General features: G+C 37.0%; 1 protein-coding gene, 1 non-coding gene and 1 pseudogene across 11 annotated transcripts; all 3 read right to left on the bottom strand.

Annotated features, from left to right (window-relative positions):
- Positions 1–43139: 43139 nt before the first annotated feature.
- CD55 (CD55 molecule (Cromer blood group)) lies at positions 43140–69262 on the bottom strand. 10 transcript variants are annotated; one of them, XM_036238197.1, is made up of 11 exons: positions 69006–69252; positions 68083–68268; positions 66284–66475; positions 65809–65908; positions 64669–64754; positions 53656–53709; positions 52414–52497; positions 49301–49321; positions 47162–47234; positions 45064–45166; positions 44117–44193 (listed from the first exon to the last, which is right to left on the bottom strand). In XM_036238197.1, the coding sequence occupies exons 1-10, from the start codon at positions 69100–69102 to the stop codon at positions 45067–45069; spliced, it is 993 nt and encodes a 330-aa protein (XP_036094090.1). In that variant the 5' UTR covers positions 69103–69252; the 3' UTR covers positions 44117–44193; positions 45064–45066. The 10 variants fall into 10 exon arrangements, 4 of the variants coding, with proteins under 4 accessions (XP_036094091.1, XP_036094090.1, XP_036094089.1 ...); XM_036238196.1 differs by having other exon boundaries at positions 53605–53709; positions 69006–69243; XM_036238194.1 differs by having other exon boundaries at positions 53554–53709; positions 69006–69242.
- On the bottom strand, positions 50309–50427 carry LOC118614941 (annotated as a pseudogene).
- LOC118614942 lies at positions 64097–64203 on the bottom strand. The gene has a single exon (XR_004956173.1). It is a non-coding gene; the product is annotated as a U6 spliceosomal RNA (small nuclear RNA).
- Positions 69263–72089: the final 2827 nt, after the last annotated feature.

Genomic DNA, 72089 nt, shown 5'->3' with positions numbered 1-72089 from the left:
AGAGATTCTGATTTAATTGAGCGAAGAAGGCATATTAGTAATTTTAAAAGCTCTGAATGATTCTAATGTACAGTCAGGGTTGAGAGCCATGGGCTTGGGTGAAATTGCATGAAATATCCCTCAATATACTTTCCTTGTCTCTTTTCTCTGATTCCAACTTAAGAAGTGACTTTCTGAGGTCTAGACTGGCATTCAGAGAAAGGAAGATCTCTGTGCAACAGACGCGAATACAATTATTAGTCACTGGGTAATTCATATGATTAATAGAAACAGTTCCATGGAAGTTTTGTTAGAGTGAGTCTACCCACCAGAGAACAATCCAAGGTCCTTATGCTCATAAGAAAGTCAATTTCTGAAACCATGAAGTCAAGGATCAGGTTGAATGTAGGGACACGAAATTAACCATGTGAAACCTATCTGGGCAGCCAGCCAGGTTGATTTTGTCACCATCTCACCCCCTTTCCTTCTACCTGATCATGTTGCTCCATTTAAAATCCTTTGATTTATCATTACCATCAAGTAAAGCCCAAATATTTTAAAATGACCTGTAACACTTATAATCACATGTCCCAGCTTCTTGCTCTTGGTTTCACACATACACAACTGAATTTCTTACCTTACCAAGTCTAAACTTGCCAAGTCTCTGAGCGTTCGTCCTTGAACAAACTGTTTCCTTGCCTAGGATACTCTTCCAACTCCTTTCCCACAACTATTACAATGACCATCCCTCTTTTGGACAACTCCTACTCATCTTTCAGTTTTCAAACTTAAGCTCACATCTCCTGGGTATTTCTCTCTTTCACTAAATAACAGTTCTAAATGTTATTGGTGCTGAAAGGAAATGTACTTTTAAAAGTTTGCAGTCACATTTCTATCTATTGGAATAAACAGTTCTCTTTTATCACCAGTATTATTCATCTTAGAGAGAGATTTATCCTCTTCTTACTCATATGATGTTACTACCATTTGCCCAAATACAAAGTGATTTCTCTCAAAACATTGAGTCTCCTATATACATTTTATTTCTGTCTGAAATATGTTTTCCTCATTAATATATTTGGCTAACATTAGTTGGGAATTTATTCTGCTCTGGGCCCTGTACTTGGTCCTGGAAACACAGCCTTGACGAAGATCTTTAACTTCTACTCATCCTTTGGTTCTCAACTTAGGCCTTACTTCTCCCAAGAAGCATTCCCGACTCCTCGTGTCTAGGCTTTTCCCTGTTCCATATACCTCCACAACGCTCAAGGCAACCCCTATCCTATGGCTTTTCACACTCTAAAATCACCTGTTTATTTGCCTTTATCCTTCTGTTCAACTTCAGACTTTAAAACCTGTGAAGGCAAATCTAGGTTTTTTGTTTTTTTTTTTTTTTTATTGACATATTCCCACTACCTAGGTAATGGCACCATAGTTAGGGCTCAACAAATATTTATGTGGAGAAGAATAATAAAAATGAAAAAGGATTTGGAATTTTGAAAGTAATAATGAGATACCCAATTGGATTTATGCTATTGGCAGCCAGAATGTGGAACCAGGGTTTAGGGGAAAAGACAGAATGTAAAATATAGACTGAAAATTTGCAGCACAGAGGTGTAAAGTGATGAGTAATAACGATGTCTCTGAGTAAATGCACATAAAGTGAAGTACAGAAGCACAGAGACTGGTCTTGGGAACTATCCTTTGTCCTATATGAAAACGCCTGTAGGAGAAGATGCTATAGCTGTAGGTGCCCCGTGACATTTCACCTCTACAAATCTAAGGCTGCAAACAATGGGATCCTCTGCCCAACGGCTTTTTTCTCTCTATGAAAGAATGTTGGATCCATAGAGGTCAAGTCAGAACTGTTGGAGAGTCATGTTCTTGTAGGTAGTTCTCAACTAAAGACAAATGGGAAATTGGTGGAAAATCATCCCATCTTCTCTGCCCTTTTGTTGAGATAAATTTGAAATGAATTCTTCACTGTCTCTCAGAGTTCTCCAGTGGAATTGAGTGTGATAACACACACTTTATTGATTTTCTTTCCTTTCTTGTCTCACTTTCCCATGACCTTACTAGTATTTCCTAGAATTGCCACCCCTAGAGACTACTTCCTCTCAAATTTGCTTCTAAGGCAACCCAAATCAAGGTAGGGGACAGTGAAAAAAGGCAGGTAAAGTGTAATTTAAAAACTTGAAACATCAAGTTTCTTAGAGAAGAATCTTTTAAAAAGAGAACATGCTTAGTTATGTCCAAGTTGCATAGTGATGGAATCAAGACAACCCAAAACTTATGCTTAAGTGCTAACTGTGGTAGGATTCTGGAAAGAGGAAGAGGGAAGACCTCTTGGTGAAACTGAGAATGTGCACAAACTTTTCTTCTTGTGATTCTGACACTGTTTGTTTTTTGGAAGTTGCCATTTACCTAGCACAAAACCCATAGTCTAGGTCTTGTCCTTTTTTTGCAGCTTTCCCAAATCAATTTGGAGTTTGAGGTCAGCTTTGTTATCCCAGTTAAGTATTATCCAGCTCATTTTCTAATTCTATACTATAAAAATGTTTCACCAAAAAATTCCAGTCTTTACTTTTGATAAGATCATTATAATTACAGAATATGTTTTCCTTAGGTGTTTTCTTTTCATGAATCTTCATTCTTCTTAAAGATTTCATTGTATGATAAAAACTATATTTTATTCTTTCTAACAGGCCCCTGAAGTTTACAATTTTATATGGGTTCTTACTTTGGGTCAAAGTTTCAACTTAACTATTTAAAACAAATGTTTATTATTTGAACAACTTCATTAAAAAATTAGACCCAAAGCCATTCTTAAGACAGCAGCTACATATGTTCTATGGTCATTTAAAATCTTTATCCAAAAGCAAAGGTAATTTTCCTATAGTTATATTGTTGTACCATCAGCCCATGATAGACACACGGACCACCAGAAATCAGTGAGTTATAGGAAACACACTCTTTATTCAGCCAGCTGGATCTGCCAGGGGTACACAGACCCCAAATTAAGCAGCCCTGAAATGTAGAGGTACAGGGTTGTTAAGCCCTAAGCCCCATTCTTTATTCTATTTGAACACACAAGTCTGTTTTTCTTCTTTTTATTAACTGTCAACCCACAGGTCGGTTGTGCAAGTGGGGGTACAGAAGCAGAAAGCTTATTGTTAGAATGTTATGTTCCCATGGGTGATGGCCTATGTTCCCATGGGCGATAGCCAAGCAGTAATTTTCCAGCTAGCACATTCCCCACTGGCCTTAGCAGAAAATCAAATCTTTGATTCTTCATGCAGAATTTGCACATAGCCTCTATTTTATAATACTAAAAGTTTAATAGAATTAATTCTCTTCCTTATATATGCAAACAAGAAATTAAGGAAACATGGACCAAAAGTTAACAAGAGAAGAAGGAGGATTAAAGGTCCAGCTACGTCAGATAGAAGGGTGGTTAGCCATAGTGCCCAATTGAACATCCTATGAAACTAGTTATTTGATTCTAGTCTCTGTCATTCTCTGGCATCTAAATTTCTCTGTACTAGTAGTAAGCTTTCTCTAATTATTCCAGAGTTATTGGCATAGAAGCAACAGGTTTCACCTAGAGCCATACATAATCCATCTTGTTCTACGAATAATAAACCTCTTCTATTTTGGAGGACTACTTCTGCTAGTGAATCAATTTGAAGTTCTAGCCTGCCGATGGTGTCTTTTAAGGTCTTGATATCCTTATCTATCTGTATTCCAATTTCACGTAATTCATTTTCTCCCTTGATGAGAGCAGTAGGACTTACAGCTGCAGAGCCTGCTATTCCATGTCCTACGAGGAGGGGTATTAAGACTGGCATGACCCATTTCTGTAGCCTGTCCTGGTGGAAGAATTGTAGTCTGCCTTCCGGCACATTGTAGAGAGACACTTGGGGGAGTACAAAGACCAGGATACAAATATTAGTCTAATCTGAGTTGAAAAGATCGGATGCAGCACAGTGAGTAAGCCCACTATCACATGCTAACCAGGTGTTATTTAGAGCCTTATAGTATTTACCCCCTGAGGAAGGTACTTCAATGGTACGATTACAGTTATCAAAGTAAGGTGACTGTGCCAAAAGCTTGGAATAGTTCTTTGAAATTAGGCAGGTTCCTTTTACTTGTATGTCTCCTAAGGTGAGTCGATGAGTTTCTCATTCACAGACTTGTGCACTGCTGAGCTCAGTTAAGTTTAGAGGAGTTCCTACCCCAACATAATAAGGGGGTTTTGGATTTAGGCACAACCAGCAACCTTGCCCTATGCCTAGGGTGGTCTTATTTAAGACCTTGTGTATAGTCATTAACATAGTTATTAATGCTCCTCCTGGTTCTGGTTGTGGCTAGTTGAATGCCTGGGGTTTAATAGCTGTTAGGCTACTACCTGGAGGGGCTGGAGTTGGAGTTGGAGTTGCTTCAGAAACAGAAGTTTTCTTAGCTGTAAGACTTTGGGGTAGTCCTGGAACTAGAAGTGGTTTGTTGGGTCCTATAGGGTTAGCTTTCCTGGGAGGGTCTTTAACCTGTATAGTAAAATATAATCCTGAATCATACCCGGTTTTATATAATCTGATGTCCCATGTCTGTCCTGTGAGCCAATAGTGTTGTCCCCCGAAGGGCTACCAGGTTTGATGGTGATTATGATAAGATTGCAAAACTCAAGAGAGCATGTGGAGGGGCTTGGTCCTCTTATTAATCTAATATGATCATCATTCTGATTTTATTATTATCTATAGTGGAGATAGTCTCACAACCCCAGTTAGCACAAGAAAATTGGCTTTGGGCCTCACATCCAAGTACCGTATTACCCATGCAGCCAGATATCCCTGGGTAATGTCCTTGAGGACAAATATAGAGTCCTATCCTTAACAGGCTTTTCTCAGCCAATAATATACCACAGCCGGGTCCCCCCTTGTAGCCTAAGTATGCTCCTCCACCTAGGAAAGATCCCAATCCAAGGTGGTGCCCAGCCATTGCAATGGCGAGGGGATCTCTGGCAAGCTGGCACAAGTCTACTTGGATCTCTGGAGTACTGTGGCTGGTGATGTTCTGGGCAATAATTTCACTGGTCTCAGTTACTATAAGCGCCCATACTCTAGGCTGGTGTATGTTTCTGTATGCCTGGGATAAAGAGGAAAAAAGGAAGAAATAGAGGGTTAGACATATACACTTGAGTCAGAGTCTTAAGGGCCCGTCTTCCTGAGCTGTCCACTCTTGTACTGCTTTCACGTGGGAGTGATGAATCCATTATGGGATGCCGTCTACTTTAACTGTAGTGGGTGTCATCAGATAGACAGTGAAGGGTCTTTTCCATTTGGGTTCTAGTCCTTTGGAAGTGAACTTCCGGATTCACACAGAGTCCCCAGACTGAAATTGATGGGGAAGCCCGTACCCCGGAACTGAGTGGGCAGCACGAACCTGGAACCAAGTCTCCTTCTGTACACTTTGAAGGGCCTGTAAAGACTTAAGTAAGACAAGGGTACCGTAGTTCTGCCTTTTTCTCATTTCCTATTCTAGGTACTAAAGATGGGGGTTTTCCAAAGAAAATTTCAAATGGGTGAATCCATTAATATATGGAGTACACCTGGCTCGGAGAAGAGAAAAGAGTAGAAGTTCTACCCAGGTCCCACCAGTGTCTAATCCTAACTTCACTAATGTCTCTTTTAGGGTCCGATTCATTCACTCTATTTGGCCCTAACTTTGGGGCTGGTAGGCTCGGTGGAATTTCCATTGCAAATTTAGGTAGCTAGCCAATTGTGATATCTTCGCTATGAACGCTAGCCTGTTATCTGACCCTAAAGTTCTGGGGAAACCAAATTGAAGGAGCATTTCTTGTAGTAGTTTCTTAGTAACTACTAAAGCAGTCTCTTTACTGGTGGGGAAGGCCTCTGCCCATCCTAAAAAGGTGTCTATAAAAACAAGTAAATATTTGTAGCCCTCCACAGTTGGGGTTACCTCAGTGAAATTGACTTCCCAGTGGTCCCCCGGATAAGTTCCTCTTTTCCTATGCCTAGGTTCTTCTATCTTCTCCTTCTTTGGATTAACTTGGGCAGAAGCCAGGCATCATTAGATAATCTCTGCGGTTCTTCTCCCTTCTAACAAGTGAAAGTAGGAGTCTAAAGTTTGGAGCATCTTAGTTCACCCTAGGTGTGTGGTCTGGTATAGTTGGTGGAGGAGAGCACTTCCAAGGGCCTGTGAGAGCCCAATTTTTCCATCTAGGGTTGTCCACAACCCCTGTTGGTTCCTAGTGGCTCCCTTGTCTTGAAAATATATGTTCTCTTCCACCATATTGGTCAGAGACGGAAGCAGTTCTGGGTAAGGGACAACAGTCGGTGGATGTGGTGGGGGCCCCACTGGCCTTGTGGCTGCTGTTCTTGCCTTTGCATCAGCTTGTAGGTTTCCCTCAGCCTCAGGACTATTCCCTTTTTGGTGCTCTTTACAATGAACAATAGCCAGAGCTGTAGGCATCCATATGGCTTCAAGTAAGGCTAAGATCTCCTCCTCGTTCTTGATGTCCTTCCCAGCTAAAGTCAGAAGCCCTCTTTCTTTATGGGTGGCTCCATGTACATATGTAGTGGCAAAGGCGTATCAGCTGTCAGTGTATATTGTGACTGCCTTATCCTTTCCCCATCTTAGTGCCTCAGTGAGGGCAATGAGTTCAGTCTTTTGATCAGAAGTCCCATGGGGAAGAGCCTGTGACCAGATGGTGCCCGTTAGAGTTACAACTGCTGCCCTAGCATACCTTCTTCCTTCCTGCATGAAGCTGCTCCCGTCTGTGAACAGAACTCCATTGGCTTCAGGCAGAGGGGAGTCTTTGAGGTCTGGCTGCGAAGAACACACAGCATCGGTGAAATCTATGCAGTCTGGGTCTGGCAACAGATTGGCTGGGTTGATGACAGTATTGGAGAAGTTGATCCTTGGCTGGTCAAGGAGGAGATCCTGATATTGAGTGATTCCAGAGTAAGTCATCCATCATGCTGGGTTACTGCAGAGAAGGGCCTCTACTGTGTGAGGGGCAGTAATGTATAGATTCTGCCCAAGAATGACTTTGTCAGCTTCTTTGACTAGGAGAGTTGTTGCTGCTATGGCTCGTAGGCAGGGTGGCCATCCAGAGGCCACCGAGTCTAGTCTCCTTGATAGATAGGCTACTGGTCAGTGCCATGGGCCTAGCATTTGGGTTAGTACCCCACCTTTGGTGATTCCCTTGGTCTCACTCACAAAAAGATGAAATCCCTGGGTGATGTCTGGAAGAGCAAGGGTTGGGGCTGATATGAGTGCCTGCTTGAGAAGGTCAAAGGCCTTCTGTTCTGTCTCTGTCCAATTGAGGGGCTGATTTCCTCCTGTAGCTGAGTACAGGGGCTTTGCAATCTCTGTAAACCCAGGAATCCAAATTCTACAATAGCCCATTGCCCCGAGAAATTCTCTTACCTGTCTCTTGGTGGTGGGTACTGGAATCTGAAAAGTAACTTCAATCCTCTGCCAGGAGGGAGTCAATTTTCCTCCTTCGAGGGTGTACCTGAGGTAAGCCACCAACTGAGTGCACAGCTGGGCTTTTTTAGCTGAGACCCAGTACTCGTATGCCTCTAGGGTGCCAAGTAAGTCCCTGGTTGCCGCAAGACAGACCGCCTCGATTTCAACTGCTAATAGTAAATCATCAACATACTGGAGTAATTGTACAGTCCAGATTACATTGACAGAAGGGATGGAGATCTGCACTTAGGGCCTCATTGAATAGGGTAGGAGAGTTTTTGAATCCTTGCAGTAAAAGCATCCAGGCTAGTTGGCCTGAGAATCCCTCCTCCAGGTCTGTCCACTCAAAGGCAAAGATAGGCTGACTGCTGGGGGCTAGGGGAATGCTGAGGAAAGCATCTTTTAAATCTAATACACTATGAACAGTTCTCTCGGGAGGTAGCAAGCTTAAGAGAGTGTACGGGTTGGGTACAGTCAGGTGGATGGTTTCAACCTTCTTGATCACTTCTCTTGTCTTGTACTGGCCAGTGATCCTGAGTACTAGCCTTCTGGACTGGGAGCAAGGGAATGTTCCATGGTGATTGGCATGGCATGAGAATCTCCACTTCCTGCAGCCACTGGATATGCTTCCTTATACCTATTTTGGCATCTTGGGCAATCGGGTGTTGCTTAACCCAGACAGAGGTCACGGTAGCAGTTAAGTTCACCACTACTGGGGCTTGGTGCCTAGCCAACCCTGAGACATTGCTTTCAGCCCATACTCCTGGATATTCTATCGGGAGTCTGTCTAGTAAGAGCCCCGTGGATGGGACTAATTTTCTTCCTTCTCGTAGAGGAGGTACTCTTCAGAAAGAGGACAGGTAACTAGATAGTTGACCGGGCAGACCTGGACATCTGAGGTGTACTATCTCCAAATGTGATAGTAGCCCTTAGCTTTTGGAGTAGGTCTCTACCAAGAAGAGGGGCCAAAAATTCTGGAATTATGAGGAAAGAATGGGTCACTATCCCTCGTCCTAGATCTACGGTCCTTTCAGTGGTCCAGAGGTATTCTCGTGTTTTGCCCATGGCCCCTTGGATGGTGGTCTTTCATTTGGAGATTGGTCCCCCTGGGTCGAGTAACACTGAATGGGTAGCCCCCGTGTCCACCAGGAAGTTAACAGATTTGCCCCGAATTTTTAAGGCTACCCTGGGCTCCTGGATGCTTAGTGTGTAGGAGCCCTGGGCCTGTCGGTATCTTCCTCAGTGACCAGGTTTCCCTGGTCTTTTGTGTTTTTCTCAGGACATCCATTCTTCCAATGGCCTTCTTTCTTGCAGTAGGCATATTGATTTTTCCCTAGGGGTGTACAACCCTTACGTGGGCCTTTTTCTGACCTCCCTTGTCGTGCCCTAGTCTTCCCTGGTCTCTCCTCCTGCATGACAATTACCATCATTTTAGCCATACATTTGGGATCATCCAGTACCTCCTTGTTGTTGAACATTTTCTGGGCTATCTCGACAAGTTGGGACAGGTTCATCCCTGCAAAACCTTCGAATTTTTTGCAATTTATGCCAGATTTCATGGGCTGCCTGAGTAGAAAAGGCTACATTAATTACCCACTGGTTCTCAGGGGCCTCAGGATCAATGGGAGTGTATACCCAGTACACTTCCTATAGTCATTCAAGAAATGCTCTGGGGGATTTCTGAGGTCCCTGTATAACTTCAGTTACCTTAGAAAGGTTAGTTGGCTGACAAGCAGCCATCCTAATTCCCCTAATTAGAATCTGGTGTTACCGATCTAATGCCATTCTCCCTGCCTGAGAATTGTGTCCCCAGTCTAAGCGGGTGGAGGGCAATTCCTCCTCAATCTGTTCCCATGCTTCCTCAATTCTCCTCCCTCCTGCAGCTACCTTTTGTGCTTGAATGCATCCACGTTCTTCCACAGTGAAGAGGGTTAGTAACTAAGAGCTGTTGACAATTATCTCAAGTTGGGCAGTGAGTCTGAAAGACACTCTCTAAGAATCCCATTAATGCCTGGGGTTTCTCAGAGAAAGGTGGATTCTATGTCTTCCAGTTGTACAGGTCACTAGTCAAGAAAGACATGTAAACCATAAAGGGCCTATCTGTGTGATGCTCCTGGGGTGGTGCTTCTCGGAAGGGGAGGGTGGTGGTATCGGCTGGTGCCCCACCTGAAGCAGGAGCAGGAGGCCCATAGGGGTTACCTGCCCACGTCTGAGGAGGTGAGGCAGTGCTATTTGGCCTCTGTTGTCCTGGAATATAGTGTGGGGGAAGGTCACTGTCCTCCAATGGAGACTGGAGAACTGAGGGACTGGCCTGTCTTGGAGATTCAGTTGCTGTATGTTTCAGGGTGCCCACAACTAAGACTCACATTCCTAGAGAAAAAGGCACACCGGTGGAGCCAAGGAGGGGAGTTCTGAACAAGCTGTAACCATTGATCGATGTAGGGAAACTGATTGGGATGTCCCAGGTCTCCCATAACAATTTTCCAAGCATTCCTCACTAAACCCCTGTCAAAGGAACCCTCCGTAGGCCAGTTTACACCAAAAGACGGCCACTCAACTTCACACAATGTCCTTAGTCTTCCCAGAGAAAACTTTATGCCATAGTCAGCTCCCTCTACAAACCCTTCTTTGAATGTCTTCTGTGAACTCAGGCCTCCCCCCATCGCTTGCATGGAAAACACAAAACAGACACGCAGACAAGAACAATTACTGTGGTGTAGGTGGACCCAGAGAAGTCCATCACCTACAACCTAGACAAGGCCAAAGACAATAGACAGAACCCAATAACAGGGCACAAGAGGCAGTGTCCTGTGCCCTGGCCACAGTCTGGGAGATATGACTGTGTCCAGTCTCTCCAAGGACCCCCGATGACCTTTCAACAGAAACAGAAAGGTACCTTTTATCCAGACGTTGAGGCCTCAGAGATTCTTGTCAGGACCAGGAACAAAGAGTGTGTCCTAAAGGTTGAGTGTTTGACAATTGCATCGACCCCATTACGGCATTCAAGGGCCCTGGAACGTCTCAGGTTGGCCACTCCTTTGAATCCATAACAGGGACAGCAACCGCTTCGGAGGCTGGTCTGGTCTTAGATGTCAGGGCCACTCCCTGAGACCTTGCCGGGGCCTCCAAATGTTGTGGCCACCAGCCCCTCATAGACACACAGACCACTAGAAATCAGTGAGTTATAGGAAACACACTCTTTATTCAGCCAACTGGGTATGCCAGGGGTATGCAAACCCCAAATTAAGCAGCCCCAAAATGTAGAGGTACAGGGTTTTTAAGCCCTAAACCCCATTCTTTATTCTGTTTGAACACACAAGTCTATTTTTCTTCTTTTTACTGTCAACCCACAGGTCAGTTGTACAAGCAGGGGGTACAGAAGCAGAAAGCTTATTGTTAGAATGTTATGTTCCTGTGGGTGATAGTCTGTGTTGCCATGGGTGATAGCCAAGCAGTAATTTTCCAGCCAGCACAATATAATACTTTATATTTTTAATGTCATTTTATTGTTTAAAATTACTTTCATATCAATTATTTGTTTTAATCCTCACAACACTGTTCTATATATACCATTTTTTAATTATCATAGGTCTTCATTTTTTCATATATTTCTAAAATCTTCATATGTATCACTTTAATATCCATGCAATATATACTACCAAACATATTTCAAAATTTACTTCACCATTTACCCAACTTAACTATGACTCCAGAATCCTATCCAAAAAGATTGAATGACAACTAGTTAGGTTTTGTTTAAAGCATTTCTATAAAGTCTTTTTTTACAATATCTGGCTGTGAAACAGCACATGAATCACACTGACCAGCTTAAAACTGGTTCTGCTCCCTTAAAACAGATTGGTGATTAATATAATCTTTGAATTATTTTACAGAAACAGTGCTGCATATGTGCCAGCCCTGTCCTCCAGCTGAACCTAGAACCAAAGTCTCACTGTGGCAACAGAGGCCAACTAACCATTTCCTATAATGGTTGAAGGTTGTTCATCTCCCTTCCCATAATAGATAAGGGATTTTTCGGTGTCACAGCTGACATGGCACAGACTACCAGCCCTGGTTGGTCACTCCCCTTACAATCCGCCAACTGATCAAAATACCCTTTTCTTATAGAGAAAGAACACGAAGAATTATAAGATATGTATGAAAGGGAAAGCCCCAGCCCACTGAGAACGGGGCTCAGCTGGCACCTATAAACACTACTTCCTGCTTATTGTCTCAATGTCCTGTCTCTCTGTCCCAGTATCCTGCAACACTTCTGAGGGTGCATCCAGAATCAAAGATAGTGAGTTTTCACCTCCCCTATCATTGGGGGTTGGCCCCTGGGATGCTGGGAAAAGTGGACTCTGCCTGGAGCCAGTGGACCTGCTGTCTGTAAGGAAAACGACTCTTCCAGCAGACAGGGGCGGTGGCTCCGAGGGCACAACAAAACCTGGTGAGGCACAGGAACTAGCTCAGGAACACCGCTCAACTGAGTGATAAGGACCCGGGTCCCACTCTGTCCATTAGAGGACAGAAGGGGAGTCTGATCAACTCCTAAGGTAACCCAAGTAGTCTCTGGACAGAGATGAAACCATGATCTCTCAGGTATTTTGGGCAGAGGATGGTGTTTGAATGACAAACGTCTCAGTGTGAGATGAAGCCTGATCATGAAGTGAGAGTTGAGCCCTTATCCATGGGTCCACGGTGAACCTCATACAACTTAGGGTGGTATCAGTGGACCTCCATGAGGAGTCTACTCTAGTGATCTGACCCAGGGTTTTATACTGACCCATCAATTGCTAAGAGCTGCCTGAAATAGCCCCGCAAGGAGAGCAGCTAGACGATTGAAGTGAATCCCTGAGTGCATTTGTGTCAACTGTCACACAGGTAGAATATGGGTGGACAAGAGAGTAAGCAGACTCCCTTAAGATGTATGATAAAGAATTTTAAGGAGGGCTTTTCAGGAGATTATGGTGTGAAGCTCGCCCCCCAGAAACTTTGTACTTTTTGTGAGATAGACTGGCCCTCATTTGATATGGTGTGGCTGTCAGAAGTATCCTTGGACAAGGCAGTCATAGCCAGGGTCTATCAGGTCATTGTAGGGAATCCTAGTCACCCAGTCCAGTTCCCTTACATGGATAGTTTGCATGCTGTGGGCCTGACCCAACCCCCTTTGTTGAGAGCCTGTCTAGAAGAGAATTGCAGAGAAATGTTGGCCCGGCCACCGCAACCTCCAAATACTGACCTAGAGAAAAGAAATGAATCTTGCCAAGTAAGCCAGAGGCTACCCCACTGCCAGCTCCCATTTATTCACCTCTGCTAAGGGCCCCAGAGTAGCCAGGGCCCTTAGCTGCATGAAAACAGCCTGCCCACTGATGCCCTGTCCTCGTTGACCTTTATAGATTCTCTGCCTCCTCCTGTCCTGACCCCCTATGGCCTGAACAGAACCTGACCAAAAGCAGCAGTCTCTAGAGGAGAGGCCTTCCAATTACCCCTACCTTAAACATTGGGCCCCATATACTATGACCAGGATGGCCACACACAGGGCGGTCGACGCACCTTTGTGTACCAGCCCTTCACCACCACTGACCTCTTAAATTGGAAAAATCGTACTCCCTCCTTCACAGAGAAGCCTCAGGCCATGATCAATCTATTGCAATCTATCATCCAGATGCATAAGCCCACATGGACCGATTGCCACCAGCTCCTCCTGACCCTCTTCAATTCAGACGAATGCCGACGAGTCACCCAGGCTGCTATATAGTGGCTAGAGGAACTTTCCCAGGCAGGGACCTTAAATGCTTAAGCCTGTGCCCAAAACCAGTTCTCCGAGGAGGACCATCAAAGGGTCTCCAATGAGGACAAGAGACTCCAGATGCTCGAGTGCTATCAGGAGGCCCTCCTAAGTGGTCTAAAAGAAGGAAGAAAGAAAACCACGAATATGAATAAGAACTCAGAGGTACTCTGGGACTCAAGGAAAGTCCAAGTCAATTCTATGAGAGGCTGTGTGAGGCATTTCGCCTGGACCTCCCCTTTGACCAGAGGTGGCCAAAAACCAGAGGATGGTTAATGCAGCTTTTGTCAGTCAGGCCCAGGGGGACATCTTGTGCAAACTGCAAAACTTGGAGGGCTTTGCTAGTATGAAAGCCAGTCAATAGTTAGAGGTAGCAATGAAGACCAAGAAGCCCGATAGGAGGCAGACCAAAAAATGATAAGGAAAGTAGATCTGTTCACTGCTACCCTGGTAGAATGATCAAGATACTCTCGGAGAGGTACCCCCAATGGACCAAGGATAGGGCCAGAGGAAAAGGCCACTGGAAGAACCAACTCACTCAGAAATGTGGTTGGTGTGGTTGGAGCGGGACCAGTGTACTCATTGCCACCAAAAGGGTCACTGAAAATACAAGTGCCCCCAATGGTTGGCCAGTTACCAGCCTGCCCCAGGCCCAAGAGAAAGAGGCCAAGTGTTCCAAGGACAGTACCAGCTGACACAGTGACCACCTGAGGCCCTAGAAGACGATTTTGTCGGCCTGGCTACCCTGAGAGACTATGGAGAAGAGTAGACCGACTGGGCTCCATTCTGCTAGGCCCCCAGGAGCCTACAGTCCAAATGACTATGGCCGACCCATTGACTTTATGGTAGATACGGGGACAGAACATTCTGTGGTGACTCAACCCGTAAGCCTCCTTTCACAGAGACAGACCACCATTGCGGGGGCTACAGGTAACTGGTCTCATTGCTCCTTTTTCTTGCCCTGACAATGCAACCTGGGGAGCCATGAAGTCATTCCATCTCCTCAACACCGAGTTTGGGAGTTCTTAGGTGCTGCAGGATTCTGCTGGTGAAACCCATTTATGAGGCCACAGAGGGAGGCAAATGAGAACCCTTAATGTGGGGAGAGCCCCTAATGTGGGAACAATCACAACAAAAGGCCTTTGAAATATGCTTTTACTACCCTCCACATACGTGGGGCCTTATATAAGGAGAAAGTCCTGATCGACTTAGGCAGGAAAGACATAAAGTATGGAAAAGAGATCCTTGAGCTCCTAGATGCTATATGGGCCTCTAAGAGAATGGCAGTCATGCATTGCCAGGAACGTCAAAAAGGAGACACTGTGACTTACTTGGGGAAATCACAAAGCAGATCGCGAAGCAAAGCTTGCAGCTTCCAAGAGAGTAACAGAACCAACACCTCTGACTGCTGCCCTGTTCCCCAGTTCTTTGGTGGAGTAAGACCCTAAGTATTCACAGCATGAGGATGACTGGTTTAAGACTGAAAATGGGAGTTACCTTTCCAGTGGATGGTGTAAGTTTGAGGACAGGCGAATAGCAATTCCTGAGGCCCTAGCTCCGGCCTTTGTCAGACAGTTCTATCAGAATACCCACATCGGCCAGACAGCTCTTGAAACCACATTAGGTCAGTATTTCTACATCCTGGGGCTCTCCAGCATCTCCCGAGTAGTGTGTGAACTATGTGAGGTATGTGCTTGAAACAACCCATGACAGGGGCCACGGGCCCCTCCAGGAGTCCAGAGTGTAGGAGGAACACCCTTGGAGGACCTGGAAGTAAACTTCACTGAGATGCTCCAATCCCAGGGCTACACGTACCTCTTTGTGTAGAGGCTCACCCCACCCACACTGAGAAGACCCAAGAAGTAGCCAAATCGCTCTGCCGAGAAATTGTTCCACAATTTGGCCTACCAATTACCATTGGCTCAGATAATGGACCAGCCTTTGTAGCAGAAATAGTGCAACTACTAGCCAAAAATTTGAATATTAAATGAAATTGCATACCGCCTATCGACCACAGAGTTCAGGACAGGTGAAATGCATGAACAGGACCCTTAAGACTCAATTGAGAAAACTATCAGGAGACACATCTACATTGGTACGATGTCTTCCCCATGCACTATTAAGAATTAGGTTGGACCCAACCAAGAAGACTGGGTTCTCTTCCTATGAAATCCTGTATAGGCGACCACCCTTGCTCATCAAGTGAATACGAGGAAACCTAAAAGAAATAGGTGAATTGACTCTGAGACAGCAGGTACAAGTGCTGGGTACTGCTTTGCAAGCTCTAAATCACTGGGTTAGGGAAAAGAAGTCTGTTAGTCTGACTACTGAGGTCTGTTCCTTTAAGCGGGGAGATTCAGTGTGAGTCAAGGAATGGAATGTTCTACCCTTAAAGCCTCTTTGGAGGGGCCTATTCACTGTTATCTTGTCCACCCCCACTACTATCACCTTGGATACAGCATAGCAGGCTTAAGCCAGCAGCCATAGACTGGGAGTACATTTCAGACTCCACAGAGCCCCTCAGATTAACCCTCCAAAAGAAGACATTGACTGGACTTGTAGATTGAAAGAACATTGGCCCCACTTTGGTCACACCGAAAGCTGACCAATCCATGTACAGCAGAAGATTAAGGATGGCAACACCCCAGCAAGATGGCCAACGTAACCTTAAGAACTCTGTTTGTGACCCCTCAGACTATAAATGTAAAGGGAACCAGGATAAGTAGCCAGGTCATACAGTATGGAAATATCAGACCTTAGACCAAGAACAGAATGAAGATGATGTTCTCTGACCCAGTCTTGGGCCCGAGCATCAAAGTGGGGTTATGTGGTAGCGGAGGCCGAGCTAACCATTTCCTATAATGGTTGAAGACTGTTCACGTCCCTTGCCATAATAGGTAAGGGGCTTTTCAGTGTCACAGCTGACATGGCACTGAACACCGGCCCTGGTTGGTCACTCCTTTTACAGTCCGCCAACCAATCAAAATACACTTTCTTTATAGATAAAGAACATGAGGAAGTATAAGATGTGTATAAAAGGGAAAGCCCTGCTGAGATCAGGGCTCAGCCTTTGGATGTGAATCCGCACCAGTTGGTGCCGGCACCAATAAACGCTACTTCCTGCTTATTGCCTTGGTGTCCCGTCTCTCTGAGTATCCTGCATCGTCACCCCTCCAACCAGGACACGACCGGAACTTGGACACTAGAGCCCTTGCAGGAGCAAAGGGTCTGTTTATAGGAAACCTGGTACTGAAGCCTCTTATAAATGGCCAAGTTCCAAACTCTCCAATCAAACTTTCCCCGCTAGTGCTTCTGCGTAGCTCTTTAAAACGCTCAGATTGTAAGCTGTCATGCAGTTCAGGCTACCTGCAATATAGCTTCCCATTCTCCTTGCTTAGTGCTGTACAAATGAAGTGACTCTAATTTCTCCACTGTGATATTTGGTTTTCAGTTTTTGGCTCTGCTGTCACTGGGTGGACAAACTCCATTTGGTAACAAATTTTGGTGGTTTTTTTTTTTTTTTTTTTTTTTTTTTTTTTTTTTGCAATTTGGTAGGTGGACCAAAATCTTAGTATCCTTCTAAAAAATTTCCTAACGTTCCCTATTAGACACTAATTTATTTGAGGACTCCTCTAATATTTAACCCATTTTTAATTTAAAAATTGCTCTAGGATTTTAAATTATTTTAATGCCAATATTTTGACAACTTTGTGGTGGTACAAGGAAAGCCAATGCTTTTTATCTAGGTGTCATCTCCCCACCTCCAGCCCCTCCAAAGACTCCACAGTGTGTTGTATGCACCTAAACTTTCTCTGCAGGACTGTCTTCTTTATGCGCTGAGTTTCTTGCTCTCTTTCTATTTCTCATGTTCTATTTATCATACAAACAGCATCTTGTGAATACTAATCCAGAGATCTCAGGTTAAATTTCCATCCCAATAACCTGAAATTAGCCTTCAGTTCTTTTCTTTTGCTCTTGAATCACCAGTTATTGATTCCTGCACCACAATCGGCCTATGTATATGCCTTCTTTGTGCAGAGCAAATCACCATCCAGTTCTCATTGTCAGCACAGAATAAACAAGTGTTAATTACATCTCCCATTACCACTGCCTACCTCCATTTTGGGGGGGCTGCTTTTCCTTGGAGTTATGTCTGAGGATGGTGCTTTTGGACTTTCTTCTCCTATAGGCCTGAGACTGGAGGTTAAGATTCTAGTCACAGTTTTATCACTATGTAACGAAAAGACTTTGGTCATGTCTCATTCCCTTTTCAGACCTCTGTTTTCTCTTTTGTAAAAGGGAAGTTGAATTTTATATTCTTTAGGAGCTGTTTCAGCTTTTGTGTTTTAGGATTTTTAAGTCTCTTCGTTAGCACTTTCAAGATTGATCTATTATTCAAAGTAGGCCTACACTCTCAATCTGTAGAAATTCTGCCTTTATCCCAACTTTATCAATTCAGCTATCCTTGCTCTACAGAAACAAATTATTGTACAAGGTCCTAGTGCCACGTTTCTGAGTATACATCGTGGAACCGGAATCCAGAAGTAGATAACAGATATTGCAGAAAAAAAATTTTGAGTGTTATTGGCTTATGTTCATGCTGACTAAAGGACATTTTTGCTTTGTGAAAATTTTAAGCATAGTAGTTCTCTTTTTAATGTTTTTTTAGATGAGCTGATATCAGACAGTACAGTTTGCTATTTGGACAAAAGATCCTTTGCTCACTTTTGGAAAATCCCTATATGAGACTAAGAAAGACCGGTGCTTTCTGCAGGATGGCAAAGGAGTATTATATTTGACCTCAGGACAGCTGTAAAATCTAACAAACATCAATGCTCTTAGTTTATCTAATGGAATAACTAGATAGTAAATAAACTACTGTTTGTGTTTTGGTTTCTTAATTTCTTCTAAATTCTCTTTCAGGTCATATTTTTAGTATATTTATATAAGCTAACTAATTACAAATGAATAAATAAAAGTTAAATTAACCTAACTGAACATTTCATTAGACCTTTTGGCCAATAGCATCATCTTTTTTTTTAAGTTTGCAAATCTTATTTTTATTTTGTTGTTGTTGCTGATAATTTGATAGCAATCCTTTTTTATTAAAAGTTATTGGGGTGACATTTATTAACAAAATTAAATAAGTTCAAATGTATCATTCAATGGTAAGATATATATATATATATATATATATATATATATATATATATATATATATATATTGCATTGTGTGTTCACCACCCAGAGTTAGGTTCCCTTCTGTCACCAAATATTTGACCTGTTTTACCCCTATCTACCGCCCCCACCATCATATTTTGTAAGTATTTGGGATTATAGCATTGAGTGTTGGAATAGATTTTTACAAATAATATGATTCAGTGGTTTCCAAACATGGTTGGTCATCACAATCACCCAGGAGCATGCTAAAGATACAGATTCATCTGCTACAACTCAAAAAAAGTCCACATAACTTAAAAGCCCCCGGTGAAGTGTCTAGAACTTTTTTTTTAATGACTCCCAGGTGATTACTTTGATGTGTAAGCTTGGCACCAATATTTAAACAACTTTTGAAGTCACTGAAAACTTCATTCCTCTGCCTTAAGCAAGATTCCCTGTGTTATCCCCAGAAAGCTTTACTAGTTCCCTCTTAGGTTGAAATTTGTGAAGACATTCTCTCTTTACTTGGAATGGAGACAAAATTTGTCCATCTGCTCTTTTCACCCATTGGCCTTACTGGGTCCTGCCATTTGGAACTGCACAGAATGAAACTAATGCCACTTCACATATTTGACACCAGCTATGTCTTTCTCTTCTATAGGCCAAGTATTTTACTTTGATTAGTTATATTATGGTTTCAAGTTCTTGTATCATTGTCTTTACTGTTGAAACAATCCAGTTTGCTTGTGCTTTTTCTAAAATATGCTGAGAAAAGCTGATGTCAACAACATGCATTGTAATTGTAATCTGTGAAGAAAAGAATGAGATTATCATTTCTCTCTTCCTGAGCACTATGCTTGTGTTAATATGCTCTAAAATAACAGCAGTGATTTAGACCATTCTAGTACATTACTGAATAAGTTGGAGTTAATTAAATACTGAAGTTGTTTTCACATGTCTTGCTCATAAGTCACGTTAGTTCCCATGCTGAACTTATGCATTTGAACATTTGAAGATTTTAAAAAATTACCAGTGTTTTTAGTTACATTTGTAATAATTCTTCATGTTAAATTTGACCTAAAATTTTCATATGTCAATATTAATTTGGATCCTTATCTTTTCAACCAGCTCTTGCTATTCAATCCTACTTCATACCAATTTCTAGTTTTATACGTATGCCATCAATAATTGTTCCAAGTCACTGAGAGGCCAAAGTTGGGCTTCTATTTACAGTGAATTATCAATTGCAAGGAATAATTATTTTGTAAGAATTTAAGTGAAAATAAAATGAGTTTAACTTAACAAACTAAGATCATGCACGTGCTTCATAGTAGTGTTTATAATCATTGAACTATGTTTCTAAACATGTAGACTATAAAGGATTTAATTTCTTCTACTTGGAGTTGGTGAGTCTTATTATCATTTATTCTAGCTATTCTGTGTTTGATTTCACTTACATAATTAAATTCACTTCCTCCCTCCCCCCCATAGGTTTTATCTTAAGCCATTGTAGAGTTCCCATAGGAAATAGGAACTAAGGTACATTGCACCTGCTTTTCGATTCTTCTTTTTTCTGGTCATTCTTATATTAAAGAGTGTTTGTGACAACAGCAACTTTGAAAATTGGTTTTAAGTCTCTGATTGCTTTTTGGTTAAAGAATAAGGCTAAATATACAGTCTTTAAGCCAAAATAATTTTTAAAAAAACCTTTCTACTTTGTTTTCACTTAAAGATATATCTTATACCCAGTTAGCTCTAGATGCCATCCCTAATACCAAATTATTTCTATCTTACTGTAAATCATTTTCTATTTTTTCTCTCCTTTGTATTCCTTTTGCTATTTTTGTACTTTTTGCCATCATCTCTAATGTAGTCTTTATAATAACTTCCCAAGTTATGTTTCTTCAGTCTTCAAAAATCAAATATGAACAAGAATATAAAAATAACATTTTAAAACTAATATCACAGATAGTTATACCATTTTACAGTAAAGTTTATCATATAACTGTTATATAATAATGTTACAATAAAATTATCATTGAAGTGCTAACTCTTATAATAGAGAAATTGTGAAACAGCCCCTTCTTCTTCTGAAGACAACCAGAAGGTAAAATTATAGAATGTCTTAATATTTTTAAATTATTAAAATTTCATAAATTAGTTCTATTAAATGTAAATTTTGACTCCATTCATTAATAGCTGTGGCCCCTTCTTCAAGCTTTCCCACTGCTTCCTTATAGATGTCTAGTTCCAGGAGTTTGTATTGAGTTGAGAAGTCAGAGACAGAATACTTTCCCATCTCTCAGGGCAATGGTTGTCATCTCTGGTGAATTGTCAGAATTACTCAGGAAGCTTTTTTTTTTTTTTTTTTTTAGTATACTGATTCCCGTGCCCCACCTGAGAATTACTGAATCTAGTTAACTGTGGGCAGGCTGGGAACTTATAAATTTTAAAAGTTCCCCAGGTGATTCTGATGATCAACCAAGGCTGTAGAACTGGCAAGTGGGTAAAAGAAATTTGAATGCCATCAAAAGGAAGTAGGAACCCTAAATATAAAATTTTACGGTTGCTGCCAGTCAAAATATGTAAATGAAGTCTATGAGAATAGATTCAGAGACTGAACATGAACATTTATCCTTAGTGGATTTATTATTATTTTTTTAATAACATAAACCCCAGTGTCAGGGTTAAAAAATGATAACTGTAAATATATTGACTTTAAGAATGTGGTTAATATTTGGAAAGGTTTCAAGTAGATACTTTCTACAAACTACTTCCTTGGTACATCTTGTTATGTCATAATATTACATCACTTCCAAAATCACTAATAAACATCCTGCTCTCCGTCTATAATTGCCTCTAGAGTCAGCTTGCTTATTCAGCTACTCGCACTTGACTTTTGTTTGACTACATTAGAAATTTCTGCTTGCTCTTAATCTTTGTTTGACTGAATTAGAACTTTTGCTTGCCCCTCCTCTTCCCTCCTAAACCATCTGTTCACTCTTTCTTCGGTTCCTTAATCAGTCTAGTGACTATAAACCACAAATTCCATAGCACTTTGCCAATAACACAAGTTCCTTTGCCTCTCTCTCTCTCTTTTCTTTTATTACAAGTGTTTAGAAAGCCTCAAACCTGGATCAGCCCCATTTTCCACTTTCTCTGCACTTTCTTCTGCTTCAACTGCAGGTTGCACTTGTGGATAAATTCAGGGTAGCCAATTTCGAATGGGTATCCCACCTTGCAAGGCAACCTTACAATTTTTTTTCTTAATACACTTTCTCAGTAATTATTTTGTACCTCCTTTATTCTCCTTACCCTTCCAACCATATTGCCCCTTTCCTGAATTTTCACCTCATTCTTAATAAATGAATTTGCTTCTTTCTCTATTAAGAGATGTATTTTTTGAATTTCCTGCTACCAATTCTATGAACGTCCATCTGTACTCATCTTTTCCTTTTTTCCTCCTGTTTCTATTCCTATTTAAGATTAATCTTTTCACCTTGGATTCTACTCTTTCATGGTTTTTCAAAAACATTACACTACCAAATAATTTCTCAATTTCTTTCTAACATTGAGTCATTCCTAGTGACATTTAAACGTGCTAAAAATGTTTTAAAGCCACGGTATAGAAGCAAACTAGGTGTCCATCAACAAATAGCTAGACAAAGAGGATGTGGTAAATATATACAATGGAATATTACTCAGACACACACACACACACACACACACACACACACACACACACACAAATGGAACCTTGCTATTTGCAACAACATGGTGGACCTAGAAGGTATTACATTAAGTGAAATAAGTCAAAGAAAGACAAATACCATATGATTTCACTTATATGTGAAATCTAAAAAACAAAATAAATGAAACAGAAACAATCTCATAGATACAGAGAACAAACTAATGGTCACCAGATTGAGGAGAAGATTGGTGGTATGGGTGAAAAAGATGAAAGGGATTAAGAAGTACAAATTGCCAGTTATGAAAATACTCACAGGGATGTAAAGTACAGCATAGGGTATATAGTCAATAATATTGTAATAACTGTGCATAGTGCCAGATAGATACTAGACTTAGCAGTGTGATCATCTTTAAAGTATATAAAACTCTAATCATTATTTTGTATAGCTGAAACTAATATAATATTGTATGTCAACTATAACTGAAAATATTTTTTTAAATAAATATTTTTAAAAAGAGATTTAAAAAATATTTTTAAAAAATTTTAAAGGTAAAAGAAAAATAAAATTTTAAGGCTTTTTTTCAACTCCTTATATTCAGACTCCCTTCTAGCCAAAACAATTTCCACCCTTCTCTTCATTTTCAGAGCAAAACATTTTAACTGTTTGAAAGAGTTATAGATTCTCTATTATTTTCAACACCTTTTACTATGTTCAATCTACTTCAATTTGGCCTTTGCCTCTTTCACTTAACAGTCACTTCAATATTTTCATACCCAATGGACATTTTTCAATTCTTGGTAGAATTTGACATTGTTAACCACACATTTTTGCTTGAAACAGTTTGTTCTGCTGGCTTTCATGAATATTATTATCTACTAACTTTCTACCTAGCTCTCTGGTTACTCTTCCTTCCTATAATTAAAAATATATATATAATTTTTTTTTGTACATTCATCCTCCTCTACTTATTAATTAAATGATGGAATTTCTCAAGACTCAAGTCTGGTCTCTCTTCACATTCTATTATATCTCCACAGGCACCTATATATATTACCAAGTATATGTACGTGACTTTAAAAACTCTAAATCTAGCTCACAACTCTCTTCTAAGGCTAAGCACTTATGTATCTTATTTCATATCTCCACGTGAATGCTTCAGCCTCAATGTGTCAGACACGAAACTTCCTCCAAAATTTTTTCTCTCCAATGTTTCTAACTTCATTGGATAGAAACATCAGGTATCCAGTTGCATAACTTAAAATTCTCAGATTTGTCTAAGATATCACACTCTTTTCGCACTCCAATATTTAATGCATCTTCAACATCCATTTATTCTTTATGTTAAATATCTCTTCTTTCACTCACTTTCCATATCTTTTAAAAATGACGGGTATGTATTTTAATTATAGCCATGATTGAGTAATCTTTTTAAAATGCAATTCTCATTTTGTTCTTCTCAGTTAGAATAGGTTCCTCACTATTATTGAAAAGATAACAATTTTTTAAAAATGTTGCTATCCCCTCTCACTTTTACCAGTCCCTCAAGCTGCAAAATCTTCAAAGACTTTCCATTATTTTAAAGTTAAAGACCAAAATCCTTGAAATCCTTGGTCTACAAGAAGCTAAGTTGTATGGTTCTTGCTGATCTTTCTAGCCTCACCTTCTACTACTTTCCTCCTAGCTTTCTCTCTGTTCTAAGTTATGCCACAGGGCTGTAATATTCTTTGGAATGAAGAGATAATCAAGGTCCCTACAGACTAGACTAAAAAAGAAAAATGGAGAGTTGATATGACAAATAAGTAGAACAGAAAAGGTGTATCGGTGAGCTTGCTAGGTGAAAATAAACTACTTCCGGTGTTTTTTACTAATGAGTAAAGAGAAAATGTTTTCTAGATCAACAACTGCATCGCAGATAAAGAGGGGTTGTGTTGGTTGGTACCATCAACTGGGTCATCATCTCATTAAGTTAATGATAAGCCAGTATCATTTGCATGACTATTTCTCTACTGCATAGGCCAAACAGCTGAGCTAAAAGAAGATGTACAAATCATCGGCTCTGGTCCTTCGGGTCGTTATTGTTTGCACTAATCTCTACAATTTCTCCAGGAAAGTGAGATTGTTTTTGTTTACTCCTTTAGTAAGTAGTGTCAGTTCTAGGGGCTTCTGCCAACCAGTTTCTCTGGCTTTCCTACAAGAATATCAATATACAAATTAGGGAAACAATATTTGGATTGTCTCAGTTAAGTATGTGTTTTCCAAGAATTGAAAAATATCTATAAAATGTGTTGAAGGACCCCATAGGCTCACTTTGATATGGTCCTGAGTCGAAACTCCACTCATCATTATCTATATCGGTCAAAGGGGAAACCTTATTTAATTAATGCCAAGGACATCTGTGGGTCGGTCATTCTTATTACTGCTTTAGCATTGATATTAATTACTATACTATCTAGTTTCTGTTGAATAAGTGCTATTACTTGGCCCTTACCACTTCAGATAGCAAACATCTCCATTGAATTTGGAGAGGTCTTTTCAGCCTTTGTATGTCTAAAGGTCCTTGTTTTGCCTTTATTTTTCAAATATATTTCCACGAAGTATAGAATTCTAGATTGACAGATTTTCTTTCAGCATTTTTAGATCTTTGCTGCACGGTCTTTGTGCTTACATTGTCTCTGACAATAAATCTGCTGTCATCTTCACCATAATTTCTCTGTCCATTAATGTTTGTCTCTGACTACTTTCAGATTTTCTCTTTGTAATTATTTTCAAACAATGTGATTATGCTGTGCCTTGGAGTATATTTTTTTATATTTCTTGTGCTTAGAATTCAGTGAACTCTGATTCGTGCATTATTGTTTTTATCAAATTGATAAAAATTTTGGTCATTATTTCTTTAAATATTTTTTCTGTCCTTCTTTCTTCTCCTCTCTCAAATTATTACATGTGTATTAGGTCACTTGAAATTACCCCAAAGATGCTCTGCCCTTTTATTTTGTTTTATTTGGATAGCATTTATTGTTATGTCTTTATGTTTACTAATCTTTTCTTCTACAATGTCTCATCTACTGTTAATCTTAACTCACTGTATTTTTCATTTTATGTATTGTATTTTTCACCTCCAGAAATTCAGTTTGGGTCTTGTTATACCTTCTATGCCTTTACTTATTTTTTTGGAACATATGAAATATGGCCATAATAAATATTTTATGGTGCGTGTCTGCTCATTCTATCATCTGTGTCAGTTCTGGGTAAGTTAAATTGGTTGAATTCCTCATAATGGACTGTATTTTCTTGATTTTTGCATAGCTGATAATTTTTTTTTTTGAGGCTAGACATTATGAATTTTACCTTGTTGGGTGCTGTATATTTTTGGGTTTTTTTTATGAATGTTTTCGAGCTTTGTTCTTGGGTGCATTTAAACTACTTGAAAACTATTTGATAGTTTTCTCTCCTACATTTAAGATATTTTAAGATGGAATCAAAACGGTGCTCAATCTATGGCTCATTATTTTCACTACAGAGTCAAAACTCTCTGGTACTCTGCATAATGCCCCCAAAATCTTGAGGTTTCCAGTTATGTTTGTGAGAATAGATACCGTTCTTGTTTTGTTTGTTTGTTTGTTTGTTTGTTTGTATGTTTTTTGTGAGCAGCAGGCCCTGTTATTGCTAATTGTTCTAAGTGGCTTTTGTTCCTTGCCACAGGTATTTTTCTCACATGCATATAGTGATTGATACTCAGGTGAATATTCAAGGGGAACTTTTACAGATCTTCAGAGTCCTTTCTTTATGCATTTCTCTCTTCTTCACGTCTCTGTCCTGTGAACTCTCTCTCTCTTGGTCCCACGGTCTACCCAGACTCCATATCATCTCAACTCATGGAGTCACTGCATCTTACTTCACAAGGATCGCTGTCCTTTGTTCTCTGATGCTCAATGTCTTCCAAATCATTATTAGATATATTTATCCATTTTTATTATTACATATGGGAAGGTAGATTCAGTTCTTGTTCCTCTATTTTTGTTGGAACCATAACTTTTCTTACTGTTTAGATACCTTCCTCCATAATGGACCAAGGAAGTTCTGTCATCTCAATTTTATACAGCATAAGCTACTTAAGAGTTCGGGTTTAAGTCAACCAGTGGAGCAAACTGTTAGTTACTCCCAGTTGTCTAAACAAATATATCAAATTCAGAATCTCTATTAGTACACCAAAGCTAAATCTGGCAAAATGTTACATTACATTTTTTCCACCTTTATCCAACACTGTTAGAATACATTCTCAATTATGTTTTCCAGGTTTATATGGATATGAATTAGAAAAATCTTCCATTTTTTTTCACAAATTTGATAACTTCTTCTAAGTCGTGCATGTGACCAAGCCCTGGGAACTGACAGAATTTGAAAATGGTTATAGGTCTAGAAGAAATGAGATCTGGTAGATGTGGGTCTTATTGAGAATCAGCATTCATAATTTCCCTGGAAATTTCATTAAAACTTATTCAAAATAAGTGTTTCTCATTGCACCGTAACTTCACTACCTTTAGAACTGAATTTTAGGTTTGTTTTCAGAAATTTTGACTCTGGTTATAAGAGGTAGTTTTTTTCATGGCATTAAATTTTTTTTCTTGTTTCTTAAACTTGAATTTAGATTTAAAGCCTTGTGATTATTATTTTTTTCTCCAAGTTCTCCAATGTATTTAAAATTGATAGATATCATGCAGTCTTTAGAGTCTCTTCATTTACACTAAGACTAGCCCTATAGGCTGGTGCAAAAATGAGAAATATATTTATTTTGTTTACAGTTGCACAAGGCACATGTTGTTTGTTCACTGATCATCTCAGCCTGTACTTGTTCACTTTGTCCTGTGTATGCTAAATAGCCGGAGTTTATAGCAACGTTACCCAGGCATGCTCCAATAGTAAAACCATTTAAGAATATGCATTTGAAAATTATCACAGTGACTCTTGCTTGGGGTTAAAAAGCTACATTCCACAAGGTTTGAACTATAAAGTTAATGCCTTGAATTATAATATTTTAGTCTAGGTAATGTTGGTTTAGCTTTTGATCTGTTTGTATAATTAAAAAATCTTTAGTCTCAGTAGAGGTTTGGGCTTTTGAGTTTTCTGGAAACAGAAGCATAAGTCGCAGCCAGAACCCCTGACAAGAACATTTTGGAAACCTTATTACTGAATGCAAACCTTAATAAGAAGAATGTATTAATTGGTTAACACTACAATAATGCTGTGTAACTATGGTAAAATTCACTGCCTTATTAACCAATATTTTTTCTCATGTTCTTGCTTCTGCAGGTTGTTGGCAGTTTGAATGGTCAAGGATGGGCTCAACTGGGGAATTCCACTTTAGAAGGAGTAAGCTGGGCTTCGCTCCAAGTTATGATTTAAATTCAAGCCTACTCCCCATGATTTTATTCCAGGGCCTCGTCTGAAAGTCAGTGGCTATGTAGGGTGTGCTCCTTTCATGGCAGATCACCAAGGTGTAGTAAGGTAAGCCCAAACACAGAAGCATATTTAAGTTTTCTGCTTGAGCCAAATGTACTTAAGTTTCTTGGTCAAAACAAGTCACTTGGCCAAGCCCAACATCAAAGGTGGGAGGCTGAGGTATGAGGATGTAAACTCCTCGCTCCTGTGGAAGGGTAGTGAATATTTGCCAATTTATTATGGGTCAAATAATTTCACTTCTAAGAATCTATCCTAGAGAAATAATCAGGAGTACATGGAAAAGTTACTAATCCCTGCATTTGCAGTAAAACAAGCCAATTTAACACATAAATATCCAACAGTAAGGAATAGTTAAGTGAAGTGGGATAAATGAAGGAAATATTGTATAGAAATCTACAAAAAAATAATAAGGAAGATATTGAGATATTTTTAAAAAGCAATAGGAAGCAGGAAGAAAAAATCGTCAGTTATGAAACCAAACTTCCCAGTGACTGCTTCAGCATTTTAGAAGAATGACAAAACTCTTCTCTGGGGGAAAAACTGCTTTTTATTTAGGAAAGGTTGATGAAGAGGATTCTCTGGTTCTGAAAAGAATAGCCATAAGCCAGTCTTAATAGGGAGAAGTTTAGAGAAATCAGGAGCCAAATTGCTCAGCATAATAATGTAACAAGAGTTTTCAGTTTTTGCATTGGCAGCCTACAAGACAGGATGTTGGAAACCTTGATCAGGAAAGAGAAAAGAAGCATAAAAGTTCAACTATATAGCAGTAGATCAGGGCCTACGAAAAGGTCGCTTTTGTAATGAAAATAAACACCTAATTTCATAAGAATATTTTACCTTAATTTTTAACTTTACAACATATATGTGTTTATAACATAGTGTTTTGAGTTAGAAGAGCCTGATAAATACTCAATATCAGGTTATACTTAAATAAAAAAAAAATAGTTATTGCTCTTCCCATCAGTTGCAGAACTCAGGCCCAATTAGTTAATCATTGGTTGGATTTACACATTGGGCCTGCAGATTAGTGAACTTGAGCAACAGTAACACCTGTTATTTGTTTTTAAGTAATTTTCCTATATGTTGCAATATATCTCTCTGCTATTGATAAACCTTTATAAAATACTTTTTTTAAACATTCAGCAGTGATGTGGTTTTGTTGTTTTAGAGAATATAAGAATGGGAGCTAGGTGATAAGAAGAATGGTAGCAGGTGCAGGAGAGGAATCAGATGAATGTAGGTGATCCAGAGCAGTGATGTCCAATAGAAAGTTCTGTAATGATGAAATTTTCTATATCTACACTGTTTAATATGATAGCCACAAGCCATATGTGCATACTGAATATTTTCAGTGCGACTAGGGAACTGAATTTTAGATTTTATTTAAATTTTACTGATCTAAACCTATATAGCCACATGTGGTTAGTGGATATCATATTGGATATCACAGAGCCTCTAGACAAAACCAAAAACGGGGTGAAAAATAAATAGTTAGAAGACTGTAAACAGGTTTTTTGTCATTTATAAGTCTTAGAATTAGTAGAAAAGACACTAGATTTCTAGAAATCACATGAAATAGAAGCTTAAAATATTTAATTCAGTTTTTTAAGAAAAGATGACTTGAAAATGTAGAAAGGTAACATATATTGTATGAACTTACAGTTGCACAGTGTATTTCTGTGTTCAGAGAGAAGATTGGAAGAATATTCAAAATGTTAACTTTAGGTGGTATGATTATAAATAATTTTTTCTTCATTTTTACTGCATTTCTCAAATTTTCTCCATGAGCATGTGCACAGTTTAATTTTTGCTTTTTGTTTTAAATCAAATTATTTGTTTGTATGGATAATAATTTCAATTATTATGATGATAATATTTTGATGATCTTCCCCTCAAAATTTCTCCCTTTCTGTCCACCATTCAACTAATCAGGTAACTTACTGTGACCTTGGGCTTCATTGCTTCTGGGAAAGTATGTGGTTAGCAGGAAAGCAGAAGTTATCTGCAAGATTTCCGGTCTTTTGTTTGAGGATGTAAAGATTTGCAAAATTATTAAAAGAATGTAGGGGGTTGGAAGAAACAGAATCGGGGCGGGGGGGGGGGGCAAAACTTGACCCCAAAGAGCAAAATGATTTCTAAGGATTGAGAGAGGGGTCTGTGCATTTCAGAGTACAGGGGAGCAAGAACTTGAAGGAAAATGGCTGCATGATACATGTAGGAAGCAGAACTAACAGACCCTGGGATTCCCTGCTTTACAAGAATGTCCCATGTCTCAAGGTTGCTGTAGAAGCGACCAAATCCGAAGGTGTTGGACTGCAGCATAGAACATTTCGGTTATAACCTGTGTTGACCAAAGGGCTCAACATCTAACACTTTGAGCTTTGATACAGTTCTGGGGTGTGTGTCAAGAAAACAAGAAGGAAGGAAGATGAGTTTTTCACCAGCTGGGCAGGAAGGATTTGAAAATTAAAATTAAATTGACTTAAATAGTTTAAAACAGAATGTGAAGAAAATAGAACCTTTATGCTTTGCTGACAGGACTATAAAATAGTACAGCCACGTGGAAAAGCTTGGCAGTTTCTCAAAAAGTTAAATGTAGGATTATTATCTGATCCAGCAATTCCACTTCTAGATTGAGACCCAAAAGAATTGAAAGCAGAGACTCCAACAGATACTTGTACACCAATGTACAAGTATTATTCACAATAGTCAAAATGTGGAAAGAACGCAAATGCCTATCAACGGAAAATGAATTTTTAAAAATAGTATATACATATAATAGAATATTATCCATCTTTAAAAAGAAATGGAATTTTGATGCATATAACAACCTAGATGAACCTCGAAGATATTATGCTAAGTGAAATAAGCCAGACATAAAATGACAACTATTGTATGGTTCCACTTATATGAAGTATCTAGAATAGGCAACTTCATAGAGACAGAAGATAGAATAGAGGTTACCAAGGGCTAGAGGGAGAGGAGAATGGCCAATTATTGTTTAATGGGTACCAAGTTTCAGTTTGGAATGATAAAAAAAAGTCCCGGAAATTGATGGTGGTGATGGTTGTACAATATGAATTGCACACTTAAAATTGGTTAAAGTGGTGTTAAATTTATGTTATGTAAATTTTGCCATAATAAAAAATTTCAAAAATAGGCATTCACTTTTTTTTCTGTTCTTGTCTTATTAGGTGGGTTTAGAACAGTCTTTAGAGTTAATTTTGCCTCAGTAGTAAGGCAATTAGGTTTCTACCTGGTGCCTCATGTGTTGCAGTCTTTCTTTCCAGCAAGAGCACATTATCCTAGTCTTTCTGAGCTTCGATAATTTTCTTGCTTATGTCTTTCTGGTGCTTGTTTCTCTGGCTTGGGATAATTTCTTATACATGTGTAGCTAATACTCAGCCACATATATGAGAGCAGCTCTCGGTAGATCTCTTTGTAGCTCCTCTTCTCTCTGATACTCCTCCCTGAAAATTGTAACCACCTTGCCCACACCAAACTCCAGTAGCAAGTTGTTCCTATGGTGAAGCTCACTTTGTCTGTTTCCCTTCTCACCAGGATCCGGTGCTGCTACTTGAACAATGTCTGATGCAAGGTGACCCTTACATGGATTTCTGTGGCTCTTTTTCTGTGTAGTTCTCTCCACTCTGGTACTCTCACTGGACACTTCTGTCACTTCATACTTCCTGAACTCTGATCTCTATCTCTTTAAGTCTTTGAACCCACTGCGCTCTACTTGGGCATTCCCTCTCTCTCTTCTGATCTAAAACGTGTCTTGGTGAGAATTCAGAGCAAGTACAAGGGTCACCTAATTTGTTTTTCTTCTCTCAGGAATCATAGTCCTGCTCTGGCTGTTATTTAATGTCTAGAAACAACTGCTCTTTATATTTAATCCGGTTCGGTTTTTTTGTTTTTATTTTTTATGGTAGCAGGGCAACCGATCCTCGTCGTGCTATCTGGCCAGATATGGAAGGCTTTTTTTGTTTTGTTTCTTGTTTTTTAATTTTCAGAATTTGTTCTGTTCTTTTTAAAACATATTTAATGTTTTTCATTATGTCTTGTTCTTGCATTATGGTTTCTACTTCTCTTTGAATATTATAAATGTCTTTATATTAAGGTGTGTTCACATATTTCTGTTATCTATATTTCTTTACATTTGCTTTCTTTAATTCATTGCACCTTATCTCTCTTTCTCTTCCTTAGTTCTTTGTCTCCTGTTGTGGGTTATACATTTTTACTAGGAACTCTTCTTCAGTGAGAATTGCTTCCACAAGAATTAAGTGAACTGGTTTGTGGAGGTTCCCTGTAGGACAGGAGCACATTTGACTCTACCCGAGGGTTTCAATTTTTATAAGAAAATTTATCAGTTCTGGTTTTTTACACAAGATAATGCAAATTCATACAACATACTGAGCAAGGTTTGAGGCGGACTTCTTATTTCTTTTTTTTTTTTTCCTTTCCCCTCTTGCTTCTTTCCTGCCTCCCAGCCCTAGTGGGTAGGGTATGTAATTTCCTCTCAGTTTTATGAAAGGGCCCATTTCTAGGTGCCAGTGTTGACTTAAACTCTGGGCTCAAATTCTGAACCCTGATGTGTGTTAACCATGACCCCCATAGGGATTTACTTCATTCTGTCTGTTGCATAGGTCACTGGGTTTAGCTCTTGCTCACTACATTGACTTTGAATATTCTATTCATTTCTTCTATCTGGGGATTTTCATTTTTAAATTTGAGTTCAGATATGAATTTCAAAAAATTAATTTGGGTTTATTATTTAATTTGTGTGGAATGGGAAGCTTCAAAAACCAGTGTAGTCTACCATATTGCCTTAATATATGTGTAGTATCGAGGAGTGCATCATACTGCCTCTCACACACATTTCTGAATCACAGGTAGTCTTTAACCTTTAATGAATGTGTTATTTATCTCATGCTTTGTTCCAAAAAAAAAAAGAATTTTAGATGCTAGTATATGAATTTATTATCTCTTTATTTGATTATAAGTTACTTAAGTCGCATGGAGCATGTTAGTTTAATTTGTACACTCCAGGAGTCCTGATGTACTACTACCTGCTTAATAAGAACCTGTTGAAAAGAAAACAAGGGAACTGTCTAAAGTTTTATTAACAATTTGTATTTATTAAGTTCGAATTTTTTAAATAAAATTAAAGACATAATTGTATCCTTTTTAGTTGATTCAAGATAACTGTTAAATATTTAAGTATGTAAATGACCCTCAACTAGTAGCTATATTTTCTCTTTTAATCTGGTAAGGAAATATGGCATCAGAAAAAAACTCAATAAGAAATAATACTTCCTCAAAGAAGCAATGCCTCAGTTAGCTAAAATAAAAAGTTATAATAAAGTAGATGCAATTTAAAAACTATTTTTGATTAACATGAAGTAATTCAGATAAATAAAGATGCATAGAGAAAGATATAATAAGAATCTAACAAGCAGCATAAAAAGAAAACCTTTCTAATGGGAGTAGGGGATCAGGGGGAGTGAGTGGCAGCACCCTTGAGAGTCTGCTATTGGACCACTCAGGGACAGCCTCAGGATCTAGAGCCAGCTCAGAGCAGGATGCAGGAGCAGGGGACCCTTCTGTTAGGAGGTGGCAAGAACTGTAGGAGCTCTGAAACCTCTTCACACTTGCTCCTTGCAGCTCTACAAGGGGCACTGTCTCCCAAAGGGACTGAAAGGACCTCGGGTTGACCTCCCCACTGGAGACTTCAGGAGTAGATGGAAGTATCCCATTCCCCACTGACTTAAGAAAATCCCTAGTGACCCCTAGCTGGAAATTTATGTGACTGGATTGCCCCAGACTTCCCTGAAGGAGGAGGAATTTCTTGTTGCTTTCTTTAAAAGAATGAGTCATTTGGAACACTTGGGACTCTGAAGTCTTTTTAGAGGATTTTTTCCAAGCAGAGGATCACAGAGAGAATGAGGGCGGTATGACGCTAATTTGAGAAACTTGAGGAGCACAGCAGGGGAATAATTTATTTGAGGGCCTGATTCTTACATCGGGATCTTAGGGAATCTCTCTCCAGAAGGTTCCAGAATCCCTGGAGGGGCAAGTAGTAAGAAATGAGGGCAGGTCTGAGGAGCGAGGTGGCCTCAGCACTGAGAAGAACAGACTTTGTGGGCCTTGTCGTCAAACCGAGGTTAGAGGCACTGTCCCATCACATGGGTAATTCCTCCTTCAGAGAGGGGCGTCTAGAAGACCCCTTAAAGATACATCTCAAACTGCATATTGAAAAAAGTTAAAAAACACCCAAATATCTATGATTTCCATAAAATTTTATAATCTTGAGTGGAGTTTACCAAGAAAGAGGAAGAGCAGCAATGATAATGGTGGTTCTCCAAAGGCAGATAAAGTTGAGTCTATCCTTTTGGTACTTGTGAAATAGAGTAACTATGCTGATAAACAAAATGTTAAACCTACACAAGAGAAAGGATCCTTTTCAGAAAAAATGTACATCAAGGTTGCTCCAGTTGTTTTCACAGCAGATTCTGTAAGAATTGCTCATAGAATCTACTCATTCTTGTACTGGGACTTTTGAAGCAAAGGTCAGGAATTCATCTCTAGCTCTTGATTAAATTGTAGAAATCAGCTTACTAAGGCTGGAAGAAACTTTTGAGATTCTTCACTTTAACTCATTCAATTCACAGGAGGGGGCATTAAGGTTGTGAAAAATAGGACAGCTAGGCTGGGACCAGATTTCCTGACTCCCAGATTAATGTCCTTTCCAGTTATTACTCAAAAGTTCTTCTGAGCTGGAGAACATGGTCACAGTCAGCCAATCTTTAAAGAAAATTGAGATAACATTGACCTCGGGTTGGAAAGTCACTTGTCCAAACATAACAGAACTTTTCTAGGGGCAAAAAAAAAAAAAGATGTGAACTAGCCTGTACTTACTTATAACCTATGATAAGAAGGAAGAAAGTCTGGGTTTCCAAACTCTTTAGTCCTTTAATTTATCCTAAAATAAAATCGGTGATTAGTTTTGAGTATGCCTCATTGGATTATTAGGGCCACAAGTAATTTCGGTCCCTTCTGTTTTTAGTAAGAGTTGACAAAGACTGGGTTTGAGATTAGATCTTAGGGCTTTGCAACTCATTTTTAAAAGGGGTGCACGGGGTGATGTTGGAGGCAGGAAGCAGAAGTTAAAAGAAATTGAGGTTACAATTCAGTTGCCCTTCTACATAGAGTATATGCTTAGGATCTACTTTTCTATTAACACATACAGCAGATTCCTAAGGTACCACTAAGACTCGTGGACTTCTATGGGGACTTGAAGTCTACTTGTTCATATCTTACAGAACCTTGTATCTCTCTTCTCCATTTCAATTATCTGTTTTATTCAAGTCACAAGTGACATACACCTGGTAACAATCACGGTGATTCCTGTTTATACAGCACTTCAGATGTTTCAGCGTGATGATGCCTTTACTTATTGAACAAATACTTGAAATATATTTCTACCACTAGATGGAGACATAACCATAACTGATTGAAGTGTACTCGCTTGTTCAAAGGAAGGGGAGAAGAAAAGCACCTACCTCATCGTCCAATTACTGAATATGGAAAAGTATATGTACATTAGTAATGTAATATGATAAATTTATTTGATATTTTAATATCATATACTTGTTTAAATTTTAAATATTTTATTGATATGAAAGATCGACATGTGTAAGGTTCCAGGTAATTTATGGATACTCTAATAATACATCAAATCTCTGGGATTGGACAACAGAGGATATTCGCTTATTAAAAGTAAAAGTGCATATTAGAACAGTGTCTAGAACCTACTTTTCTCTCTATTTAGGGATGCTAAAAGATCTAATAAAAACTTTCATACATCACTACTTTCTGTCTTGGAATTCAGAGAATTTTTTCAGAATCAGCCTAAGTGGATGCATTTGCTTTATTGTTCCTGCCTGAAATTCTGTGTCTCTTTTAACTCTATAGATTCAAGACTATTTTCAAGCTAAGAACATTTTACTTTATTGTTTCTATAGTTATTGTCTAAAATGAAAATGTTTTTATGTACATTATATGCCTATATATATATTTTTGCAAATTAACATACATACATACATATTTTACAGGCTATACATCATAAAAGTGAGATTTCTGGGTTAAACATTATACTGTCAGATTACTTTCCAATTGTTGAAATTGACACTTTCATCACTGATGTATAAGTTTGCCTTACCAAAATCTTTTCAACACTGAATGCTTAAAAGTTTGCTGATCTGATAAATTAAAATTAATTTGTAATTTTTTATTTGCATGTTTTTTGGATACCTGTTAGTCTGAACTTCTTTTCATACTTTAATTGCCTACATGTAATTTTTCCTCTAATTGCCTATTTGTATGGTTTATCCAATTTCTTATCCAACAGTTTATATTTTCCTTTTCAGTGTGTAGAATTTATTTTATATTAAGTATTAACTTGTCTATTATATTGGTGACAAACATTTTCTCTTTGGCTCACATTTACAGTGACCTTTGTCATATATAATCTCTAATGGAATCAAATATTTTCCTTGATCATATCTGGGTTTCTGGTATTGTTTAAATTTATTCAATTGTTACTCTCAATTTTTATCTCATATACATACAGTCACATAACAGGTAATAAATTGTATATTTAAATTTTAGTTATTTAATCTACATGGATTTTATTTATATAAATGGTGAGATGCAGCAGTCTTTTTTTCTTTCAGAACAATATATGTTTATGCCAGGCTCATTTTTAATCCATTTCCCATGTGCTGGAAAATACCTGCCGGCAGTACTTGCGGTGCAGCGTTTACCCTGAGATTACTTGCAGATTACAGTCTAATCTTACCCCCAAAGTTGCCGTACATCTCCCTTGCTTTTCAGAGAATTACACCAAAACAGGACTGATGCAGTTGGGACAGCTCGTTTGAACACAAAATAGATGCTAAGTGATCTAAAAAACAAAAAACAAAAAACAAAAGGATTGCAAAGGGGATGTCTGTAGCCAGCTTCTGTGGTGAACTTATGGCACTGAAACGGTGTGACAAGAAGGAGGTGACAATGTTGTCGACATTCTACAATGATACTGGGATTGAAGCAGACAACAGAAATAGAAAGAAAACTAAGAAGCCATGTGTCATTGTGGATTATAACGAGAATATGTGAGCAGTGGACTCAGCTGATCAGATGCTCACTTACCTAACTGAGCACAAAAGGCACAAGTTTTGGTATAAGAAATTCTTTCACCACTTTCTAAACACTAGAGCACTGAACTCCTACATGCTGTTTAAGAAGGACAATCCTGAGCACACCATCGGCCATGTGAAGTTCAGACTGATGCTGATTGAAAGAATGCTGGGAAAGCATCACAAGCCAGGGCAGCAGTGTCTTCGAGGCCATCGCTCTGATGATGTCACACCTCTTTGCCTGTCTGGAAGACATTTCCTCCAAGAGCATACCACCAGCATCAGGGGAACAGAATCGAACTGGTTGCTGCAAAGTTTGCCACTCACGCAATGACAAGGACGGCAAGAAGATCCGGGAAGAATTATGATATTATTGTGTAGAATGTGATGTTCTACTTTGTGTTGTTCCATGCTTTCAAATTTACCATAAACGAAAAAAACAATTATTAAATACTGATCATCATATACATTTCTGTTACTTAGGATTAGAGACAAGTTTGTTTAGAAATAACTCCAAGACCAGCTTTTATATTTTATTTTCACATTGAAAACCAGTCAGATTTGCTTCAGCCTCAAAGAACATGTCTATGTAAAATTAAATTAATGCCAGCAGTGAGCTGCACTTTTTTTCCTAAATGGGAAATGGGTTAGAATATTTAAAATACGTCATTGTTTTTCTACTGAACTGAGCTGTCAGGTTCATCCAAAATTAAGTTTACATGTAGTGTTGAGTCTGTTTCTGTATTTATACATGTCACTCTATTGGTTTACCTATTATGAAATATATATCAGCACCCTTTATGATTAATTTAATTTTAGAATTTGCCAAATCTTATTTTACTGTAAAAAAATACAATAACTCTCAAATTCAGTGTAACTCCTCTACTCATGATGGTGAAGATAAACAATTTCAACCATCAGATATCCTAAATCTAGGTGAACCCCAGTTTTCCTGAATCTAAACACAACACAGTGCTTTTTGTTTTAATAATTTTTCTGCAATGAATAGTTCTTTTGTCTTGATTTGAATTTTTTGCCCTACAGTAAATAATTCTATTTTCTTGGAGCAGCAGGGCATATTGTCTTATTATAAATTATTTAAACTTAATGAAAGACCATTGTCTCTGAGTGGGACTTTCAGTAGGGGAAAGCCTGTGTTAACTGTTTAATTATATGCCAGCCTGGTTAAAACGTATTTCCCACCATCTCTCCTACATAATCTCTCATATTTTGTAAAGAATCGGGCATATGTTTCAACCATACAGTCCTATTGTCATAACATATCCCTGAAAGTATGGACTTTAAAGTGGTTGTCGTAATAATGATAACCCTTGTAATAATATTTAAATTCACATATCTGTTTTATCCAAGATATACTTGTCTTATTTTTAAGGAAGAGCTTTGAAATTTTTTTTTCTTTTATTCAAAAGATAAAATAAAACCCATAGCTTTGTCGAGTTCCTTATTCGAACAGGGATTTAAGAGTGCTTGTCTCTTTTAAATGAACAACTATTCAGGGATTAAGTGATTAAACTGAGGTGGGGGTGTACTCTGACAAACGAGATTAACCTCCATCTATGGTTCAGAGGGGGGAATGCTGCCATCTGTTGTTACTGAGGTTGGATCCAGAGGACCCTGGATTTAATTTTTTTTAATGAGGAATTCTGCAGGCTTTTATATTTAAAGAAGGTGACTCAGTTCCTAAATTTCTCATTTCTACTGTGATGGTTCACCTGGTTAGAACCCTAGTCTGATTAAAGGTAGGCAACAGGTGTTTCTCTTGGAGCAAAATGAGAGCCCAGCAGAGGGAGGTTTCATTTTTGTAATGTTTGTGAACCAGCAGTGGAGCTTGGGTTGCTCTGTAGACAAACCTCTGACTCTCTAGATTCTTTCCTCAGTAGCAGAGTACTGCCACACCCTGGCGGATACACAGTGTGACGTTTGTGCTCCCAGAAGGTCACTCAGGGCAGCGAAAGGCACCTCTGGGTAGAAGAGTCTCTGCAAGGCCAGCCGCTAATTGTCTTGGTTCAGAGTGATTGATCTCTTTTCTCTTTCTTTGAACAAAAAAGATGGCCACCATCTCCACTTTGCCCGAGCATTCGACGAAATTCTACCACTGAAGATAATCAGTTTTTACTCCCTGAATGAAAGCCTATAAATTAAAAGATGGGAAATACAGTCCAAGTGAAATCAAAGAGAACTAAGTAGGAGCTCTAGCTTTCCAGAAGCATTTTGGCTTCAGGATCTGCAAATTTCCTTTGAAGTGAAATGGACATTGAGGATAACTCTGATACATTCTGAGTATTATCCAGTTTCTATGGAGGAAAATTTTATCAAAATCAGCTTATGTGTCTAATTCTTTAATAGAAAGGCAATAATGTCTCTAATGTGCAATGGAGTATAAAAAGATCACTAAGTGCATATACACATCTGGGAGGAGTCCCTAAGACTGCAAAAAGAAATCAAGATAACATTCCTAATGTTTTGAACGTGCTCTCAAACAAGAACAATAATGCAATAATAACAAAACCTCTCTAGAGTAAAAGAAAATGGAAGTGCATGTATTGTAGTCATTATGTTTGCAAAGACAATCATTATTTATATAGGATGAAGAAATTAATGTTCAGATGACCAAGTCTGAACATATTTTCTCTTATTTGAAAACGTTGTCTTCTCAATGAAAATACTAACTTATTAAATTATTATTGACTAAAAATAATAGTACACTTTGATGAGAGGAGAAATAAAATACATACATACAGCTGTATAGAAAAATCTAAATTATTAATAAAAATGTTTTTCTGCCCTACTCTAAATACTTTGTATCCTTTAAGAAGTTTTGGATGAGGAAAAGGGAAGTCTGTGGTTTAAAGGCTTAAGTATCCCTGCTGAATGACAAGATAGAGAAAAATAATATATTAATTAGTCACAGTCTAGTAATAGTCATGAAAAGGCCCAAGGAGAAAAACAAACAAGGGAAGTTATTAGGCCTAAACTGTTTTCTGTAGTAAAAAGATAACATTTAAACATATAGAATGCAGTTAATAACTTTACAAATGTGCTTTATTTGCATTATACTTAATATAATAAACATATAGTATACTATGTGCCAGGCACTATTCTAACCAGTCTACAAAAATTGATGTATTTAATTGTTATAAAAATCCTATGGCTTCTACTGTAAGATTTATAGATGAGGAAACAGAGGTGAAATAACTTATAAAAAATCACACTGCTAAAGATCTCAATATACTTTTCAGTTTCAAAATTAATATACAAAATGCCCCTTTAAAATATAAGCTGAATTTATCTAGTATTCTATAAACTAACACAATATAGTGAGTACTATATTTAGCCATTGTATTAGCACTGTGGAACCACATCCCTAAATAATTTATTTTCAAATATCATACACTATGAGGCTTAAACAGTAGAAATCAGAAGCCCAGAATCAGAGTGCTAGTGTGGTCAGTTTTTGGTGAGAGCTCATTTCCTGGCTTTGTAGATGGCTGCCTTCTCATTGTGCTCTTACATGGTGAAGAGGGAGGGAGAAAGAGGAAGAAAGAAGGAGAGAATGAGGGAGAGAGGAAAAAGGAAAAGGAAAGAGGGAAGGAGAGAGAGAAGAAAGGAGAGAGAGCACTTTCTGGTGTCTCTTCTTATAAAGACACTAAACTCATCACGAGGGCCCCACCCCCATGACCTCTAAGCCTAATGTTGGCTTTTAGTCTTCTTGCTTTCTTCACTTGGGTTCCTTGACACATGCTCTTCTATTGACAACTCCCAAATATACATCTCAACCCTAGACACCTCCTCTGAGATCCAGATTTGTATTTTTGACTACTTATAAAATATCTCCACTTTGGTGTCTAAAAGGCATTTCAAACTTCTCACGTCTAAAAACAAATCCCTGGCCTTTCTGTTACAAAAGTCTTCCCTAGCTCAGTAAATGGCTATCTCCCCCTTTCTGTTGCTCAGGCTAAAATTTTGGTGTCAACCTTAACTCTTTTCTTCCTTTTTAACTGTACACCTGATCCTTTAACAAATCCTGCTAGTCCCAACTTTGAACCATCACTATAACATTATACTTTCCATCACTCACCTCTGAGTCCTAATCTCCCCACCCCAGAAGCTGTCAGGATGCCTACCTGGAAATTTTGAGGTTATTAACAACACTGGTCTTCTTTGTTGTTCACAGGAAATCTCTCTTCCTGGTTCTCCCTCCCTATAGGTTAGTCCAGGATTAGAGAATAGAATTTTAGAGAAAAAAAAAAAAAAAGCAAGAGAGTTGTTTTTAAGCCGTTCTTCTTCTAGCCTATCATGATGGTCCCCTGTGGCAATGAAGACTGAAATTTGGCCACCTGCTTGGAACTGAGAGTGGAAAAACTATAGGAAAAAATTTTAACATTTTAGTAAATTACCCTGAAGAACAGTTACTCCTTTTAAAGAGCGTATGGGAGACTTGAGATGGAAGTAGTGGCAACAGGAAGCAAGGACACTGTCACTACCACATCTCAACACTAAGGTATATGGAGTATGAAAATGAACAAGCCACCACTGGAGTAGGCTACAAAAGAAGCATAACTTTAAGAGACAGGCTGTTTTTAATTTAGGCAAAGGGGAAGGAGGGCATAGTCAAGGTGGGTAGGTGTAAAATGGGCATTAACCAAAAATACAGTGCTAGGGTGTAATAAGACAAAAACTATTAATGTTCTAGTGTTCCAAGAAATTAGTGGTAAAATAATATAAAACACATACTTATGTGGTAAGTAAGTATAGTTTTTCACAACAAATAAGCATTCGTCTCAAGAGTAAAGACATAAAATCTTTGCAACCAAAGTGTAATCTTATAGGTAGGTTACCTTGGGAAAAAATAAAACTATTCAACTTCATGATGACAGGATATAAAATAATTATAAATCCTATAAGAAAATACTATTACCCCAACATACCTACTGTTTATATTATTATTGTAAGATAACTGATTGTTAAATATTTTTTCAGCTTTTACTCTTATCTAAGTAATAAGATATAAAGGCTAAATCAATATACTTTCAAAGTTCAGTATTTACCAACATCTAAAATTCCTGCTATTATAAACCTGTGCCCATTGATCCCAACTTGTAATTTAACCAAGGCAGAATATTTAGAATTTATCATTTTAACTTCTACACTAAACACACGACACTCTGTAGTCCTCTCTCCAAGCCTTTCCTACTTCAAGCGTGTAGCACTGTTTGCAGTCCCCAGTGCTGCCATGTGAACCTCATCTACTTGTCCTTTTCAGTTCACATCCTGTCTTGAATATCTCCCTGCCCATCACTTATGTACCTAGCAAAGACATCTCAGGGACCGCTGTATTCTGTATAGGTCATTACTATACCACTTATAACTCTGCATTCTTTCTCTCAGTAAGTATATCACTTTGGTCTTTCTGTGGTAGACTATATGCAACTTGAGGGCAGACACTGTGTTGTTGTCAACTTGGTAACCTCAGCATCCAGCACATAATAACCTGCACACAGTAGTCCTCAGGATAGAAAATAATTATCTTTGCTACTACTCCAGGAAGTACCAGATTATCACAGGCAGAACAGGCCCTCCTATTTAACAAATGACTGAATTAGTAGGTGAATATGTACCTATTAACGGAGCTTTTAGCACAGTTAAAAACAATTTTCTAATATTAGAAACCATTAGAAAATTGTTACGCTTGTTAGTTTTGATGTTTGTGGCTAGGTAGAAAAAATATCTTTATTGTTAGAAATACATATTGAAGTATTTACAGTGAAATGCCATGATGTGTATGGAATTTAAAATACTTTGACATGGTAAAACAATATGACAAATAATTATTGCTAAATTTAGTTATGTGTATATTCTAGTCTAGTCCAACATTTAAAATATAACTGGCAAGATGACAAGAATATATTAAGAATCTAGAAATTAATGTGATTACCTTTAGGTAAATCAGTAACAAGTAATATAACACTCTAATACGAGAAAATATGACATGCTTGAGAAAGTACAATATAGTGCCAAAAATGTTTTACACTAGGATAACCAAAAGGACGGCATTCTAAACTACTTATGAGAGGCAGAAGGGAATCTCTTATTTGAAAATAAATTGTTTAGGGATGTAGTTCCACAGTGTAGCAGCTAGCACGTCTGCTTTACATGCAGAAGGTCCTGGATTCACACCCTAGTAGAGCCACAGTCCATGAAAGCCCGAAGCAGGGTTGGACCTGTTTAGTACTTGGATGGGAGACTACCTAGGAAGACCAGGTGCTGTAGGCATATAAAATAATAAATAATAAAATAAATAAAAATCACATTATATTTAGGAAAATAAATTTCAATTACCACATGAGATAAAGAATATGATCAATTATTTATTTCATTTAGGAAAAATTTTTCTTTACATATCTTCTTGAACTTTTTATTATACATGTAAAACCAGTGTGTTCACTGATAAAAATTAATATAAATAATCTTAACATTACAAAAGAATAAGATTTATAATTTACTTCAGAAATATAGAATCTTTCTTATATTAATATTATATCTCTGGATGCTTTTAAAACATTAAGCTAATACGCCTTCCATCCTTTTACTCTTTCACAGGATTTTTTTACACACAAATAAAGATTGTTCTAAAAATAAAAATTAAAATTATAGCTGATCCAGCTTACAGGTAAGGGGCTAAGTCCTAGTTCATTGTCTGTGATTGTGTGACAACAAAAAATTTATTTCTTCATTCTATACTTCTCCTTTGCCACCAACTAATTTAAGATACTTAACTCTGGATCATTAACATGTTTTTCATTTAAAATATTTTACCAACATATTCAGACTCATTTTAATGGAATAAGATAAAAATGCTTTAGAGTCAATAATTATTATTTTACAATGAGATTCATCTCTCTTTGGCAATTTTGTTTGAAAGAGATTGGGCAATATCATCATTGTTTATTTTCGAAATCCAATTAACATTTTAAATTTTTTATTTCCTTTGTAAGTTAAAACGTTATTATATATGTAGTGGAAAAAAGTCATATTTCTTTTTCTTCATGCTCATTTCCTAAGCATGAACAAATCTCTACACTTTCCTTCACATTTAGGAAAATAATCATTCTCAGTCTTGCGAGTTTTCTATTTTCAAGGCATAGGAGTATTGAGAATGTGATTCCAGGACAGATTCTTTTCTCTTCACCTTGTTAACGTTCCTAAGCACCTTAGGAATGCTAATGTGTACAACGAAGAGCACTACTGCATAGATTGTGTCCATGTCTCCAGAAACTTATAAAAAACTAGAAACATTCTTTGTATTCATGTGTACTTTCTTCTTATTTCTTCGTTGGCTAAGTCAGCTAGCCAATGGTTGCTAGCGTCATAAGCAAAACAGTCAATGTTATAAATGTGTGTCCTGAAAGTTAAAAGAAAAAGCTAAAATCAAAATAATTTTACATACTGGTGATAAATATTAATTCTTTATTTACTATGTTTTAAACCATGAAGAATTAATGGGTTAGTTTGGAGTGCCAAACAATGCAAAATTAGAAAGTTATAGAGTATGGGTAACCTTGGTCAGCACAGAGTCAGAGTTTAGTAGCTATAGCAACACCAACTAAAATGTAACAGTTAAGCGTTTTTAGTTTTGGCGATCAAGTGGTCAAGTTAGAATCAATTCAGATGCTTTCACATTAAAAGTCATTGAGAACCCCTTGATGACTACCTGTGAAAAGACACCAACAAAGCTTCACAGATACATTTATTTACATGAAGTTACCTTTGTGTAATAATTTTGTGTAACAACATATCTTATAAGATCCATAAACAGGAATTATAAAAGATACCTTAAAACAAATATTAATATTTTCTAAACACCAGAAACTCTAAAAGCTGTCAAGCATAAAGGAGAAATAAATACAATATGAGCCAATCATCTCATGATGCAAATAGTCATAATAAAGACATCCTTATCTGTAAGCCCTAATGTATCAACCTCTTGTTTTTGCCAAATATTTGTGGCATTGCTAGCATTTAGTCATTACAATAAACTGAGTGAAAACACGGGATGAGATGATGAGCATATTGCTGAAGAGTCGAGAACTGACATGTCATACTAATGACAGACTTAATATGTTAGTCTTTCATTCAACAAAGAAAAACAGCACTAACAATAATAGAGTTTTAAGCCTCTATTATCCTCTAATAGTCACAGATAAATCCTGAGCCAACTGTATTGACAGACAAGTTGCAAGACATAGCAAGGTGATTTTATAGAACCATATACCTTTTATAATTTACCAGGTCTTACTTCTGAGGCATCAGCAGTCACAGTTAAATTATGAAACATAACATTTAATGCTTTGTTGTTCTCATGTGTGTAATAAGAGCTGAATAGTAGAGAAAGAAAACACTAATTGAATTATTTAATTTTAATTTGAATCAAAAAGCAATACTAGCAATATTCTTAAAATCATATCCTTTTTATAAACTCAAATTTATCATTCAAACCCAAAACTTCTAAAAAAAAAAGAAAAAGTAAATAAACCTTTGATAGGGAAATACAAAGGATCACCAGGTAAAGAAGGTACCTTATCATCTTCACATTCATTAACTCTTTCCCCTGAATTCATAAAGATCAAAATTTTAGTTAAATCAATATGACATCAGAATAACCAGAAATGTATAAAGTTAGCTCTTCCCCTCAACAGCTTATACTTCTCAAGAAAGAAAGTGGAGTGGTTTTTAAGTGCACATGAAAAAGGCAAATTCTTTCTTAGGAGTTTGCGTGAATTTCCTCTTATTCAGAAATAGGAGAATTAAGTTTACTGCACAACCCCAATGAAATTCTAAACAAATATTCTTTCCTTCTATGTTTCAGCCCTTTCCATCCTATTAAAAATATCATGGCAAATTATTTTACCAATGTTTCACCAAGAGATAGAGCACTCTATAAACTCATCACTTTCTATCCCCTCTCACCTAGAGAGCACCATGGCACTGGCCTTGGAAGGCAAATTGATAATGAATGCTCTGATCCAAAATGAAGGCTGGAATGAATGCAAGGAAGTATATAAAATGGGTAGTTTACTTTTTGCCAGAGTAATTTTGTTGAGGTACCTGTACCAACTCATTTTATATGACTCTGTTCAATTTTGCTGGGCTCTAAAGCACATTCTCAAAAAGTTTCTGAAAAATCTGAAGAGAAAGTTATATTTTACTACATTTACTATTATCACCTCTAGACTACTTTATTGCAGTAAACAAGTATCTGTAAAAACTACTTTAAACAAACAAACAAACAACCCAGGACCTAATGGTCAAATATTTTTACTAAAAGACTAAATCTTTAATGACTTAAAGAACATTCGCATACTTTTGCTTATAACAGTCTTAAACAATATTGTTAATTTAAGAAAAGAGTTATTTAGGGCAAAAAATAGATAACTCATATAACTCAAAGAATTAAAACAGGAAATTTAGTAACAGCATTAAAATATAATTGTTCTTAATTAATAAAAATATAGGCATTAGGACAGTTGAGAAATAACTCATGTTTATATAAACTCCACAATTAAAGTTTTCTAAACAGTAAAATCTATAAGATATCAGAAGTGGATTAATTTAAATAATCCTATTTGTCTACAGATTATATTAAGTATAATGTCAGAGCCAACCATGACATTATACATATTATACATATATTTGACACAGGTCAGATCTTTCAAATAATACTGATTTGTTTTCCTATGTGTTACTATTTTACCATTTGAGGGTTTGCCACATGCCAAGCAATGTTCTAACCTCTTTACAAATAGCAATCCCATGAGGTAGGTTCTCTCACTCTACAAATGAGAAATTTGAGGTATAGAAAGGTTAAGTAGCTCACAGTCACATAGCACCAAAAAATAGACACAGGATCGAAGCAAGTAGTCAGGTTAAAGAACCTGCCCTCTTAACCACTGGTCTGTTTTTGCTAGATTGGCATGCATTAATAAATACAATTCAGAAAAAGACCCAGTCACAGGCAATTTAAAAATAGGTTAGAAGTCGGCTTTTCCTACATTTCTTTGCTCCTGTACAACCCTCATGCTACCATGAATTGAACTAAGGAGAAAGGTGAGTTGATTAACTGTTCACCAAGTGAGACTTTGGCTTTGAAATTATTTTCCTTTGAAATGTTATTAATCTCCTTGAAAGTATTGAGAAATTAAAAAAAAAACACAAAGTCGGGTTATACAGGGTAGTAATTACAGACAAAAGGAATAAAGAGATAGCATGTCAAAAAATACAATTAAGCTAAGAGAGTTATCTACTCATGATATAAGTTTTATTGGAAAGAAGCTAAGAATAAATGTTTTCAAATCATCAGAATTTCTGCTCACCCAGATTTTCCATAGTCCCAGAAAATTCTGACTAGAATTAGGGAACCAATTATTATAGTAACAGCAACAAGTCCTTGAGGGGGAAAAGAAATTGGTAATATAGTTAATAGAAACATGAGCAATTACAACTACAGTGTAATTTCACAATGATATACTGGTTATGAAGCAAGTTAAAGAAAATGTAGAAGACGAAAATTATATTCTGTATATGGCTTCCTTGTGTTATAAGTTTGAGGATGTAGACAGGTAATAATACACAGTGAAGACCCTTTATCAGCATTGTACACATTTCAAATCACCACTGATGGTTCAGGATTCCTGAAAGTACACTTTAATTTGGGCTATTCTGTAATATATGCAATATTCAGGTAGATATAAAGCGTAAGTAAATAAGCATATGATAGTTAAAGGATACAAAGAAAGTATGTTAGATATTTCAGAATATTCTCTAACTTTTTCTTTAATATTCCTTCAATTGACCTATTAATCTTCGTACGGGACTTTTGAATGTCACAATACAGGATTTAAGCAATGGAGGGGAAAAAGCAATACTTGCAAAGTCAAATTTGAGTTGTGCAGTTTCTTGTCCTGCCACTAGGGCAAAAATTTTTCTAGCCTTTCAAGTACCCAGTGCTGGAGAACCTTGTCATCTGCCTCTGTTTAAGCACTTGATAGCTGTGTGAACTTTGGCAAGTTATAAATCTTGCAAAATCACAGTCCTCTCAGCTAAAATACTTCCAAAGTTGTAATATTATATGTATTATTCATTTACATGGCACTATAATAAAAGCAATTTCCTTGCACTAGAGAGAGTTTGCTTATCTTTAAAGTAAGAAAAGTGACCTAATTCACATAATAAATGTAAAAAATAAAGATAATTTTCAGGTTTATATTTTACAAGTATAGGATCACAAAGGAAAATATTGCCATATGTCTGACTGAAGAGGAAAGAAGTTCTTCTTTATTTTTGAGCAAAAGTTAGAATTACAACTAACCCTAAGGAAAGGTTTCTGGGAAATTGCTTAGTATATATTTCAAGAATTTCAGAGAAAATAATAAGCACTTCAAACTTCATTGAATACTACTGAGCAGGTGAGAAAAAGCTCATAAATTAAACTCATAACTTTTGTCAATATTAAGTCATTAAATCATGAGATTTTCATTTAAAATACATTTATTCCTATTTAAAATATATAATGAACAAGTTGAATTCCAACTGTTTGAATCTCTCAATATAAATTTTTTAACTTAGGAGAGGATTATTCAAAATATAAGAGAATTATAATAACAAATAAAAATATTCAAAATACCTGCTTACAGCTTTATAGTCCCTTGGATAACTCATTCATGCATGAAATTATAAGGTCATAACTTAAAAATATACATTCTTTTAAAAGTGTATTTTCTATTGAACATTACTTATCAATAAGGAAATTAACTGTATTGCTTCTTAACAAACATTTCTCTTACCATCTTCTTCAGAAGTTTATTAATTTTGTTAATACATAATATCAAATAATATATTTATGAACAAAAAAAAGGGACTGTGCCAAATGAGAAATTGCAAAATGGATATATGTTTTTGGCCTCATACCTATAGCAGTGAAATATTTTTTAAATATAACTTTGCTTTAAATCACTGACAGGGAATAGAAAAAGAAGAGGATATAATCAAAGGTAGAACTGTTTTATTTGGAGTAAGACAGAAACTAGAAATGATCAAGAAGTAGTTTATAATTAATTATAAAATACTTGAAGATAGAAATTGTATTAATAACTGTCTCCTTCTCATGGTTCTTTAGCCCCTAGAATGATATATTGAGACAACAGGTTTTCAATAATATATTGACTGGGCCCAATAATTTGAAGTTTTCTTAAAATTAGCTTGGAACAAGACATGATTGGAAATAGGAACATACCGAATACTTAAAGGGTGTTTATAAAACATCGATAAAATTCTTTTACCTGTGTTTTTTTTTTTTGTTACCCATAAACATCCTGTTTTAATAGGATTCCTACAATACCATATTTTGATAGGATTCCTACAATCCATAAAAAACAATGTTCTCTTGCAGGAACATTGACTCTTTATCCAACAGTGATGACAATTTCTTTTAACTGCTGGAGAGCCAAACTTACCAGATACAATGGTGCTGGCCCCTAAAGAAGAAGAAAAAAAAAAAATTACAAAAATAAAACGTTTTAAAAGTCATTGATTTCCCAGTAGTTTAATATATATATATGTATATATATATGTATATATATATACATATATATGTATATATATACACATATACATGTATATATAGTATCTGAAAGTTCAAAATTCAGATTTTCATAACTAAAAGAAATAATTATCGTTTATGAAAACAATTTTACATTATGAACATACACACCAAGGCCTTTATCTATTCAACACAGTAAGAGTTAGTGACTACTGAAACACTGTGCATATTTGGTTATATGACAGTGGCAAATAACAAATTCCAAAGCTTAAAGAGTAACTGCTTATCCAATCCTATGATCAAGAAACTATCAGAAACTAAAGTCTCTTTCAGCAGACTCTATCAAAACTTAAATGACCATATCACCTTATTGTTTATATCTTTCAATAACTATGAATCAAGCAGTGAAAACGTAACTTTAGCTTTACTTTCAGATAAGTATATTTATAATAATAAATACATTGCGCCTTTAAGTAGTAAACAAATTTACTCAAAGTACCATTGAGAATAGGCAATATTGCATAGCAGAAGTATAGAATTTGGAGCTGACGAATACATATTTAAGCTCTAATTTTCTTCCTATTAACTAACTATGCATTGTAGATGAATCATACCAGTTAATCTCTAAATTCCAATTCATCACCTATAAAATGAAACTGAAAGTATTTATTTTGTAAGGCTCTTGTAAGGACTAGTGACAACAAATGGCAGGTGTATGGTACATGCCACTACAGTACATACTCAGTAAGTGATCACTATCATTTTTTTTTCTTCAATAAGATCAAGAAATGGTATGACATTTAAAGAATAAACTAATTTCACAAAAGAAATATGATACCAAACATCGGCCATATTTTTATTTTAACAATTGATTCAAGTTTAATTTATTTTTGTTTTTATTATTTATTTCTTAATATTTTTACACCTACAGTACCCAGTCTTCCTAAGGTGGTCTCCCACCCAAGTACTAACCAGGCCCAACCCTGCTTAGCTTCCGAGATCAGACAGGATCGGCATGTTCAGCGTGGCATGGCTGTAGACTCAAGTTTAATTTAAACTTGTTAAATTATCTTGTATTTTTTTATAAAAAAATATTTCAACAAAGTTAGCTCTATAACAAATTTAAGTAAAGTGAACATTTCTTCTTCCCCTGCCTTATGAAAAAAACTGGGTATATTCAACCTAAAACTTTTTGGCCCAAAGAGTAATAAAAATTTATGAAGTCAATAACCATATACAAGTGTTAAAATTAATGAACTAAATTTAAATGTAGCAACGTAAGAAACAAAATCAATGGCGAGTGCAAAAAGTCAAGTTAGATAATGAAAACATGACATACTGTTTATGTAAATTATTAAAAAATATACAAAACAATATTATGTACTTCTTATGGATACATATATGTAGCATAAGAATAAAAACATAGAAAGCTTGCACACCAACCTCAGGGCTTAACTGCCTAGGGCAAGAGAAACAGGAGTGGGAAAATGTGCAAAGGAGCTTTAACAATAATATCCATGATGGTCAAATTCTTAAAATTATCCAAGTAATGGCAAAATAGGCTTGAAGATGACAATTATGAAATGTATGAAACCATTATGAAAATATGGTCATAATCTGTAAAACAATTTTTAAAAACATAATTATTTGATGCCACTGAAGTGACCAAAAGCAGGCAGGAATTGAAGCTCCCATTTTAGAGAAAGGGATTATGTAGGGTAAGATTTTGAGTATTTGTGTATATTTGGCTTTATATATAATGGAGAAAATAAATATACAAAGGAAATTTAAACAACAGTATCTGTAGTGTTTTAAATTTTTAAAGGTTTTCTGGGTAATGGCAAAATAGACCTCAACATAGCAAATCTGGGCAAAATACTGAAAAACAATAATAACGGTTTGAAGGTCCCAGAGAACAAACTAACAAGCACAGGAAATGGACTGAAGTCAAGAGAGAGATGAGATTTGTGTGGGATGGGATTTGCATACACATATCAGAGAGAAAAGCCCAGGCCACATGGTGTAGGGAGAGAAAGTCACAATCTCACTTGGCTTGAGACATCAGAAAGGAGACAGAGCCTCTGCAAGAGCCTCTGCAAAGTGAAGGGGCAAGTCCAAGGGGCTGCTAATGTCCTATTTCTTGACGTTTGCGGTGGTTATGCAAATATTTGCTTTAGAAAAATTATTGAGCCATGCATAATTGTTATATGCAGTTTTCTATATGTGTGTTGACTGCAATGAAAATGTTAAAAATAGTTTTTAAAAAATTATTTCCTGGCTCAGTTCTATTGCGATTTTCCAAGGAACAACAACAACAACAACAACAAAAAAACAAGAATGGAAAACAAGAATGCTACAAAAATGGCTATATATTAGGCAAGCTGTGAAACAAGAAGACATCCTGGTGGCCTGGAGCAGTGTGAATTAATAAGAGGGGTTTCATTTTATTCACACAACAGGTATTTCTGAAGTCTACAGCATATTTTGTTCCATATATATATGTATGCCTTTATTTAAAGAGCCCTGTATTAATATGAACTACCACAAAGAAGTGAGTTTTCTTTTACTTAGAAGACACAGTTGTGATGCTTTACCAAATTAGCAACTTGAGGGAATCTGGAAGGATCCTTCGGCGTGCTTGAAGAATGTGTATCTAGCTTTCTCTCAACAAACCAGACCCAGAAATCAACCTTAAGGATGGTACATATTTTGTTCTTTGAAGGGTCTTGAAGAATTCAATGACTCCCTAAAGCTAATATAGAAAACAGAATTTCTGCACCAACCTTAACTTAGCAATATTTTACGTGGGGCCGAAACTTTTTCTATCTTACTGCAAAGTGTTTCCTTTTTAAAAATTTTCCCTAACACAACCCAATTCTGCCTCTGAAGAAAGTCCAGAACATTAGTACAAACAAACTCAGGCTACAATAAATCACAGCCTATTCACTTCTGCGATCCTGGTCAAGTTGAAATTTCCACCATAGCACATGAGATCCATGCTCAGGAACCTGATCAGTGTCAACTCACCTACAGGAAGGGTTTCTTTGCCTTTCGTTGGACTTCTTGTCTGAAAAGGTGTGGTTTCCTGTGGAACAGCTTGACTCTGTGTTGCTGTAATATGAGCAGAGGTCAGTCTTTGTGTTGTATGGAGACCCTTACTCACGAGGGCATGGGCAGCTGTAAATTTTTGTTTTACTTTGGCTTGTGTAGCAAAAGAATTTGCCATGATGGGAGTCTGGGCTGCAGGTAGGCTCTTTGTAGATAGAGCATTTGATACAGGGGATATTTTGGCTGTTGTGGTGGAATCATTGGTTGTGATTGGTTTCTGAGGAATTAGTGGGGCCTTTATAGCTGAAGAGTTTATTGTAGTGGTTTTTATAGGAGTCAATATGGCTTCTGCAGCTGGAATATTTGGTGTGGTGGGTTTCTGAGGAGCTGATGGGAGTTCTGTAGCTGGAATATTTGCTGTGGTGGGTTTCTGAGGAGTTGATGGGAGTTTAGTAACTGGAATATTTGCTGTGGTGGGTTTCTGAGGAGCTGATGGGAGTTCTGTAGCTGGGATATTTGCTGTGGTGGGTTTCTGAGGAGCTGATGGGAGTTCTGTAGCTGGGATATTTGTTGTGGTGGGTTTCTGAGGAGCTGATGGGAGTTCTGTAGCTGAGATATTTGCTGTGATGGGTTTCTGAGGAGCTGATGGGAGTTCTGTAGCTGGGATATTTGCCGTGGTGGGTTTCTGAGGAGCTGATGGGAGTTCTGTAGCTGGAATATTTGTTGTGGTGGGTTTCTGAGGAGCTGATGGGAGTTCTGTAGCTGGGATATTTGTTGTGGTGGGTTTCTGAGGAGCTGATGGGAGTTCTGTAGCTGGGATATTTGCTGTGATGGGTTTCTGAGGAGCTGATGGGAGTTCTGTAGCTGGAATATTTGTTGTGATGGGTTTCTTAGGAGCTGGTGTAGACTTTGTGCCCGGAGCTTTTACTGTGGTGGGTTTCTGAGGAGCTGATGGGAGTTCTGTAGCTGGGATATTTGCTGTGATGGGTTTCTGAGGAGCTGATGAGAGTTCTGTAGCTGGGATATTTGTTGTGGTGGGTTTCTGAGGAGCTGGTGTAGACTTTGTGCCTGGAGCTTTTACTGTGGTGGATTTCTGAGGAGCTGATGAGACTACAGTACCTGGAACATTTACTGTAGTGGGTTTCTGAGGAGTTGGTGTAGACTTTGTACCTGGAGCTTTTACTGTAGCGGGTTTCTGAGAAGCTGATGAGACTACAGTACCTGGAACATTTACTGTAGTGGGTTTCTGAGGAGTTGGTGTGACATGCACAATTTCTGTGGAGGAGAAAAAGGTTTTTAAAAAATTAGCTAAATAATGCTATCCAAGTTAAGATTTAGGAACCAATTACTAACTTGATGACTCTTCTCTTTCTGCCCCTAAAACACCTAAATATACATTTAGGAAACCAAATCTTATTGTGCATTTCAAAAGAACCTGAAAAGTTACATTGATTCTGCTTCAATATAAATTACACCTACAGAAAACTAAATACACCAAAGTTGTACTGAGGTACTTAAACTGTTTTCTGTGTGAAGAAAGAAAACGAAACTCAGAGTCCATAGTGATCTCATTCTATGACACACCCCAAATACAGATATTTTCCTTCTTAAATTGTCTTCCTTTCACATGCTAAGACCAAAGACCAGCAGGATGCAACTGCTGGACTAACAGAGATAATAATCACAACACAGTTATTTTTCCAGAGCTTTCAGGACATGTTAGTGACCTTGGCAACTTGTTTTGTTTTACTTTTTCAAAGTAATAAAGTCGATTGGAATAAAATAACTCTCTTTTTCTCTTCTTGTGCTGTTTAGCAATTCTACATATATTACTTTAGTGCCCCTTTGGATTTTAAGTCCGCTAACAAATATCTGAAGCACAACTTCAGTTAAGATCCTATTCTAGGAATCGCAATAACGACAGAGTGAAATTTAGGTTTTCAGTGGCTGTTTGACCCTGGGTTGCTTATACAAACTCCCTCTCGATGAAGTAAGCCTTTTTCGCCACATATTAGACCAAGTTCTGTAATCCCTTCAAACTTTAGTTTTCTTACCTGTAAAATAAGCATAAAAATAGATTTTATAACATTACTGTAAGGAAGAAGGGAAATAATTTCAGGAAGTTATTTCACATAGTGTCTGTCCCTAAAGAAACATGTTACATCATCCAGTACTTCATTCTGCTCTAGTTGCTCAGAGGTCCTGTCACTGTTTTCTTTACTGACCTCACGAGATGCTATAAGGGATAACTCAAGTAAAACACTGCAAGTAACACAGCACTTAGCAGGCATTCAAAAAATTATATATATATATATATATTATTAACGTAAATGTAGTTTTTACATAGACTTTTCATGTAACATCATCATATATAAAATTTATTCTTTGTTCTACTAAGTTAGTTCTCATTTTTGATCCAGAGGATAGTATGCTATATAGTTTAAATCTCTTGGAAGTTACTTTTCTAGTTATCTTTTTCTTAATTGGTGCCTAGTTTAATTCCACTGTCATCAGAAAGCATGTTCTGAATTATTCAATCTTCTGAAATGTACTGTGATTTAGATCCCAACATATGATCAAAGTTCAATGTACATTTGAAACTAGTTTGCTATGTATCTTTATGGGGCTCGATGCTCCTGTCAATTTTTTAAGTTAATTGTTGTTTATATCTTCTCCAGTCTTACTATTTTTTTTTGTTTGCTTGCTCTGTTAGCTATTGAGATAGGTATGTGGAATCCTAGAACTATAATTGTGGATTTGTCTATTTTTCTTTCTGCCATTTTTGCTACATACAGATTGAAGCTATTTTTTCAAGTGCATAGATTTCAAATTGTGATACTTTCCTGCTGAAATGACCCCTTTATCATTATGAACTATCTTATTTTAAGGTATACTTTGATATTAATAGTTGCATCAGGTTTTTTTTTTCTTCTGGTAATTCTCTGTATACTATATTCTTCCATCCTTAACTTTCGCCTATTCAGTGTTCTTATTAATCTGTGACTCTTATAAACAGAAGATAGTTAAGTTTTATTTTATTAATCTAGTCTGACAATCTTGGTCAAATCACACTTAATGTAATTACTGATATAGTTGGGTTTATATCAAACATATTAGTATTAGTTTTCTATTCCACCCATCTGTTTTGTGTTTCTTTTTGTTTCTCTTTCTCTCTTTTTGCCTTTTGGATTAAATATTCATTCTCATTCCTTTATTAGCTTGTGATTTATACATTCTTTACTATTATTTTCATGATGACCCTAGAGATTACAAAATATATTAGACTATGAGTCAATTATGCAAATTAATATTTTTACCACTTTTTAGTACTGCTAGAACCTTGTCACTTTTAAATTCAAGTTACTTCTTTCTGCCTCTTGGTTTGTTGCCATTGTTATGTTTGTATTCTACATCTAATTCAAACCCCAAAAGATGTTGCATTTGTTCTTTTGTAAAGTCAGTATTCATTTACGTTTGCCTTTGTTCTTCACCTCTTCAGGCATTTTCATGTTTTCCATGGGATTGTTTTCATTCTAATTGAAGGATTTCCTTTAGTTTTTCATTCTGTGCAGGTCTGGTTCACTGGTGACAAGTTCCTTTAGTTTTTGTATGAGAATATGTTTATTTTGATTCAGCTTTAAAGGATATGTTCACTTGGAACAGAATTCTAGGTGAGCGGTAATTTTCTTACAGTATTTTAAAGATTTCCTCTTAATGTCTTTTGGCTTCCATAATTTTTGTTGAAAAGTTAGTTAACCATTTTATATTGTTGCTCCTTTGAAGATGACGATGTCTGTTTTTGCATGTTGGTGGTTTTATTACTGCTTTGAGTTTCCAAACTTTTGCTATGAGGTTCCTGGAAATGATTTTATTTTTGTTCTGCTTAGAGTCCTAAGAGCTTTTGGAATCTGTTGGTTGATGTATTTTATTAGCTTTGGAAAATTCACATTATCTCTTTGAATATTTCTGCTGTTCTTGCTTCTATTTCTTTCTCTCTCTCTCGCTCCCCGTCTCCCCTCCCTTCCTTCTTCTCTCTCTCTGCCCTTCCCTCTCTCTCTCCTTTTTTCTAACATATGTTATAACAGTTTAACATGTCTCAAATATCTGATTTTTATCCATATTTTACATTCTTTTTTTTCTCTTTGCACTGCAGTTTAGAGATTTTTAAATTAACTTTTCTTACAATACCTAATACTGTCTCTTGCTATATCCAAATCATGTTAAACCTACCTATTGTGTTCTTAATTTCAGATATTATATTTTCCAGTTGTAGAATACCTATTTTACTCTATTTTTGATTCCAATTCTCCACTGAAGTTCTCTATTTATCTTTTCCTTTAATACCTTAAACATATTAATTACTTCTTTTAAAGTCTTTATCTTATCTCGTTTCATTTTCTCCTGATTTGGTTATATTTTCTTGCTTCTTTCCATGTCTATTAATTTTTTTATTGTATGCCATATATTGTATATAAAGCATTCAGCTGATATGATCTTCCAAAGAGAGGGTGCCCTTTTCTGGTAGGCAGATTGGTTGGAGGTAATCACATCCTCATCCTATGAATGACTGAGCTGGGTTACAGTTCTGGGGAGACTCACTCTATTTCTGCTGTTGCATCTGCATTTTGGGAGTGGCCCTTCTGGGCTTCTGACTGACAGCCTAGTGGGTCTTTATTTCCTCAGCCCAGAGATTGTGGGAGATCCAGGTTCATCCTTCAGAAGTCCCCTAGACTAGCAATATTCAAAATGGACACAACGTCTTCAGGGGAAGACTGGCTATGTGCTTGATACAGGCCTGTTCCTCTGATGGGTATTTGTTGTCCGAATATCATAAGGTTCAGAGAAACTTCATTTTGTACTTTGGAAGCTTTGGGTCTAGCTCCCCAGTCTCACATACAGCCACAGAAATCAACAAAAGGCCCTTGGGTCTGCATTTGATGACTTTAATTTATACTGTATTATCATCACCCACCATGGCCATTAAAAGCTTTGCTAGTTTCTCTCTTTCCTAGAAGCGGTCTTTTATCTGAGTCAAGATGGATCTTCAGCCCAGGGCACTTTAGAATGGTTTGCTTTCACTCTCCACCCCTAGGAATTTTAGTTTATTCAGTCTTAGCTGTTTCCACAGATGTATTTTATGCTTTTAAAAATACAATTTAAAAAAATCCACCCAGGTTTGTTAGTTATTGTAATGGGAGGGAGCATTGGCCTGCCATGGCCTACTTGGCTACTACCATAGGCTATAAGCTCTAAAGAACTGATGATTTAATAAAACAGGGGAAAATAAGTATAAAGTGGGTGAAATGGCCAAATTAAAAAGAAAAATATATCAAACAACACTCATGATTAAATGAATTCCAATAATAAAATTTTCACTACTTACATTGTCATGTCTTTATATCCTAATAACCACTATCATTAACTGTGTAAAGAATCAGCACAATGATGCAATATTGGTGGGAGAGTAAATTGGTAGTTTCTTTGGAAACAACACTGGTAACGTCTATCAAAAGTTTAAATGCATATACTTTTGATACAGTAATGATACTGTAAGGAATTTATTCCACATGTGCAATGAACAGATACACGTAATATTTGTCTTAGTATCTTTTGTAATAATAATTAGAAACCTAAACCTAAAAGCTAAATTCCCTTTAATAGGAGACTGGCTAAGTAAATAATATATCCATACAATTGATATTATTAAAAAGAAAAATACATATATGTGTGTTTGTTTATATTTTCTAGATTAAAACATAAAAATTTGAAAACAATGGTTAGTTCTGAGGGGAGGACTAGGGAGAGAAAATTTTTCTCATTTTATACTTATCCACATGGTTTTCATATTACTTCACTATGTTTATGTATAGCATTTATAATAAAAATCTATCTTTTCAAGCTATGATATTTAAAAATTCATCCTAATAGAATTTCAATTATAATTATAAAAGCATACTTGCTTGAGTCATATTAGCATTCAAATATGACAGTGCTTAAATAAATGCCACCTACTGGTACTGTCTAGTTTTACAATCCAACTTCACTGATCCTCTAAATATATTTTCAAAAATATTTTAAAAGCATTTCTAAATATTCTGAGAGTACAGCAAAGGTATAAAAGAGTATTGAGGGGGAAATTCTAGAAGAATGAAGAAGAAAGAATGGTCAATGAGAGAGAATAATTCTGGAGACAGAAAAATGAATGTAATTCAATGAAGTAAACAGCTAAGCAAGAGTTTTTTTCAGTTGTCACACATGTATGATCACTGTCTAGATCCCTCAGGTCAATCTAATATTCCCTCCTAACTGGATAATATAAATTACTTTATATACACATATAAACAGAGATATCTATATTAACTTGTTGAAAGTAACATGATGAGAAAGCAAATCTATGAAGCCAGCATTACTCTTAACCAAAACCAGACAAAGACATTAAAATAATAATAAGAAGAAGAAGAAGGAGGAGGAGGAGGAGGAGGAGGAGGAGGAGGAAGGAAGGAAGGAAGGGGAGAGAGGGCTAGGAGAGAGGAGCGGAGAGGAAGAACAGAGGAAAGGAAGAGAGCACTGAAAGTACAGGAGGATCCGGCCCGGAAGACAGAATGACAATGGACTGTCCAAGCGAATGGAAACCGCCTGCGACGCCATGTCCCTCCCTAGGAACGGATTGGAGGATGCCGGAAAGGAAGGAAACGTTGCCTCGAAAGTGAGGGATGACCGAAGGAGCACCCGGGAAATCAGAAAGAAGGAAAGTAAAGGAAAGAAAGGAACGTCCCAGAAAGAAAGTACACGAAAGAAAGGAAAACACCCGAAAAAGAACGAAAAAGAAAGCAGAAAGACAGACAGGAAAGACAAGAAAGACAGGAAAGAAAGAAAGAAAATTACTGGTCAATTACCTTGATGAACATAGATGCAAAAATTCTCAACAAAATATTGACTAATTGGATTCAACAATACATTAAGAGGATTATACAGCATGACCACGGGGGAGTCATCTTAGGGATGCAAGGATGATTCAACATCCATGAATCAATCAACATGATATATCACATCAACAAAATACAGGATAGAAACTGTATGATCATCACAATAGATTCAGAAAAAGCATTTGACAAAATTCAACATTGTTTTATGATTAAAAAATACTCTCGACAAAGTGGCTATAGAGTGAACATATCTCAACATAATAAAGGTTATATATGACAAACCCACAACTAATATCATATTCAATGGTGAAAAGCTGAAAGTTTTCCCTCAAAGATCAGAATCAATACAGAGATGCCCACAGCAATTAAATAAAAAAAAAAAAAGAAATAAAAGACATCTGAACCAGAAAGGAAAGAGTAAAACTCTCATTATTTGCATATAATATTATATACAGAAAACTCAAGACTCCTCAAATGTGATATATATATATATATATATATATATATATATATATATAATAAATGAATTCAGCACAGTTCAGTTGCAGGACACAGAATCAATAAATAGAAACCAGCTGCATTTTTATATATCAATAACACACAATCAGAAGGAGAAATTAAGAAAATAATCTGATTACAATGATATCAAAAACACGTAAAATACCTAGGAATAAATTTAATCAAAGAGATAAAAGATCTATACTCTGAAAACTGTAAGATAATGAAGAAAGAAATTAAAGAAGATACAAATAAATGAAAGGATATGCCTTGTTCACAGATCGGAAGGATTAATATTGTTAAAATGTCCTTACTACCTAAAGGAAAATACAGGTTCAATGCAATCCCTATTAAAACACCAATGGCATCCTTCTCATAATTGGAGCAACTAATCTTAAAATTTATATGGAACCACAAAAGACCCCAAATAGCCCAAGAGATGTTGAGAAAGAACAAAGTGGTAGGTATCCTTAATATCAAACCATACTATAAAGCTAAAATAATGAAAATAGCATGATACTGGCATTAAAACATATATATCAATGAAATTGAATAGAGACCAGAAATAAATCTTCACTTATATAGTTAATTAATTTATGACACGGGAGGCAAAGATATACAACGGGGTAAAGACAGTCTCTTCAATAAGTAGTGTTGGGAAAACTGAACTGAGCATTTTCCTACACTATATACAAAAATAAACTCAAACTGGATTAAAGACTTAAATGTAAAACCTGAAACATAAAACTAGAAGAAAACATAGGCAGTAAACTCTTTGACACTGTTTTTAACGATATCTTTTTGGATATATCCCCTCAGGTAAGGGGACCAAAATAAGCGAACGTGACTACATCAAACTAAAAAGTTTTTGCACAGCAAAGGAAACCATCGACAAAACAAAAAGACAACTTATTGAAGGAAAGAAAATACTGTTCAAATGATACATTTGATAAGGGGTTAATATCCAAAAATACAAGGAACTCATACAATTTAAAAGAAAAAACGAAACACTCCAAATAAAAAAATGGGCAGAGGACCTGAATAGACGTTGAACCAAAGACGACATACAGATGGCCAAGAGATACATGAAATGATGCTCAACATTACTAAATCATCAGGGAAATGCAAACTAAAACTACAAAGAGATATCACCTCACTGGACAGAATGGCTATCACCAATAAATAAACAAATAACGAGTTCTGGTGAAGATGTGGAGAAAAGGGAACCCATGTACACTGTTTGTGGGATTGTAAATTAGTGCAGCCACTATAGGAAAACAGTATGGAGGCTCCTCAAAAAACTTTAAAATAGAGCTGTTCTATGAGCCAGCAATTCCACTTCTGGATATTTATCTGAAGAAAAGTAAAACAAGAATTCGAAAAGATATGTGCATCCCTAAGTTCACTGCAGCATTACTAATAATAGCCAAGATATGGAAGCAACCTAGATGTCTATCCATAGATAAATGGATAAAAAAGATTTGGCAAATATATACAATGGAATACTATTTGGCAATAAAAAGGAATGAAATCTTGCCATTCGTGACAGCATGGATGAACCTAGCATTAAGTGAAATATGTCAAACAGAGAAAGACACATACCATGTGATTTCAATTATATATAGCATTAAAAAATCAAAAATGAATGAATAAAAAACAAACCAGAAACAGACCCATAGACACAGAGGACAAACTGATGGTTGCGGAAGGGCGGCGATGGGTGGGGGTTGGGCGGAGGTGGCGTGGTGAAGGGATGGAAATCTTTTTTTTTAACTTGAAAAATTTTTTAAATTTAAAAAGAAACACATTTAAGCTGGTTTAGTAAAAACAGGAGACTATATATATGTATGTATGAGTGTGCATACATGTATTTTTTTCATATATGTCATGTATGTATTTTTTTATATATTAACACATGTTACCCACATCAGTGGTTCTTCTTTTTTTGGAGGTCACAGAGACCCCTCTGAGATTCTGATACAAATTGTACCCCCACTCTAGAAAAATGCAAATATACATATGTACAATATTTTATATTCATTTCTCAGGGAGTCCATAGACTCTCTGAAGCTCATACAGAGACATAAGAGTAAAATAAAAAAATATTTGTAACTATGGAAACTGCTTAGTTTGGCATTCAGATGGTGTGGGCAACTCCATTCTCCTTAGTCATCTTTTACTTTAGAGTATAATAAATAGTTTTCTCTGATCAGAGTAAAGCCTTTAGTACCTTTACGTGTCATAGACTGTCCATACACATAAGTGTTCTGTTGCTCTTAAATTATTCCACTATCACTTTCTTGTGGTTCTGGAGAAAAAATTTCTTTAAAAAAAATTTTAGTGTATTTTAAATGAGTAAAACTGGCTAGGTATTTTTACAGAGACTAAAATATGTTAAATACTGTAAAAATCAAAATCTACCATTTTACTAAATTCAGCATTATCAATCAATGAGAGATGCTTATAAAAAGAAACACATTAAGTAATGGATAGTATATTTGGAGCTTTGAAAACAAATGTTGTAAAACATGAACACTAATTTTTAAACCAATTTGTAGAAAGACAGTCACGTGTAGCTTAACGATGAGGATACGATCTGTAAAATTCATTGTTAGGCAATTTCAGCATTGCGTGAACATCATAGAGTGCACTCACACAAACCTAGATGGTATAGCCTATCACACACTTAGACTCCATTATAATCTTACGAGACCACTGCTGTGTATGTGGTCCATTGTTGACTGAAATGCATTATGTGCTCATGACCACAATGATGTTCTAATACATGTAAAGTAAAAATAACAAATTAAGTTTGCACATGTTATGTATCAAACTGGTGTTAGAAAGAGTAAAAGAATTCAGAGACAAAAGCAAGGGCAGAGAGTTTAGGGAGTAAACGGAACTCGAGTTTAAACCTAAAGATGTACTCTTCTAAGACAGAGCAGAAAAGAAGGCACTGCTGGTCATTCCATGGGGAAATGATGCCAAACGAAGGGCCCCCTAGGAAGTCAAGTGGCACTCTGGAAACAGAAATCGATGATTTGGGTAAAGCAAAAGGTCTCAAATATCAGAATTAGATTTTGATCTTTAGGATAAAAAACTGTAAACATGCACTGACTCAAAGCCTTTTATTTAAAGTAAATCCTACTGAGCAGCTGAATTTGTAAAACATATACAAGCAGAGTTACTCTAGTTATTTTATAAAAAGATACCTCCCCCTGGCAATGATGCCACATTCTCTAGAGCCAAGAAGTTGTTTTTCTTTTTTAAGCAGGAAAGCAATGTGAGTACATGTGTACATCAAATTATATTACACCAAATACCTTTAAGTACCCAGAACATACTACCAAATTTATAAATTACTTTAAGCCATTGATCTAAGCAAGGAGCAAGAACAAGCTAATCTGATTTATACTAGGCGAGGGTGTATGAGACTACACATACCACCATCAGTTCAGTTCAAACATTTTCTAAGCACCTAAAACATATTGGACATTGTTCTATAAATAAAAGTGGAAAACTGGATAAAGTATTGTTTCTCTGTCTTTAAATATAATGGGAAAGAGATTCAAAGAGGTAATTTCACTACAAAATGGCAAAGGTTATCACAGAAGCATGAGACAATAAGAAATAAACAAAACCCAGCCAGTCAAGCAAGAAGGGACTAAAGGTTACTTCAGGCAGAGGCAGTAGTATAGTATTAAGAGTGTTGTGGGGGGCATGATAAAACATGGAAAACTACAGCAGTATACATAGGTAGAGCATAAAGTACAAGGGGCAGACATGAGTGTGGAGAAGTAGGTAGGCCATGGCTAGCCTTGTACATTATGCTAAGGAGTTTTAACTTTGTAAGTGATGAGAAGACACTAATAGGCTCTAAGACGGAAAAACAAGCCACATTTGTGTTTCAAATGCTTCACCCTGGTAAAGTATAGATGAAACAATAGAGTGCAAGAATGGAAGTTGGAAGCCACTGCAATCAGTATCACCTTTAACTCAGGCAAGTGGGACTCCTGCCCTAGCTCCCGGTTTCAAAGGCCGTACTCCGGCCCTCCTGTGGCTGTGCCCCTCTCTGCTAAGTAAGGTATTTGCAGGGCTGAAAGGATGTGCTCCATGAGAGCTCCTTCCCCACCCCATTCTAAATCATGTTTCAGGGACTGGCACCCAGAATTTCCTGTGCCAACATCCTTTTCAGGCCTGAGAGGGCCTTTTCTGCTGGTCCATAGTCTTTTTTTTTTTTAAATATGGAGCACTTCACGAATTTTCATGTCATTCATGCACAGGGACCATACTAATCTTCTCTGTATTGTTTCAATTTTAACATGTGTGCTTCCAAAGGGAGCACATGGTCTGTATTCTTGAGGATGGTCCGTGCTGCTGATGTGCATACCTGTAGCCCAAAGTTCAGGAGAGTGAGGATAAGGATCATAGCAGATATGCCATGGGTGTGTAGACTTAGTTGTCCATTTATGTGCATCAGAGGCCCCTTACAGTGCAAGAAGGGGGCACCCATTTGAGAAAGGCTGGGTCTTAGGCAAGGAACTTCCATATCATTTTAGCTGACCATTAGAAGGAATAGTAAGATATTAAATAACCAAACACAATATAAACCTTAGATTGTTTTTAATTCTTTATCCCTACAGCTAATAAATTAAAGAATGTTAAAAATAAAAGTGTTTAAATTGGCTAAGACACACATTAGAAAATGAGGAGACTACATATATACACTGTAATTCTTAATGCACAGAAAGGACTTCATCATTCGTTACTCAGCCCTGCAACCTGAGAGCTTAAACTTCTTCAGTCTTACCTTTGCATTCTGGCAATGGATCACTCCACACAAGAGTTTTTCCCACAAGAACACAGTAACTAGAAGTTTCACCAACTAATTCGTACCTAAACAAGGAGGGGAAAAAATAAGTTGAGTCCCCTTAAATTCTCCAGAATATAATCTTAAAATATTTACTATACCAGCAGATGGAGACAAAACAAAATAAGTGATAAAAGTTCATATGTCAGTTTAAAGAAAAAGGAAAAATTAAATCTTAAAAGGTGACATCCAAAAGATAAAAAAGTATAAGATGTGGAAAATATTTTTTATTTCGGTGAGGCACATGTTAGAGAATATTAAAGTGTTTTAGAACATTTTAAAATGATATAGATGCTTGAAAATTTTATATTTCTGAGTTATAAGATCAACATTGGCTTCACGGAATAATAGAATATACTTATATTTAAAGGGTTCGAAGAACTCTAAGATTTGATATTAATGATATTAATTATCCAAACATCTGTGTTTAGTACAGATGACAAGTGAAACTGACATTTTTATTTTATAAAAAATGGACATGCACAGAGTAAAGTATCATAATTTGATTTGTAGATATTAAATGAGAAAATGAATATGAAGCTTCCAGCAGTGTTGCCTGGCACACTGATGATACTTAATGAGTAAATTCCTTTTCTCCACACAGAAAACTTATAAAAGACATTAAATCAGAATGGCATTTTCACACTAGAAATAAATGTTTTTAAGCCATGATATTTTATAATGGGTTGGTAGCATATTAAAAAACACACACACACACAAATCAATTATTTAGGTAAATGAAAGACTGGTTTCTTATTTAATACTTGGATTTAATGTCTCCACGTATCATCAATATATTACAAGTTTTTCCTTTACTAATCACATTTACAATTTTATAATAAATCACATGTATACCGAAATCTAGGAACTAAAAAAATGTGGTGGTATGAGAAATCTTCTTTCTTGCCACATTTTACTAAATTTAACTGTGATGAACTCATGAGAAAAAATATTTGAATAGAGGGGTTGTTTTATTGCTACTAGCTTGTAAATACTGGCCACTAATCTAAAAATTTCCATTGTACATCCTAATTTGTTTTTTCATTTGTTAAATATAGTGTTTAATGTGCAAAAACTTACCCTGTGTTACATGAGAAGGTGATGGATGAGCCATATAATATGTCAGTTGTTATATTTATATGACCATTTTCTATTTCTCCAGGATTAGGACATGGCTTTCCTAGAAGAGAATACAATTTTTTTTCCATTAAATTCTCAGCCACATCGATGCAAATTTATCATCTGAACCACTGATAATCTCTTATTTTTAGACTTTTTAAATCCCACCTTCATTTTATAACTTTCAAAAAGCAACATATATAGAATACTTATTTCATTAAAGGTAACCTTAAACTAATTAAATGTGAAATCTACGAGTAAAATAATATTCCTATCTCACAAATATTTAGTCTGCCTAATTTAAAATAACTCTAATGGTTCTTTTAAGAATTATTCTGAATAATACATATACATAGACTTCCGGCATGAATAAAGGAAGAAATACTTTTTTCACAAACACAAAAGGATTAATAATACTCTTTAAAATTATACTTACTTTTACAAAATTCATCTGGTTCGGACCACATAAAATTCTGAAGGCAAGTTATTTTTCCTGATAGGGAATGTTCTCTTCTATAGCCCAAACGGCACTCGTATTCCACAATGGAACCCAATGGGAAATAATTCTGTTGGTTATAAGGCTTTTTCAGAGATGCATAAAGTAGCGTGGGTGGAACATTACAGCTACCTAAAAGTATTAATAAAAGCAAAAACAAAAAAATAATATCACTTTACAATCTCTACTTAATTACTTGGAATTTTTTGGTCCTTTTTTCTGTACTTCTTTGTATACATTTGGTATTTAACTATGTTACTATCCCTATGATATCTACAGTGTATCAAGCATATTCACACATATGCTTTCATTTCCTGATTACTAAAGGCCTGTGAAATAGATCTAGTACATAGATTTCACTATGCCCACAGTTCAGAATATATAACCTATTTAAATTTCCTGGCACTGACTCAATAAATACTGGTTCCCTTACCCTGCCCCATGAAGCACAGGGGTAGATGACAACAGATATTTCCAGACTCCTGGGGTAATGTCCTGGACAACAACAACAGTAACAATAATATCTAATATTTATTAACTACTTCTAAATGCTTTACACACACAAATTCATTTAATTCTCACAATAATCCATGGGGACAAGGATCAGATGAGCCAATGTGTACATAAGTGTTTATAAATTTTAAACATCTGGGCAAACCTAAATTTATAGAGGTGTGGCAGAGTGGAAAAGGTGTTGGATTTATAGTCAGAAGACTCCAGTTTGAGCTCTGGCTCTTCTGCACAAGAGCTGCTGATCTCAAGGAAGTTATTTAGCTTTGGGTGCCTGTTTCTTCAACTGTAATATGAGGGTGGGTTTACACTTACCTCATGGAGTTGTCTGGAGGATTAGATGAAGTAACATATGTAGAAGCCTTATAAATTCTGAAACATGATACCTGTTGTAGTACGATCAAATCTAAGACCCACAGAGCCAATTGAGATGAATTGTGAGCCTTTATTAGCCAGCCGGCGACTGACTCTACCATGCAGGGTCAGAAGAGATCACGCCGAGCTTCCATTAGACAGCCAGCTAATAAAGGCTCACAATTCATCTCAATTGGCTCCATGCGTCTTAGATTTGATCTCACCACAACAATACCCATGCAAAGGCTTATGTACTTCAACCTACTACTTTCTATTGCAGATAGATAACAAAAAGTTAAAGCCCATTTCATACCTGGTTTCAAAAAATATTTGTAGTAGTTTCTGTATTTCCTATTACTCCAACTTGTTCAAAGACAGGAAACAAGTCTTATCCTTATACCTACTCATACATGTCAAAGCTAAAATAGGGCTATGCATAGATTTTTAGGTAAATATAGAGACATTTTTTTAAAATGCCATCATGGCGTTGCATTTAGTAAGTCCTACTTTAGAAAATGAAATTTAAGAAAACAGAGCACCCATGTTATATGTCTCAAAGTAATTGCCAACCATATTCATATATAATTTACTCCCTAAACAACAGTAGCTATTGTTTATTTTCTGTTAGTCAGTTCAGGGGTGCAGTGTTAGGGGAAAACAAAACAAAGGAAAACAAAACAGAAAAATCTGTTAATGGAGAAACAGGACCTATTTCAGGAAGTAATGCCATCAATTAGCTGGAGTGTGAAGTGCCAACAGGTATACCCTGGGGTTTAATATTAGAAAACTATCAATTACCAGTCACTCTGAAGAGGGATAAATTTTAACAAGATACATTCCATTCCCATAACCTTCCTAAAAAGAAATGAACTTACGATTACAAAATTCTGTGATATTCGACCATCTATTGCCGTTAAGACAGATCACTGAGTCTGTCCGGCCAGGAATTTTTATAAAGCCTGGATCACATATGTATGTTATTATGCTTTGTTCAGGAAAACTTGTAAGACCTTCCAAATCTGGCTGGGCATTAGGTATATCTGGAGGAAGGCCGCAGTCACCTAGGAGAGGAAAAAAATGTAACTGAGGTAAATATCACTTTTCAACTCCTTGAAACATTCCTTTCCCAAGGCTAATAAGGGAGCGGCAACGCTTTTTGACGTACGGGTAATATTCCTTATCCAGCGCAGAACTGACATACCAAGATCTTGCTAGGCTTCCCGTTTTGTCAATTAATTCAAGGCTAAAATAAGTTGAGAATAAACCCCTCCCCTTCATTATTTTTTTTAAGTGGTTTAGTATTTATCTCTGCCTAGATACTGCTGCTAGGCACACAATAAAGACAAATGCCCCTTTGAAACGTTACCCCTGGAGATGTGAAAAACTTTAGCGCCCTGTGCTGCACAAGGCTGGCCTCTGTTTAGAGGCGAGAGTGGTCAGCTATTTGGCCTCCCACCCTTAAAGAGATGTTGAGAGTTTGACAATTTACTCTATTTGAGCGCTGCCTTTCGGCTTCCCCATGCTTTGGCTGCTCCACATACTCAGCCGGTGATTTCTCAACTCTCCACTCCTCGCTCCTAAAGCCACGCCACCAAGACCCCTAACTGTGGTTAGGAGGGGAGATCCCCTTCCTGTCCCGTGGGATCGTGCCAGTAGGAGCTCTGAGTCTTAAAGGTAAAGTAATACAGGAGCAATTACGGATGCCCACACCCCTAGTTCCCAGACCTAAACCGACCCAGCCCCTCCCACACAGCCTGAGCGTTCGCCCAGCTGGGCTGGATGCCCGGCCATTACCAACCCCGAGCAGCCTGTGGACACAGCAGCAGCAGCAGCAACAACAAGGTCAACCCGCCGAGGCGCAGCACCGCGCGGGCGCCGGGCCACGCGGGACTCATGGCGCCGGAACGCGGACCCCGCACCGGGACTCGGCGGCCCCGGTAACAAGAACACACTGGCTAAGCAAGAAGCTGTAAAGTTGCTGCAAAGCTTGTTCTGAAAGTCAATTTAAATTAGCGCCTTGGGTGGTGCCTGAATCACCAAAGGGTGGGGCGAAGAGAAGAAGTTTGTTTGCACCACGTTCTGGGTGGGGCAAGGGCGGGGTCTCTTGCGTCACTGGCATCTAGAGACCTTCGACTAGGGAGAGGGGTCCTGGTTAGGAAGGTGAGCTCCCTCGCGCCAGACGCTGGGGCTTTTCCTTTCGCTTTACTAGGGCGGGGCCTGCAATCAGCTGCCATCTGGGAATGTAAAGTATCTGTTTTTATAAGTAAACTAAAAATTGCGATCACGGAGGAGAGGGGAATGGTTCTAGTGGTGCAGGTTTGGGTCCCCAGGAATCTGAATTAGTTTAAGAGGACGTTAAGCCCCCTTGATGCTGCAAAACTGAGCGGTAGGTGCGGGTGAATTCTGAGGTAGAGGTCAAGGGTGAGAAATATAATGCCCACTCAGGGACGTGGTGCCTTGAACTAGGAGGCCCGCCAAACGTCAGCACAAGGGGAAGATAAAAAGACGAGTGTGTTGTCTTCTAGGATGCTCAGTAATCAGAAAATGGCAAGTGGGAAAAGACCCAAGAAACAGGTGGAGCAACGCAGCAGGGAGTGACTGTTGCTCATACCAGCTTTAGGCTGGAATCTCTCTCTTCGCCAGAGTTCGCCTTATTTACCACCGACACCTCTTTGCGACTAGTCTGCCTGCAGAGAAATTCACCATCCTGCGGGCTACACATGTCTGTCGGGTGGAAAGAAAGATGATAAAACAAAAACCAAGCGCCAGAAAACTAAACGATAAGGTGGTAGATTTTAAGAGGAAGCTAGAAGACCTTAAGTTTGCGAGACCGGCCACACATTAGAATCAAATGAGAGCTTTTTAAAAAATCCAGATGCTCAAGCGACGCCTCAGACAAGTTAAATCAGTATTTCTGTGGATCATACAGGGGCATCGGGATTATTTAAAATGCTCCAGGTAAGTAATGCTACTGTGTAGTCAGGTTGAGAACCACAGATTTACGAGGCGCTAGTCAGAGTAATTGCTGCGTTTGTTGTGATATTCTTTCCTAAATGCTTTCTGATCATTCCTTATGGGTTAGTATGAGTTTTAAAAGGAGAAATCCGTTTCTAACAATAGCGTTTGCTCTGACGCATGCTTACTATACTGAACTGAATCATGTGACAACCAGTGCTGGAACCAATCCTATAGGGATTCCAGCAAAGAAACTCCTACAGTCTTTCATCCAAACCTATCAGTATAAAAACAGTCTAGAGTTTAGAAGTTGGGCTTTTGACATCATCTAGTGTCCGGCTCATATTTTATATTAAAACACTTTACTTTTATTCTCACATTTGATATAAAAGCACAAACTTCATCAGAGCTCAGCAGTGTTTAGAAGTGATATCAGGTCTTCATTTATTCTAAGAGCCTCCCCGTGACCTTACCCACCACTCGTCTACCATTCCATTATGGACAGGTAGTCTTTGTTTCTGCTTGAGCTCATAGAATTGGTGCGAAAGGCAAAGTGGCATCGTGGAAAGAGCTAAGGGTCAAGGTCAGTTGTGGAGCTGTCAGAAGACTTAAAACTCTGATGACCGTTACAGTTAAGTGTTTATTAAGTGAATGTATTATAGCTTTTTTTTTTATCCAGAAAAATACAATGAGCTCTGCAAAGTGTCAAAAAAAAATTATCTCTTCCACCCAGCTTAGCTACATTGAATGATCTAAACATTCACCTTCCAAAATACATAGTTCTTGATAATACCTTTTTTTTTTTTAAGGAACTTTTCCAAGAAGTAACTGGGTGGACTCTTTAGTAACACTATGACCACTCTCAGAATTTCGAAGTTTGAGGACAAGGAAAAAAAAGAAATCTACTTTCATTCATTCAATTTAGAAAAAGCTTCTATGATAAAAAAAAAAAAAAAATCTATGCATTATTAAGAAAAACTAAATATACACATTTGTAACTTAAAAGGTTATTTTAAATAATGATCTCGAATTGTTATATTCCAGTTACTTCACATACATTATACCATTTCACCAACACAACTTCATGAAGTGGAGATAATTGTCCACATAAGAGGAAACACGCTGAGAAGCTATTAACCAAAATCTGTGCAGCTAATGAAGTGACCAGTCCAGAATTTAAATCTAGTTTGTATGGTTCCAAACCTATAGTTAACTTCTTATTCTACCACACTACATTCTTTTTCTTGGACTCAGTCAGCAAAGTTTTCTTATACGTAGAGGACACATAAAATTAGGACTTTGGGGAGGCAATTTAGGAACCAAGCTCCTTCTGGTGTCAGCAGTAGACCTAAGTCTTTGTACTTGATCCACCAAAAACTAGCTATTCCTCAGGGCCTCATTGTACATTGATTAAGAAACAGTTCAGGACTCAAATAGTCTCTATAGAGCTTTCCAATTCCAAAATGATAAGTTCATATAATTAGGTAACAAAATATATTTTTAAAAAATAGAAAATCTGTCTACAATTTTGGCAGAGATCAGCGAACGAACACAGCTCTAATGCCTGTCCCAGAAAAAATACAATGACTAATCAAAGGCTTATAATAAATTGGGGAGCACTTAGTACTTAGAAGTGCACTAAGAAAGTGCCAATACTTGCATTCGAGAATCTTTAATTGTGATATCGTGATTTATAAGAGATACATATTTAGTCATTCAGGCAACCCAAATATATTTCTCATATATATTTGGTCTTTGTCCACAATTTCTGCTTACAACTCTTGGAACTCTTGGAATTTCCTAAGTGTGGAGAATGAAACAAGTGTCTTTTATTATGTTAAATGAGGTAGCTTTTGGACCATAGCATAAGATGGGGGCTAGTTGCCAGTGGAATCTTCCCTATGAGTCACACCCTGACCTCTAAGGA

This window comes from Rousettus aegyptiacus, unplaced genomic scaffold (genome assembly GCF_014176215.1).
Source record: "Rousettus aegyptiacus isolate mRouAeg1 unplaced genomic scaffold, mRouAeg1.p scaffold_m13_p_22, whole genome shotgun sequence".
NCBI classification, from domain to species: Eukaryota; Metazoa; Chordata; class Mammalia; order Chiroptera; family Pteropodidae; genus Rousettus; species Rousettus aegyptiacus.
The sequence above is the reverse complement of the archived record's forward strand: the minus strand, read 5'-3'. Positions and strand labels throughout refer to the sequence as shown.

What these genes read in the sequence shown, in the direction of transcription:
- CD55 (XM_036238194.1), bottom strand. Translation starts at nt 69,102, where the DNA reads ATGAGTCCCGCGTGGCCCGGCGCCCGCGCGGTGCTGCGCCTCGGCGGG. An exon ending in GTGTCCACAGGCTGCTCGGG is followed by an intron (nt 68,269 to 69,005) that starts GTTGGTAATGGC and finishes TTCCTCTCCTAG; the next exon opens with GTGACTGCGGCCTTCCTCCA. An exon ending in GGCCAGCACCATTGTATCTG is followed by an intron (nt 47,235 to 49,300) that starts GTAAGTTTGGCT and finishes TTCCCCCTCAAG; the next exon opens with GACTTGTTGCTGTTACTATA.